General features: G+C 35.6%; 1 protein-coding gene and 1 long non-coding RNA gene across 2 annotated transcripts; both read right to left on the minus strand.

The window, feature by feature from the left end:
* Window positions 1-18,801: 18,801 nt before the first annotated feature.
* LOC121253902 (MLP-like protein 43) lies at window positions 18,802-19,947 on the minus strand. Its single transcript, XM_041153832.1, has 2 exons — window positions 19,663-19,947; window positions 18,802-19,269 (listed from the first exon to the last, which is right to left on the minus strand). The coding sequence occupies exons 1-2, from the start codon at window positions 19,850-19,852 to the stop codon at window positions 18,998-19,000; spliced, it is 462 nt and encodes a 153-aa protein (XP_041009766.1). The 5' UTR covers window positions 19,853-19,947; the 3' UTR covers window positions 18,802-18,997.
* Window positions 19,948-21,408: 1,461 nt separating this feature from the next.
* LOC121253907 lies at window positions 21,409-43,062 on the minus strand. The gene is made up of 3 exons (XR_005938524.1): window positions 42,997-43,062; window positions 28,844-28,850; window positions 21,409-21,420 (listed from the first exon to the last, which is right to left on the minus strand). It is a non-coding gene; the product is annotated as an uncharacterized LOC121253907 (long non-coding RNA).
* Window positions 43,063-72,089: the final 29,027 nt, after the last annotated feature.

Here is a 72,089-nt window from a genome sequence, read left to right on the forward strand (position 1 = left end):
CCTCCATTGGCCACCATCTTTTCACCATAGTACCCGGTGGCCTCCCAGCTACCTAAACCACCCAACCTTAGCTCCAATCCACCACCAGTGGAGCCTAGCTATTTCATTTTCCGATTTATGCTTTTTGGCTATCGACCGCTGTTCACGCCACCACCCACGACCAACCACCTCCCCCAGTAGCTTCACCAACATCTCTAAGCCCTTCTATAGCCATCTCAAGTCTTTGCTTGTTCGCATTCAAAAGTTGGGTTTTTAGACCTACGACCCTTGTCTATTTTGCACTGTTACATTGTTATGCTGCCACTTTTAACACATTCGTGATTCTTCAAAAAGTATATTATTGCGCTGTAAGTATATTTTCAAAGAACTTTTAAAATTTAAATGTATTTTTGTACTAACTCATATTTATTGTGAACTGGTTGGTTGTGCCGGACTGAGTCCAAGAAGTGAGGGTGTCAGTTGGATTGGTGGATGCAGTTGTTGTGTGAGTGGATTATGTTGGGATTTGTTGGCTGTTGGATATTTGTGTCGTGACTTGTACATTGCATAATTGCATGCATATTCATGTTTGTAAATGAAAATTGATTTTTTGCATAATTGCATGCATGTTCATGTATATATTTGAAAACTGGGTTTTCATGTGAGAAATGGTTTTTGGATGCTTGTGTATCATGACCCCAAGCCGAGATGGGGTATTATCTCGGTGGAGCTCCTCTGGTCACTCGGGAGCGGAATATACTGAGTGACGTCCCCTGAGTTATCATTGGGTGACAACGGGATCGGACGGGATGGTAATGCTCTCGTGCCAACTCTATGGCCTCTCTTGCTGGTGGGAGTTAGAGGATGTTTTGCCACGAATGCGCTCGGTGCGGAATTGGGTATCTCTCATTATGAAGTCACTCGCACGGTCGTTACCTGTGGTGTGACGAAGCGAGCCAGGGTGTGCGGATGGTCCTTAGGGGAGATCATTATGCATACGGTTAAAATGGATTATTGGGCTATTTTTTGGAAAAATGGCGTGTGTTGGATAAAATGATTTTATGTGAACCATTTTATGCGAAAATTGTGGATTATTGTTTTGGGTCATTTTTAGGAAAAATTGCGGGAAATGTTTTTATGGATATGTTTTGGGCGAAAATGGGATTTTGGCGTGTGTTGGAATATATTCATTTTCAAGGAAAATGATGTTTTGGGTCTAATGCATATTTCATCATATGCATGCATACTTGTTGGTTGCATTAATGTATTTTCATCTTGTGGGTTGTTTGGATTTTTACTTATCTGCGGTACCATTTTATGGTATCGCAGATTTTGATACAGTTGATGCTGAGGTCGAGCCTGAGGATTCGGCTCCGTCGGAAGAGTGATATGGGATCACTCGTTTATATGTTGGGTCTTTGTATTATATTTTTCGGGATAATTGTATAACTCTTTTTTTTAAACGTCTTATTTAAGTAAATTTGTATGAAACAATTCTGGTACTTAGTCGGCTTATTTAAATTATCCATTGCTTTGCTTTGTTGTACACTGTTGCATGTACACACACTTGACACTTATCTTTGGGATACGTGACCATGTTGTCATCATCCGGGCGTCTCGATTCCCGAGTTTCCATACGTGGGGGTCGGGGGCGCCACAACTGGACTATCTCGAAGATGTAGACTTGAGCAAAACCAATGAGAAGAGATGAGTATTCCTAGGATTTGGGCAAGAAGAAGTAGATTTGGGTAAGAAATGACAGAGTTGGGCCAGAAGCGATATTCCTCAGTTGGGCGAGGAGACGTATCATCAATTGGGCTAGTCGACCTATTCCTCAGTTGGGCGAGGAGAAGTGGCGTGAACCCAATCTGGAAAGCTTTCTTCTGCATGCACGTTGTTGTCACCACGCTCTACCAGGTGGGCCCCATGTCGACATCAAAATCAACCATTTTCCCCTGCAAATCATCACGTTTAGTTAATTCTTTCATTTTTGGTTAATTTTCTTTTATGGCAATGTTTATTTTTAGTAACTATTTTATTTTAGATTCTTAGGCTAGATTTGAACCATAGTTATCTTATTCCGTATTTTACAGTTTGGCCTTTATTACAATTTTTTCTTTTTCGTTAGCTATTTAAGCCCGACTTGTGGGCTTCAGAAGCATCTTGATTATTATTTGATTTTTATAAACAAACCTTAATCTTAGAGTTTCTCTCTGTTTGCGATTTTCTCAATCGCAATCTCTAGCTTCTATTCTTTGACTAGCTTTTGTTGCGGCAAATCCAAACCATTTCTGAAACAAATTTCCAATGAAACATAAGAGGGAAGCAAAATAGGTTAAAGCATCACCTTCAGAAGTCCCATCTCCTCTTTGGTAGGAAACAATTTTATGACATTCTCTAGCTGGATGGTCGCAGAGGTAACCGGCGTGAGGCTTGGGATATGGTTCGAACAATGTGAAGGAAAGTGAGTGTAACAGAAGAAGAGAGAGAGAGAGAGAGAGAGAAAGGAACTTTCCGATACTTACGTCGGGTAGAGAGCGGTGCAATACACCGATGACAAGGCGAGCTGGAGGGAAGATGAGGGTTTCTAGATTGTTTGTTGAGAGAGAAAAAGAAATAAAGCAGAAATATGAAATGAGAGAAATACAAAAGGGTTAAGAAAATAAGCGGGGAAAAAGGAGGGGGAACAAAAAATTGCTTTTTTTTTCGATTATGATCTTTTGCGGCGATTTAATGTCACTGCAAAAGAGTGAAAAGTGGCACAAAAAATATTTTTCCATCAACATTATTTGCGACGGTATGGTTTCACGACCAAAAAAAATGGCAAGGACCTATTGTTCAGAGTGCAATGAATGGATTCCCGTCTTGACCAGAGCTGGGTACGTAGTGGCTTTAAAACTAGAAGAGATTAGAATGCACCAAACGGATTTTAGTACGGACTATAGTAAAATTATTTACAAGGATTTATGTTTTCGTTGGGAAAACTTGTTATTTGCAACTAGTCTTGAGCCGTTGCAAATAAGTTTCTTTTGCAATGATGAGAAAACCATTGTAAATACTCATTATTAATAATGAAATAAATAGTTCGTTGCAATTAGACACTTATTTGGAAGGATTTAATTTTTTATTGGAAAAACTTGTTATTCGCATAAATGAAGATTCTTTTACAAGGATGAAAAAATCGTTCCAAATACCAATTACTAACAATGAAATAGACAATTATTTGCAATGATTTAAGTTTTCGTTGGAAAAACTTGTTATTTGCAATGAGATTTGATCCATTGCAAATAAGTTTTGGAAAGATGTTTTGGTATCATTATTTGCAACAACATTTATTTCGTTGCAATTAGACACATATTTGCAAGTATTCAAGTTTTTGTTGGAAAAACTTGTTATTTGCAATGAGTTTTGACCTGTTGCAAATAAGAATGTATATGTATTACCATTTGCAACGACAGTTATTTCGTTGTAAGTACACACTTATTTACAGGGATTTAAGTGTCCATTAGAAGAACTTCAAGTAAGAATATATATGTATAATCATTTGCAATGACACTTATTTCGTTACAATTAAACAAGCTTTCATTGGGAAAACTTGTTAGTTGCAACGAGTTTAGAATATATTTGTATTGGCATTGGCAACGACACTTATTTCGTTGCAATTACAAACTTATTTTTTTTGTTAGCAAAACTTGTTATTCGCAATGAGTTTTGATTTGCTACAAATAAAAATATGTGGTTAATACCAACGAGAATTTGTCATTGCAAATGCAACTATTTAAACGAAATAGTTTTAATCGTTGCGAATGATGCATTATTAGCAATGAAAATAAATTTTGTTGCAAAAGTCATTTATGTTGTAGTGATTGATCATGATGGAAATACTAGATATGACACTACATATAGATAAAAAGAATATAATATTTTGGTAACTCAAAAATGAAAGTCATTTATACGTAAAACTCAAAGCTAGTCATTTTCACATGTAGGATTTGGGAAGAATTAATGAGATACTAGCTGATATGGCAATACATTCAAACAAGAAGAACAAAATATATTGGTAACGTAGGGAAGTCATATCATCGAAAATCTCAAAGCTTTCCAGACATTATATATTTTTCCTTTTTGATGAACATTATGCTCAAACTTTCTTCCTTAATAGCTCAGGAGGCTTGCTCCATTACTAAACAAGTTAATGTGTTGCTGCTGTCAGTTTTGCTAGGCGAGGAAATTAATGCTTTGAGCTAATGTTTGTAGTTGAAGTTGGAGTACTTAAGTGTAACAATTCATTCATTTAGGAATTAGTCTTCTAGATTTTGATATTATCGTTCTTAATATGTGGTGGTTGGGTTTTGTTTTGAGGCAAGTTACTTCTATCATGGACTGAGAGTGAACCATCTAATCTTTTGTCACAACACATGTCGGGTTTCCCATAGACGATGACTATTGATGGTTTAGATCCAGCCAACTCCCAAACAAAAAACTTTTAAACAAAATTTGACCTCAAGAGATTGCCCAATGAGTGAGTCTCCAAAGTGTAAGTCAATGAGATATTTTGTAGACATAATATTTTTAGTGAGTATTTTTGTTGTGGACATGTTTCGCACCCCTGCGAATTCCTGTAGAGAACCTGCACTAGAAGAACCAAAGAAGGCTCGAAGGGTATTAAACGCCTCTGATGCCTAAGTTACTCAGATTGTATGTGTGGTGTCTCCGTGAATTGGAGGGCCAGATCCACTTCTACTGGTATAACGACTTCACTGCCCCAAGTTAAGGCAAAGGGTGTCTCCCTCGTCAAGGTCTTGACGATTGTCCTATATGCCAACAATACCCCGGGAAGTTCCTCGGTCCAAGCGCCCTTCTTTCCTTTTAACCTTGTGATACCCCGTATTTACGTGTATTTTGACTAAGTAATTATTACATTTATTAAGATTATGGGCTTTCTTTTCTTTTTGAAAGGAGAAACTAATTCATTAAACACGTAACAATACATCACACAAGGCTGCCTCTCCCAGTGCTACATTCAAGACCTCGAGAGGACTATCCTTGAGCCATCGGGCATCTTACGTGATATTATTTTAAGATTTTTAATTGTTAATTCAATGTGTTTTCTTGTTATTAATTATTGTTCATTATATAAGTTGGACTTTATTTTAAATTAGTTTTTTGTTGGATTTAATTATTTTATTTTTATTTAATCTCTACGTTTAAATTATTTTATTTAACTTGGGGTTTTGAAATCATTTTCATTGGATCATTTTTGTGACCCAAGATATGAGGATTGGACCTCATTTCTTTCCCTCACTTTTCTTTTCCTCTTTTTCTTTTCTTCTTCTCTACTTTTTCTCTTCATTTATTTTTCTCCTCTCTCTCTCTCTCTCATTTCCCTCGCGCGACTTCTCCCTCTCCCCCCGTCCGTGCGTCGTCCTCCACAGCGCCACCGTGTGACACCCATTTCTGTCACCGCCCCTCCCAACTGTCTCCCCATAGGCCGACGACCTCACTCCTCAGTTTTCAGCCCATCTCGCACTGCCGTGAGCCCCCACGCACGGCTTCAAGCCGCGACACCCTTTGAACTCGCGTGACGCCGTCGTGTCGCCATTGGCCACCACCTCTTCACCACATCGCCGGTGACCCCCTAGCTACCTAACCCACCCATCCTTAGGACCGATCCTCCATCGGTGATGTCCATCCATCTCCATTTCTGCTTTGAGCTTTTTGGACTTCAACTGCCACCTACGCTGCCACCCACGGCCAACCACCACCACCATTAGCTTCACCAACATCCCTAAACCCTTCCTTGTAATCTCAAGTCTTCGTTTATCTCCGTTTAAAATCTAGCATTTTGAGACTTACGACCTTGTGTATTTTCTCACTGTTACATTGTTGTGTCCCCTTACCTAAGCCCGAAGATAGGTAGGTTTATATACTCGGCTCTTACTATGGTCGGGTTGTCTGCAAGGCGTACTGAGCACCACATTCTTGGCAGGGTGACTTGTCTACTTAGTGACCACGCCGTCACTTTGCATGTAGGTGCGTCCTCCCCCTCGTTTGCACTTCGCATCGGGTGGAGGCCACGAGTGCGCACGCTATCCGATTTCTGGGCTACTGCGTGATTTCTGCTGCTGTTGTCGCTTATGGCTGCTTCGTACCATCAATGCAACATGATCTCTTGCAGGCAGTGACACGTACAATTGCTCTGATGGAACCTCTCCTTGCTGACATGTACCCCGGGGGCTGGCCCAGGTCTCACTCCCATTATCTATGTGGAGTTGGCCCGTGCGCATCCTAGGAGGGCTCAGAGGCGTTTGCTAACCTTGTAGAGAGAGGAAAATTCCCTCTCAAGAACCATCTAATTTGTTTCAATCTCAATAGCCATAACATGATCATCGTAATCCTTTTATTGACGGATGATCCTATTAGACTTGTAGTCTCTAAAAGATGAGAATCATCTATGTAGCATCTACATCAAGAACTCAAGTATTAAATATGTCATTAGTCCGATCCTTTGTCGGAACTACTCATAATAATGAATATGCAAAATGAATACATTGAGATTTGTAGTTCCCGATTCTTCTTCACTTTAATTGTTATTTGAATAAGTAAAACTTGTATCTTACAAAATTATTTGATGTTTTGCCTTTGTCCTATAAGTAGTGTGTTTAGACTGCTTGTATGCAACAAAACTCTATTATTACAGATTGCCTGATAAACTTCCCGAAGTCCAACTTGTTACAGCATTAGCTTATTATTTTATTTAATACGACAAAAATCTTGGGAGAGTGCGGCGGAAACCAAATCACAAACTTGAAAAGTTGCCTTGCTAGTCTTGTACCATTTGTTTCATTTGACTATTTCTTGTACCATGACCTTTGGACAAGCCACTATTTTTTAAAATTAGATTTACTTTTTTTGTGTAATACTCTTTTCAATCTTGCATCATCAATGCATCTTGGCCTTCCTCCTCTATGTGGATATATATAATCAGTATCTTCAAGGATCTCTGTTTTGCTTGTGGCACATGGATTTTTAAAACTCTATGTATGAAAGTTCCAATTTGTCATTGATGCAACAAACAATTAAATTTCTCCGTTCTTAATACCTTTAGATCTAAATTCTACTATAATCATTTGATAATCTAGCGCTTTATGCACCAGATTTCCTATCCACCATTGGATATCCAAAAAGCATTTAGCTACATATTTATTTGCATCAACTTATTTAGAATCGCATTTGTATAACTTGGTAAAGCTTTACACATTATTTTTTTCTTGCTCTTTCTTAAGTAATGCTTTCAAAGGATATGTTTGGAATCTTTGCAATCAGAATATAAGAGATGCTTAGAAAGCATAAATAGAAGAATGGCCTACATGTCCATATATTAAAATGAGTTATGTTGAAACATAAGGGTTTGTTGAGATCTTCGACAGACTTAATAGATTTTTCAATTAATGACTTCAATTGAATCTCCTTAGAGCTTTTGGTGAAGTTCATAGTCATTAAAATAAACAAGATCTTCCTGCCTAAATCCGAACTATTTTTGTTTCAAGTTTCACTCTTACTATAATTGGAGCACCACGGTAGGCAAAGTACTCGCCCCCTGGTGAGTACCATGAACCCGGTGAGTAACATGAAGGAGCATGGAGTTCACCCACAGGCGAGTATCATAAAGAGAAAAAGTTGTCGACACCTTGCCAGGTACCCTAGATGAAGCACAATGCTCCTCAACTCAGCGAGCACCATGAAAGAGCATGAACCTCGTCACCTTGGCACGTGAAGTGGGAAAGTGTAGCACCATGGTAGGAAAAGTACTTGCCACCTCGGCGAGCATAGTGGAAAGGAAAATTTCTCACTGCCGCCTGGCAAGAAAGAAGACAGAACATTCTTGGCTGGAAAGTGCTGCCAGCACATGGGCGAGCAAGCACCTAGCAAATGCTCGGTTGACGCATCCCAAGGAGAGGTGGAGAAAAGTGTGTCATTTCAGTAAAGGCAAGCATGTAAAGGCTACTTACAGAGAAGGCGAAAATGAGGAGATGTGGAAACCAATAACTCTGACAAGACAAAGAGTTACCTACCAAAACGAGTAGCAGTCTGGAAGAGACTGCGTAAGTGAGGGAGTTTTCCGGAAGTACATTGAAGTGCTTAGCAAACTGGCAATACTGCACGTAGAACCCCCACTCCATACAAAGGGTCACATCCGGAATGGTTCCAAAATGAAAGGTAAAGGATTGCCAGGTCACATCGTCTAAACGTAGTAGTACGACTTAAGCCACGACTGAGACCCTCTTTCGAGGAAAGTCAGAGGACCAAGCATGCAAATCATGCTTGGCAATCGGTCTCTATTATTTTGCAGTATGACAGGAAAGGATTAAAGAAAATCCTTACCGCATATCCAAAGTCAAAAAGGACATCTGACAAACCCACCTTATTTAAAGGATATGGACGTGCAACGAGATCTCACTTTTGAGACTTTATTTACCAAAGAGTTTGTGAAGTCAACTACTTCATAAAGCACGGAGCAGAGCAGTGACGAGAGGATTTTTGACGTATGAAGGTAGGTTAGCTTCTAAGAAAGTGCTAGGTAATGTGGGGTGAATGTTGTGAGTAAGAGGTATTGTATTATCTCAGCAATTTCTCTCCTCTATTCAACAAGCATGAATACATATTTCCATCACTATGTTTATGCCTACTTTTACGCACCGATTTGTAGTGTTTTGGATGTTGAAGGTGTTAATTGTTTTCAATTGATGATTCTAAATCCTTGCGTGAGAACCCAATATCTCTGTGTGAGAATGTCTATCTCTATGTGAGAAGTCGGTAGCTTGAATCTATAATCGTGGGATGGGATGAAGAATCCCAATGTTTTAACTGTTTGAATATGTTAAACGTTTCCACGTGCTTCACACGAGAAGGAAAATGCCTCGTGGGGATTGGAGTGAACGATGTCGTATTGGGCCTTACCTAATAATCAAGATGTAGGACCCCTTGGCGTATCACGAGTTGGTGTTGTTGAGTTTGTTGACCAAGTAGAAGTATCCCTTGTGCAATAAGTATCTCTATGTTAGAAGTCTGTGTGATGAATAACTATATGATGAGCACCTGTGTAGCGGAAGAATGTTACTGGGGCTGAAACAGGTCAAATTCTAGTTTTTACGAGGTGTTATACTTATATTGGAGACGGATTATTCCTCGCCATAATAATACTAATGTGTTTTCTATATTTTGCACAAAAGAAGGCACGTCTTAGAGGGTGATTCCTCGCTATGCATATACATGTCCGTTCCATCTTTTCATGAAAGTGTTCATAGCATCTTTAGTAACATTATCTCTCATTGGAGTTCTTGTCATGGCCGTCTAACCTACCTACGCTTTCATTCTTAGGACCACAGATTTTGGTGCAAATCTAGATCTCGGTATGATGTCTGAGGAAGAAGAGTCAAACCCGCCCAATTCGCAAGTACGAAGACCTGTAGCTACTATAGTTACCTTGTACCTTTTTTAGGATGTTAAGTCGGGTGAGTACTTGTAATCAGTCCGCCACTTTAAGGTGACTAAATTTATGTACATTTTGATGATGTAATATCTCGAGATTTAATGAAGGGCAAGAGGACCTTTATTGTGAAGATTAGTATTCTTTTACTTAATAGCTAGCGTTTTCACCACTACATATTTTGCATAAATTACACGCCTAGTTCAATTCCCTATTGGGTGTTGACTGCTGGCTAGTATCCTTGGCACCATGGATCCTCGCTTAGACCTTCATGAGGAACTAGGTGCCACAACTTCGAGATAGTGAGTTGTTGCCTTCCCATAATGCTCATTGAGGTGGCGAGCTTCATGCTTCTTCAAGGTGCTTGCCATGGTGAGTAGCATTTTGCTTCATCCAGCATACTCACCTAGGTGATGAGCACTTTACCTCCCATTGTGCTTGCTTGGGGGCCAAGTACATTCGCTCTTCATGTTGCTTACCTGGGGCGAGCACTTTCAATTTCTACGATGCTCAATAAGGTGGCGATCAGTTTTGCTACCCATGGTGCTCACTCTGGGTGAGCACTTTCCATTTCCATGATGCTCATTGAGGTGGAGAGTTTCATGCTCTTTCACGGTGCTCTCTAACATAATGAGCACTTTTGCTCTTGTGTTGCTCGCCCTAGGGGTACTGTCCCTCTCAATGATGCACTATGATGCTCGCCATGGGGCGAGCACTTTTCCTCTCCCTAAGCCAAGGTGAGGAGGTTCATTCTCCTTCTTGGTGCTTTAAGGAGGTGAGGAACATTGTGCTTCAATCTAGGGTGGTAAGCAGTACTTTTGCTTGTTATGGTGCTCAGTCGGGGTGGAAAAATCTTGATGATGGAAATTGAACTTGGAAGTCTTGTATGAAGTGGAGAAGCCGCAATGGAGTAGGACACGAAGTGGGTTGAAGTTATGTTTTATTCTAGAAAGAGCTATTATTTAATTAGAATGGGAAGAGTTATTATTTAACTTAAGTAAGAAGAGTTATTATCATTGTTAATTGTCATATTGCTTAAAACTAGTTCATGTCAATTAGGATTGTTGTTATTATTCTAATTAGAATAAGAGTAGGATTGTTATTTTTATTATAATAGGAGTAGGATTCTGTACATGGTCAGGAGTGCATGGTTATACATACTAGTGTCTGTAGTTTATTTTCAATCATCAGAAAGAATATAAAACTTGTGGTTTGTTCTAGCTCTAAGTGGATCACAATTTATGTCTTTTCATCATAGTAAGATCTTGATTCCATCAAGTGCATGGCTATAAATACTAGGGTTTGTAATTTATTTTCAATGATTAGAAAGAATATAAAACTTGTGGTTGTCCCACCCTAAGTGGATCACAATCTATCACTTTTCATGGTAATAAGATCCTGGTTTCATAAGTGCAATCAAAGAATGGCTCCCCCGGCAAGCACTTGCTCTTGAAGGCTAATATGTGAGCACTCCACTAGTTTTTTTGCCTTTTCTTTTCTAAGCAAGCAAGTAAACTTTATTAGAAAAGATGATACATGAGGAGGGTGTGGGGTTCCCTAATAAACACCCTAAAACAATGACAACAGTGCAAAGTGGTGGATAAAAAAGAAAAAAAATGAGTTTTTACGATCAATTTCTTGGTCTTCACCCATGTCCTACAAAGAGGACGCCGTCTTAAACAATGGTAATAAGTTGTTTGTAAAAATTTGAGAACAATGGAACCACCGCTGGTGGTGGTGGAACCACCGCTGAAAGCTGTGAGAGTGGCGGGTGCACTGTTATTTGTTGTCTTGTGATAATTTTTTGGAGAGATCTGCAGTCCCTTATTCGAGATCACCGGTTAGGGAAAGCGATAACAAAGTAGAAAACACGGCATCGGGTGGACTGATCTGCAACCAGTGATAATTTGCGTTCTTGCACTCTTGTGATGGCACATGGAAGCCACATGCCGGTGGGATGGAGACGGAGTGGCCCAGATCTGGAAGATCTCGATGAGATGAAGTTGTTGGTACGTCGCGTGTAGCCGTCGGTAAGGGCCACACGCCGATCTTTTTGGCGCTACTCTGCTTCATCCCAGTAGATCGACAGCTATTGGATGGGGTGGTGGGGCGCCTATACTTAGATGGCGACCGGAGAGCAGCATATCTGACCCAAACTGAACTGGTGGAGAGAGGAGGGACAAAACACTGCCTTAAAAGTGTATACACATTGCAGAAATGGAAAGGAGAAGGAGAGGACAGCTCCACCCTCCTTTCCGGCAATGGCTCTCATTGAAATGGAGTTTTCTAGAGAGAAAGAAAAGGTTCTTTCTTTGAAAAATTGAAAGAAAGGCTCATGAGCACTTCAGTAGTTAATTGGCTATAACTATTGTAAAATGAATAAAGAAACTATAAGCTTGATCTAAAAGCAAGGAAATAATCTTCACAACAGCCACTGTTTAGTTACATCCATTGCACACATGACATGTAGACTGGAACACACTGAACCGATTTACTTCGTTCTCTCAGCCCTCATTCCCTCATTCAACCATTTCGCCCCAAGAGCTCAAAGCCCCCCCGACCCCAAGCGAACCTCAGAGCCCCCTTGACCCCAAGCCTTCAAAGCCTTAAGCCCGAACCTCAGAACCATCGAAGCCAACACAACCACCGACCTCAGCCCTCCCCACCACGACCTAGCCCTACCCACCACGACCTCAGCCCCACCGAGGAGATCAATTCCCAAGCCCTCGGTCCCATTTCAGTCCACCAACGAGCCCTTGGGAGCATTACAGTCCACCAACGAGCCCTCAGTTCCATCTCTGTCCACCAACAAAGCCCTCCCCACCATGACCCAGCCCTACCCACCACGACCTCAGCCCTCCCAAGGAGATCAGTCCCCAAGCCCTTGGTCCCATCTCAGTTCACCAATGAAGTGCCCGGTCCCATCTCAGTCCACTGACGCGAAGCCACCCTCAGTCCATTGATGCGAAGGTTTAGCATACATTTTTTTTCTCTCTGTTTACTCCATCTCTGTATCATCACTTAGTAGATTTAGCATACCCTTTTTTTTTTCTTTTTTTATAAGTAAATAGAATAATGTCTTTATCATCACTTGGTATATTTTCAAGTATAAATTTAATCTGCACTTAAAAATTGGTTGAATAATTAGCCTACAATTCTTCTGGGACAGTTGCCTTTAGGATTTAAGATTCAACGATTTGGTAGAACCATTATTTATATGCATATTGTGACGATGTGGAACCTCATCAAGGAGCAGGACCTTTAGAAGCATTATTTAAGTGCATTGAAGATAGCTAGAAAAGAATTAGAAAAATCTATATATAAATCATAAAAATTTGAAACATGTCCAAGAGTTAGAAAAATCACTACCGTCAAAATGAATAAGCCTGATACATGTCCAAGAGTTAGAAAAATCTAATGTGAATTACAGTGAAGTTAGACTATCCCCAATATCAAAATATTAAATATTAGTTGTCCCTTTGTTAAAAAGGCACTTAAATAAATAATTATGAGAAAAGGAGAAAATATTTTTCTAAATTGAAGATCACATTAAGATACCCATCATAACACACAATCCTTTATTATTATTATTAGTATTGATAACCCATCATAACACAATCTGTGGATGTGAACCAAGTGTAACATTTCAAGCTAACACAACATGTGATCTTGTGGAATCTATTGGTTTGAAACCTCAACATGAAGAAAATTGCCGGGATTTTTCCCCTACCACTAAAAAGAAAGGACAAGATATGGGTTCCTCACAAGATAGACAAAAAAGGATCCTACATTCATTTACTTTTTCTCCCTCACTATCACTAGCAAGTTTATGGAATATGACAGAGCGTAAACAAAGTCAAAAATATTCTCTCTCTATCGAAAGTTTGCTTTGCGCCATTCATGAATTGCCTCAAGGGTTTAATGTATATGTGGAATGGATTCAAGGATTTTTAAGAACATTTCAAAACATTGGATGGCAAGTGTGGAATAGGGAGATGCTGCCGTGACCAAGCCAACGCATAGAAAATAAATACAAATACTAGCTAGCTTCAAACCTATTGAAAATCACATCTATCTACTTTCTAGAAATCAGAACTCATTACTTATTAAAGAAAATTAAGAATTCATTGACAACAAATAAATTATGCAAGGAACTGATTCTTATTTGTTTTCTTCTCAGATAATCTGTATTATTTCTTCTTTCTATACCTTGTTTTTTTATTAAATTCCTAGTGGTTTCTATATATCGTTGTAGGGTCCAATAAATTAGTAGTGTGGGCTTAGATCTTATATATACATACAGTGATATGTTGTGACAATAGCATACGGGCCGTTAATCACCCCTCCAAAAATTAAAAAATTAAAAAAATAAAAAAAAAATAAAAACTAATTGACATGAAAACTAGATATCTAACTTTCCATGCTTTTTTTATTGGCACTGAGAGCTGTAACAATGTCCAGACTAATTTTAAAAGTAATTCGATGGTCTCTAGAAATTATCTACACCAAAGAGAATTTGAACCTTAGATTTAGAAGGAACATATCACCAAGACCAAAACGTTTACCACTTAAGCCAAACCCCAAGGTTTTACACTTTTCCATGTATATAGTACGTATTTCTTTCTTTTATTTTCTGGTGTAATTAAAAAGGGATATGAAGATCACATTGAGATACCCATCATAACCCAACATCCTATCTTTTATTTTTTTTATTGTTGGTGTGGTTTGAAAACACTACTAAAGACGTCTGACATTAAGAAAAATCCAGGAAGGAGATTTTTTGCCTGCCCAAACTATAATATGGTAAAACAACTTCGATATTTGTTATATTTGCATATCAATTTGCTGCGTGCAGAGTTTATTTACCATGTTAATTGGGGGAGTACGCACTGTGTATTATGACCCCACAGGTTAACTGTATTTATTTATGCACATAGAGGGCCTCGACAAGGATTCCAATATGTACAGAAAATAGCATTTTTTTTAATAATTTGGCACTTTTTTGCGTTAAGAAAACTTCATATTTGAGACAATCAATAAAGAGAAACGTACAACCCATGAAACATAATGGGACACATGTACTGGAAATTGATGAAAGCAATGGAGATAGAACATACACAAAAACAAGTAAGCCTGTAATAGTGATATGTGCAGATACAGAATGGTCTTGTAAAAATAGAACACGGAATATATACAGTACAAGACAAGATATATACGACCAGAAATCATGAATCAAATAGATTTTTCCTGATTTGCATTGAATTGTAAGGTGGAATAGTGTACAATGCTTGCATCATCCAAGGAAAACAAACATTGAGAGATAGGAAAGTTGGGACCTTACTGATGAGCAATGAAGGAAGAGATAGACAGCCTTAGTTTGTAACTACCATTTCAAACATCCCTTTTGGTAAAACATGGGAAAAGATTAAGTCGGTCCAAGTGCAACTCTTCTTTTGATTGCCAGAGGATTGCAGAGCAGTGAAGAATCAAAAGATCAAAAGAATAAAAATTGTCAAAAATATTGTTGAAATCTAATGTTGTGGATAGCAAAACTTGATCAAACTTCACTTGATTTTGGATACAAGTCACTTTCTCACGTGAGAATTGAGAAATGTTGGTTTCAAGTCTACTCCAAACTCCTGGATGGGACATGTCAGGAATCAAGTTGGAATGTGATACTTTCTCTAACTAATCATGACATCATCATATTGGCCTATGTACTTGTCCTCTAAATAACAACATCCACAAGACTCTCTCCATCCAGTTATATCCATCTTAAACTATAAACCCTTTGCAGCTAATCTTTCATCTACCAAATTCCTTCAATTCACTTCTTAAATCTACAAAAACTATTCATACAACTAAGTTTGAGTCCACCTCACCAAATTCAGAAAAGAAAATCACCAGCATCGTACTGGAAAACTAGCCTTGATTAGGTGCAACATGCACAAGATCTAAAAGTAGGTGTTTCTGAAAATAAAAAAAATAAAAATAAAAATAAAAAATGAAGTCCAACATCTTACCAAAAAATGTGCCTCAATAAGGGCAATTCGCATGCACAATAGCGTAATGGGTAGGCTACTGAAACTAAACAACTTTAAAACCCAGGTCGTATTAACAAAAAAAAAATAGTTTACAGACCCTAATTTTCTAAAAATTTCTCCATGCCCTAAGCCACAATACCCATCTCAGAAAACACAAAAATCACATCTCGATGTACACATGAAGAACATAGCATGTATAGATGGGAAAATGGTACAATATTTACCTACGAAGCTAAGCAAACCATTTGGCGAAACAGAGCAGTTGGGACTTGTCGCTAGTTTGGTCCGTTCAATCAGCTCGTGGGGAGTGGAGGCGCTGGGAAGCTATACGAGTGTCGCGGGTTGGCCCTGAATAGAGAGACGCCGTCGCGAGGTGGCCCTGGGAGGAAGAAGCCGACAGAAGCAGGTTCGTGGCGAGGAAGGAGGGTGGGTTTCAAGGGATTCAAATCTTGTTTGCTCTGTTCAACAAGCTCGCAGGGAGTGGAGGCGCTGGGCAAATGGAGGAGTGCTGGGCAGATGGCACTGATGAGAGAGACGGTGTCACCTCATGTACATCCTTATAGCATGTCACTAATTCTCATAGTTTTCATAATAGAGAATGTGTTAATGTTAACGGGTCCACAAGTTTGCACATAGGCATTGGTTTAGCATTGATGCAGGGTGTGTGCTGAAAATTCATGTCGATGACTGATGAATTTTCAGGAAAGACAAATGTGGAAGTTACACCATAATTTTTAGTAAGATTGTTTTCGACATGGGCCGAAGTGAAATGCTTGGAATTGGTTTATTCTGAGTGAATATGCTTTATGGTGCAGCATGATAGCAGAAGTTATGAAGATTTTCATTGCGGTAGAGCATGGTTGTAGGATCAGCCAAAGTCACAAGGTGCAGATTTTTTATTTTTTGCTCATTGGAGTCCTACATCGGTGGGGAGTGAGGGAAGAGCCAATGCCAAGGCGTATAAAAGGCGGGTTAACCTCCTTGATTAAGCACCAAGTCATAAACTTATCTAGTAACTTGTGACTCTAGTAAAATTTTTCTGTTGATCTTTTTTGTAAAAGTGAAAGAGGTAAGAGTTAAAGTTTTGCTAATAGGAAAAGTTATGTGAGTGTCTTTGGGGTGAGGAGAAAAATTGTGTAATTGTAACAATTTTTCACACTGTGAGGGTGTCACGTCTCCCCCTCCCCCCTTCTTTTGTTTATATTTTCTATCATTTACTGTGCATCTTCCCTCCCCTCGTCCTCTTTTCCCTCTTTATCTCTGCTATCTTCGCCCCTATGCCCCCACTGGCTTGTGCCATTTAGACCACCGGTGGCTTCTGCTGGCTCTGAGGTGGTCCCCGACCACCATGGAGGGCACAGGGGAGGGCGGAGACAACAGTGACAGAGAGGGAAAGGGGGAGGAGGGGAGGGGAGACGCACAGAAGAGAGGAGAAAAAAAAAGAAAAAAAAGGAGGAGGGGGGAGACGTGGCACACTCACAGTGTGTCATATCAGTGTGTAGGATCCATTTATAGAATCTCTTTATGCGTATAATATTTTCTTTATTGGAATAACTTTTCGCGAAGATCACTCCATTAGCTCTAGAAAATAATTTCTACTAAAAAACAATGTATCTAACCTTCCTAATTTAAAGAACGCAAAGAAGATCAAAAGCATGCAATTTTCTTACTAATAATCAATCTTTTTTTCAAAGAATTCAAAGTACGAACTGACCGGATCATCCGGAGGGAGTTAGCAAGAACTTGAAAACATAATTTGTTTTATATAGCCCAGCTAAAAAATACTGCATCTCGTAAAATTCTTGATAAATTATTTTTAAAAACTGAATTGAGGTAATTGGTTTAGTTGAATCCATGACGTTTATGGCTTGATTAAATATTTAGAATATTTTAAAATATTTATGAATAATAAGGAAATGGTTTGAATTAAAATATTTTATTAAGTTTCTGGAAGAGAGATAAAAAGTTGAATACAAATATTATAAAGTTAAAAAAAGATTTAAATATAATTTTTATTTTAAAATTTTAAAACTTTTTATATTTTTTTTTGAGAGTCTGAGAAAGTTAATTAACGTAGAATTTCTGAGAATATAATATGAGAATAACTAAAAACACTTATATTTCCAAACTAACCCTTCATCTCGATACATGAACTTGTCGGATAGTTGAGTTGACAATCCATTTAAAACAATTTGATGTTAAGAAAAATGCATTCAATTAAGTCTAATTTTATGATATTTGATATCGAGACTTAATAGGTCTCTTTTTAGAGATATTGCATAGAGCGATACTGCGCGCAGACACACTCCAACAAATTTAATATGCGATTTAACGTTTAGCTTGCGGAAGTCATTGCAATAAATTTACATTGAACCAGGCCACAATCTTAGACCATGTTGGTCCTACCTCCTACGAACCTGGCCAACATGGCATTATATATGGAATATTTTTTTAATCATTTATTATTATTATTATTATTATTTACTTAATGATTAAAAAAATGTCTATTAATCAAATTGTATATTTTCTTAATATTTTATAAAATGTCTAAAATTAATAAAAAAAAATATGAATAAAATAATTACGAAAAAAAAAAACGCCACGACCAGCAGTCAACGCTGGACGTACGGCAGCCTAGAACTACTCTATATCTATATGTCATAATTGGAGGCTGCAAGCTCTCTTTTCTCTTTATCTTTTCCTCTATTATTTGTCTGGTTCAATTCCCTAACATGTACCTCCTTTCACTACTTCTCCCTAACGTGCCACTGCCGCCTATGCATGACAATTCAATTATCAGCCGTGCCCAAGTTTCGATTCTTCCTTCTTTGCTACAATATTCGATGCCTGAATTTCCTAACTCGTTATTAGGCTTTAGAATTTTCCTTTTCGTTGATTTCATATTTTGGATATGTTTAATTTGAATGATGAGATGAGATGAGAATTGTCTAAATACAATTGAAATAGTGTGAGAATGGTAATAAAATGATTTGAATTTAAGATATTTTATTAAATTTTAAAAAAAATACAGAGAAAAATCTAAACAACCCTATACCGCACACTACAAAAAAAAATCATCTTTTGAGATAAAAAATTTCGTCCCTAATTTATCTCAATAGGTCTGTCACGAAAGACTATCTAGTATGGGAAAAAAAATTTCATCCCAAAAATTTTTTTATGGGATGAAATTTTTCTCGCAGGTCAGAATATATATAACAGAGGATTAATCATTCTTAAAAAATTGTAATAATCTTAATATGAGACAAAATATAAGAAATAAACTAATAATCAATAATCCCTAGCTATAACACATGATAAAGCGGCGAGCATTATTTTATTCCATAAAATGATCAGTACATACAGAAGCATAGATGACAAAATCATTAACATCATGACAACATGACCAACACTGCATGGTGCATGTATGCATGGTCTTATTGAAATCCGATCTTTAATATTAATGATATTTTTATATGTAGAGGTCTTAGTGGCCGACAAGATTGGCATCCATCTCTTTGGTAAGATCAGCTGCAAAGTGAAGCATTTCTTTTGGATCTGGAACATCCTCCTTCAGTTTCTCATATTCAAGTGTCCAGCGGACCAAACATCCGCCCTTATCCTTTGGAGTGGCTTGAATAATGAACTTGAAACTTTTGAACGCCTCCATCAGTAATCCTCCTATTACTTTGAAAGTGACTGACAATTTTTCATCATCTTTGTGCTCATATATCTCCTTTGAAATTACAGTTTTCCCCTCTGTGGAGCCACACCCAACAAAAAATAAAATAAAATAAAAGTAACAGAAATTAACCTGATGAGATATATAATAAGAAAAGAGTAATGCTATATACAGTTATGAAGTGCACAAATGTTAAACAATCACTTTGAAAAAAAACATATAATTACAATAAACCACGTCGTCAATGGGTAATCACAATAAATAAATAAAATCAATTTGTTAGGTATTCTGTTTAAACCACGTTAGTGGGTAATCTTGTATAAAATTTGTAGGTAGATCTATCATTAATTCTCGTTGAAAAATGCGGGGAACCAAGCTGCATGCATGCACCAGAGATAAATATATAATAACATGCTCGATAATTTAATATATATATGAATGTAAGGATCAAATAATTCATGTGGCCTTACCCCAGAGGAGATACCAGTCCATAACAGAACCCACATCTCTCCATCCACCTTCAACTAAATCAACCCTCGGAATATAGTGAGGGCAAAGTTTTGGTGAGTCATATAATCTTTCGGTGTGAACCTCGTAAAATGCACGAGCAGATGCCTTGATTTCTACTTCAATATCTACCTTCCCAACCTGCTGAGACATGATCTCTCCTTTCAAGTTTGGTATTCTAAATGTGAAGGAAACAAGCAGCTATAAGTTGGTGAAGAGAATAGGAGGGTATAAGCTAGCTGGTCGCTACATATTGCTAGCTTTAGCCTTGTATTTATAGAGAAAAAAAGGCTGGCCCGGGGTTGGTTTAGTTGTGTAGTCAAAATCTAAAAAAGTCATACCTTGCACATCGGTTTCGGAGGTTTGGACGAGTTGAATTGAGATGAAAATTAAAAATTGAATATAATATTATTAGAATATTATTTTTTAATTTATAATACTACCACATGGTTTTATGTAAGACTGCCACGAGTTGTTTGTTAAATAGAGGAGTAATGCTATATACAATTATGGAATGTCCAAGCATCGTGTAATCGTCTTGAAACAAAGTGAGATCTACTATTAAAAAATTAATTTTTTTTATGTAGGTTCCATATTTATTTTTTTTCAAAATGACTGTACGACGCTTGTGTATTTACGACTGTAACTATCATTTCTCTAAATAGAATTGATTGAATACGTAACAGAGGTCAAATTAGAAATTTAATTCTGCACAAGGGTCGAATCTCAATGAATTTTGTAAATAAAATATTACTTTTGATCTATTTACCGACTTGAAAATAGAATAATTTTTTTTATTTTTGATAACACGCAACAAGTATTATTACTAATAATGTGCTATAAACACTAAAACATTTATTAGAATGAAAGGACTTTTCGCGAAGAACACTCCATTAGCTCTATAAAGTAATTTTCTTTTAAAAAATAATGTATCTAACCTTCCTTTAAAGAACGCATGCAAAGAGGAAAAACATGCAATTTTTTTACTAATAAACAAACTTTCTTTCAAAGAATCAAAGTACGAACTGACCAGATCTGGAGGGAGTTAGCTGGAACTTGAAAACATAATTTGTTTTATATAGCCCAGCTATAAAAAAGCCTAAAAAATACTGCATCTCGTAAAAATTGTTGGTAAATTATTTTTAAATCCGAATTGACGTAATTGGTTTAGTTGAATCCTAATGATGAAATAATTTAAGTTAAGATATTTTATTAAATTTTGAAAAAGGATAAATAAATAGTTAAATAAAAATATTATAAAGTTAAAAATTTGTTTAAATATAATTTTTATTTTAAAATTTAAAAAATTTGTATTATTTTTTATATTTCTTTTAGAAGTTTGAAAATGTTGATTGTATTTAGGTGTATTAGAGCAGTATACACAGTAAATTACTCAAGTTCCAGATCATGTAGAGGATGTTGCTCATAGACAAATCAATAGTTCTGATGTGCAAGCTCAGGCTTCATCAAATGTGCAAAACACGTCATAGTTCTTTGGTTCATTTACCATATGGACCCTCATTTGGTTGATGTATCATGTACTTTTATGTAAATTCAGAGGTTGTTACGTTGTTGTACAAATTTACTATAATTGTTTTATTTCTTTAGTTGGTTAGGATTTGTTTCTTCTTCTAGTATAAAGTTGCATGTAGCAGTCTGAAAGCACTATGCGACATAATTCAATTGATGAGCACGGCTCTTTCTTCGTTCTCTATTATTTCCTTCTTCTCTACCTTTTTATTCCTTTTGTTCCTTTAATTCTTACATGGTATAAGAGACAGGTTTGCGTAAACATATCTTGCAATGACTACTGAAACTCCCAAGTCCCCCTTTCTGGATTTCAATAACATCACCGGTCCATATCACCTTGACCATGGAGGCAACCTTTCTCTCCCTCTGGTCCCTGACCTTGTCATCACTGAGAATTACATTACCTAGTCAAGACCTATGTGCCAAGCTCTTCGTGCCAAAAGCAAAATAGGCTTCATCAATGGAAGCTTAACCAAACCTAAAGACCCTACAAACCCTCTTTATACTGCTTGGGAGAGATGCAATGACCTTGTTGTTTCCTGGCCTCATAATTCCATCAATTTAAGCCTCAAGTCTAGCATTGCCTTAGTGCATGATACAAAACAGATCTAGTGTGAGCTCAAAGACAGATTCAGCCAACAAAATGGGCATCGAATTTTTCAGCTCAAGAAAGCTCTCACAGGCTTACAACAAGATTCTGATTCAGTAAGCATCTATTTTGGCAAGCTTAAAACAATTTGGGATGAACTCCTCATATGTGACCCTCTGCCTTGCTGTACCTGTGGCAAACTCATTATCCTTCTTTATTGATATCAAAGGGATTGTGTCATCCAATTTCTCATGGGCCTCAATGACTCACACAATACCACCTATGACCAGATCATGCTACTTGACCCTTTACCTTCCATAAACAAAATCTTCTCCATGATACAACGGCAAGAAATGCAGCATCCTGTGCTCAATAGTCTTCCTTCACCATATTCCATGGCCTTTGCAGTCAAATAGCCATATTACAAACCTTTTTCCAAGCCATCACAATAGATCAAATATGAAAGACCATTTTGCACCCACAGCAAAATTCAAGGTCATACCCTGGAACTTTGCTTCAAAGCAGGCAATTCCAAGGCCCCCATTTGCACTCATTGTCGTATGGCTAGGCATATAGCAGACGAGTGCTATAAGTTGCATGGTTCCCCATCTGGACACAAATTCCATGGCAAGATCCCTCAAAATACCACTCCTTTTGTTCATATGACCATCATGGATACAGAAAACCAATCCCACGACACTCACCTTTACCAAAGATCAATACCATCAACTAATCTCTTTATTGTAGTCGAAGGAGGCCTCAGTTGCTAGTCACTTAATTAATATTGTCCAAATTGATTTTCTTCCTTCATCTACCATGAATGGTAATCATTTTTCTTTTACTGCTTTCATTCCATCAGATAACACAAGCACACACCTCTCTTGGATAATGGACACAGGTGCTACAGATCACATGATATGTAACACTTCATATTTTTCCTCTATAACATCTCAGGTTTCCTTTGTTGTTAAACTTCCCAATGGCCAATTTGCACCAGTAACTGATATAGGCACAATTCACATTACTTCTACTTTGATTTTTCACAATGTTCTTTGTGTTCCATCCTTTAGTTTCAATTTGATCTCAGCTAAACAACTAACATCTTCACTTTTTTGTTGTTTTGTATTCCTTTCACAAATTTGTTTTCTCCATGACCTTTTGACATGGATCACGATTGGCATGGGTGAGATGAAGAATGGTTTATACCACCTGCTCACAGAACTAGTTTTCCCATCAACTCTTTTTCAATATTTTTCAATTTCCTTGCAAAAGACAATTTCTGTTTCTATTGTTTCTCACAAATTCAATGAGGTTTCTGATATTTGGCATTATAGAATGGGCCATTCTCCCATCTCTAAATTACATGTAATAGAAGATCCATCTATTAAAAAACATGTTTCTATAATTTCTGTTACCAGTCCATGTCAAGTATGTCCTCTTGCAAAACACTACAAATTGCCATTTCCTGTCAGCACCCATAAAAGCAATAACGCTTTTGAACTTATACATTGTGACACCTGGGGACCCAATTCAGTTGAATCTTACGATGGAATCATATACTTTCTCACCATCATAGATGAATTTTTGAGGAGTACTTAGATCTACTTGCACAAAAATAAATCCCACACCAGATCATGCATTGAAGCTTTTTGCAATTTAGTTGAAACACAGTTTCATGCTAAAATAAAAATTCTGAGAAGTGACATTGGCCTTGAGATCAAAATGACAGAATTTTTCAATAAGAAAAGAATCATTTATTACAAAACTTGTGTGGCAACCCTTCAACAAAATGGGGTTGCTGAAAGGAAACATCAACACCTTCTGAACATAGACAGTGCACTCAAAATTCAATCAAATCTTTCCAATCTTTATTGGAGTGACTGCATTCTAACTTCTGCTTACATTATCAATTGTGTCCCTAGCCCTTTGCTTTCCAACAGAGCACCTTATGAACTTCTCTTCCATTCCCCTCCTACATATTCTCATATGAGAATTATTAGTTGCCTATATTTTACCTCCACCTTATCCCACAACAAAACCAAGTTTGAACCTCGAGGAAGTACCCGTGTCCTTCTTGGCTACCCATTCGGAGTGAAAGGGTATAAACTTCTTTACCTTCACTCTAAAACAATCTTCATATCCAGAGATTTGATTTTTCATGAATATGTGCTTCCATTCCACCAACCTGACCTTCCTTCTTCACCCATACAACCCCTTTTTCAAACATCCTCTCCATCTTTCAACCCTGCACCTGTTCCTCAAAACAATTCTTTTACCCCTTCAGAACCATCATTTCCTTATTCTCCTCCACCTCCTTCACCTAACTCACTACCTCTTTCCCCTCCACCTACTCCACCTGACTCACTACCTCCTTCCCCTTTACCTGCCCTTAGAAAGTCATTTTGAACCAGAACAACCCCTCAATACCTTCAAGACTTTCATTGTCAGCAGGCCTCTTCTGTCTCACCTTCTCAATCAGGGAACATGGCTACTTCATCAGGTATTCCTTTTTCTTTATCTTCCTTCATTTCTTATAACAATTTATCTCTTGCACTTTTTTTTTTCTTGCTACCATATCATTACACATTGATCCTCATACCTCTAAACAAGCTGTTAAGGATCCTGATTGGTGTCAAGCAATTGAGGTTGAACTTGAAATTTTAGAGCTTAACCATACCTGGATACTCATTGACCTATCCCCTGGAAAAGTCTCCATAGATTGCAAATTTGTTTTTAAAACCAAATAGCATTCCAATGGCACAATTGGAATGAGCAAAGCAAGGTTGGTTGCCAAAGGTTTTACTCAGCAACTAGGAGTGGATTACAATGAAACATTTTCACCTGTGGTGAAAATTGTGACAGTCAGAACCATCTTAGCTCTAGCCTCCGTTAAGGGTTGGCATCTTCACCAATTTGATGTCAACAATGCTTTCCTTAATAGAGAGCTCAAAGAAGAAATTCCTTCATCCAATTTGGATTCACTCAGTCCAAATCAGACTATAGTCTTTTTACTTATCACATTGCCAACTCTTTTACAGCACTACTTGTTTATGTAGATGACAAAGTAGTGGCCACCAATCAAGTTGAATCCATTTTTGTCCTCAAAGAGTTTTTGAACAAACATTTCAGAATTAAGGATTTGGGTACATTGAGATATCTCTTAGGCATTAAAGTTGCTAGAAATCCTATTGGTATTCATTTATGTCAGAGGAAATACACCCTTGATATCCTTGTAGATGCAAGCATGCTTGCTGCTAAACTACTAAAAATCCCAAATGGACCAGAACCACAAGCTAAGTAAATCAAGTGGCACTTCCTTACTTGATCCCACCCTCTATAGAAAACTCATTGGTCGACGCCTTTACTTTACCATCACAAGACCTGACATAAATTATCCTACCCAAGTACTCAGCCAGTTCATGGACCACCCTTCAAACACCATCTTGCTACTGCTTATAAGGTATTAAGATACCTTAAGAACTCACTTGGTCAAGGGATCCTCTTATCCTCTACTTCAGAAATTCAATTACAAGGCTATTGTCACTCAGATTGGGCTACATGCCCTGACACTCGAAAGTCCATCACTAGGTACTGCATTCTCCTTGGGCAGTCCCTCATTTCTTGGAAATCCAAGAAACAAACTGTGGTTTCCAAGTCATCTGCAGAGGCCGAATATAGAGCCATGGCCTCCATCACCACTGAGTTAACTTGGCTAAGACAGTTGTTTACAGACCTCTCTCTGCCTCACCCTCAAGTTGCACAATTATTTTGTGACAACCAAATTGTATTATACATTGCAGCCAACCCAGTCTTCCACGAGAGGACTAAACATATAGAGGTAGATTGCCACCTAATCCGAAATAAAATCTTAGAAGGAAGCATCAAAACTGCACAGCTTCCCACCACTTCCCAACTTGCTGACATTTTCACAAAATCTCTACCTTCTTATATGTTGTATTCACACATTTCCAATATGAGAATAATTAACATCTATTATCCATCTTGGGGGGGGGGGGTATTAGAGCAATATACACAGCAGATTACTCAAGTTCCAGATCATGCAGAGGATTCTGCTCATGGACAAATCAATGGTTCTCATAGTTCTTTGGTCCATTTACCATATGGACCCTCATTTGGTTGATGTATCAAGTACTTTTATATAAATTCAGAGGTTGTTACCTAGCCATACAAATTTAGATATTTGAAAAGAAAATGTAGAATTTTTGAAAATATAATTTGAGAATAGCTAAAAACACTTATATTCCCAAACTAACATTTAATCTTGATACATGAACTTGTCAGATAGTTGAGCTGACAATCCATTTAAAAGAAAGGACAATGCTACAGCTCCCGCTGGAGCTCTAACATGTATTTTCATGTAATTTTTTAAGTTATTTTTTATATAGATTTTTTTTAACACTTTTAAATATTTTTAAAAAATAAAATAAATTTAGAACATCATTAAAAACACTTTCTTAATTAGAAAGTTAAAAAAAATTATTAAAAAATACTTCCTTAATCATGAAGTAAAATAATTTTTTTTTTTATTTTACTTCATGATTAAGAAATTATTTTTTAATAATATTATAATTTTTTTTAAAATATTTAAAATTATTAAAAAAATCTATATAAAAAAATAGCTAAAAAAAATATATAAAAACATATGCTAGAACTCCAACAGTAGCTACCAACGGAAGTCACAGCGGTAACTCTAGCATTATTTTAAAAAAAAAAAAAAAAAAATTGATTTTAAGAAAAATGCTTTCATTTAAGTGTAATTATATGACATTTGATATCGAGACTGGTCTCTTTTTAGACTTATAGGTCTGTTTAGACTTATAGGTCTCTGTTTAGACTTGTAGGTCTCTGTTTAGACTTGTAGGTCTGCAACAAATTTAATATAAACGTTTAGCTTACGGAAGCAATTGCGACAAATTTAATATGCCACCATTTTACACCTATCTCCTATTTCAATAATAGAATCGTAGTCTTACAGAAAGTAACACACTTATTAAAAATATAATTTCTTGTTCTCTCTCTTTCTCAAATAGCCGCCAGCGACCTTAGACTGGCACGTGGAACTACATTTCAAATTAAGCGCATTCCTAAGAGCATCAATCAAGACAACTCGACAAGAACTTAAGAAAAAATATATTATATTTCTATATCTCGTAATTAGAGGCTGCTAGCTCTTTTTTCTCTTCTATTTTCCTGTATTCTTTGTCTGGTTCAATTCCCTAACGTGTACCACCTTTCACTACTTCTTCTGTCTTCCACTAAAACAAATTTAATATTTAGAGACAAAATTTAGTAGGAATGAATTTAATTTTATCTCCAAACAGTACTTATTTAGAACAAAATATTCCGTCTCAAAACATGAACGATGTTCTCAATGTGTTCGAACTATATCTTCTGCGATAAAATATATCATCTCAAAAATATAAATACATTCGAATGGATAAACATATATTCAAACAGAGAGTTAATGTCTGTTCGAAAGTATTAGTCTCTGTTCAATAATAATCTTGGCAAGAAAGTACATATAATTTTACTTGAGAAAGTTAAAAACTATTTGAACTAAAATTTTATGCTGGAACGGCCGTTTTTTGGTGGGGAAATCAGCGGGAATGATGCAAGACAATTCGAACGCAACAAAATTGAATTGAAACTAATTCGAACACTACATTTATTCATTGGAACAACTTGTTTGGTGGGAAATTATAAACAAATTGGCGGGAATTTGATTCAATATTGTTTGAATGGCATGAATTTAGTTCGAATGCATAAATAATCGTTCGAACAAGATTGTTTAATTATAATAATTAATTGAAAGACATCCAAAATACCTTAAAAGTAAATATTTTTTTAATTTATTAGTTATCATTTTCAAAGTATAAAAAATATAGATATATTATATAGTATTATTTATGTTGAATTAAAATATTTCATATTCATAAATTAGTTTTATATAATTAATTAAAAATATTTTAATGAGTTCTTTTATGTTAAATAAGATTTTTAGTTAAATAAATATTATTTTAGTAAAATAAGAAAAAATATTTTTTACAATAAACGAGCTAGCAAACACTAAAAATAAAAATCATACACTAATTACATCCCAAAAATATAATGTTCGATCCAACTAAAATCTGGTAAGTAGCTCAAAATCCTCCTGTAAGGATGATATGTGTCCCTCCATCTCCAGAAGCTTCTCCATGATGGGCTCAAAGATCTCCTTGATCAAAAGTTGGCGATGCTTCTCGAGCAGAGATCATACCTCATCCAAAGTAGCCCCAGCAGGCTATCTCTGAACACTAGCAGGAGTAGAAGCTGGATCACTTGTCTTGCCACTATCTTGTGTTATTGGAATATTAGCTCGAGTCTTTCGCAAGTGGCCCTCATTCCTGCTAAATGTCATCTTGTTAAGGGGTTCTATCTGTGGCTGCCACCTCTCACTCATTTGCACATTAACCCCCAATCGGACTAGTAGGTTAGAGATCATCAGTGTAAATGGTAGACTACCTCCACTAAAATAGCATAACTCAGATCTAATGAAGGAATATAATGGCAGATTAATCAGCTCTCCTCGAGCTATTCATAACATAAATCTAGCTCGCTTGACGCCAAAATATGTCTTGTATTTTCTCGGATCGATGTTTGTGAAAACAATTAAATTTAGCATTCTAAAAATTGTTGTACAGTCTATCTATCTGATGACCTTGCTGCCATCATATGGAGGAGCCGAAGCTCTAGAATCATCTGACGAACCTCATGGTTTGTGAGACCATCATCTGCTGGATCCTCGTCCTCACCATCATCCTCACCCTCCCCATATGTCCCTACATCTGGCGCAGCCAGTGTAGGGTATGCGCCAATCACGGGCGGGATACCAATAAAATCAGAAACAACAGAGGGTGAGATAATAATACTCATTCCCCGAACAGTAGAGGTGAAGGTCTCTACATCAACCTCCATCTCACCCATGATACGGTTGAACTCATCGACCATATCCGGATAGGCAACACCCCTCTGCTGACAGATCGGTGCCCATCCCAGGTCGATGGTGATGGAGTATATGCTCTGTCCATCCCACACAATATCGTGGAAGTCATCTAGAATGATCTTCTGCTCGACCAGTATCAGCCTCTGCAGCTAAGCATTAGTTTCTCTGTTAGGTTGGCCGACTTCTCTACCACATTTTCTTTCCATAGTTGCCATTAGTTCACTGTTGATCATATAAATACAATGAATATAAATAAAATATTAATAAAATTGTAATTATATTATATTAAATAAATATGTTTGAATTGAAAAGAAACAACCCATTCGAACAGAAAATATTCTTTTTGAACTAACCATAATTCAATCTAGAAGCTAACCACTCCGTTCGTACTAAACACACATCGGTTCGAATGGTATAGAGTCTCGTTCGAATGGGAAAATCATACGTTCGAACTGCAACCATACGTTCGAACGAAAATATTTTGGCCCAACAGTATTAAATCTTGACTATTTGGCCAAAAGGACATATAAGTTTGATCAAAAGTTATATCCGTTCGTACACTTTTTAATGTAAATCATAAGCGTTCAAATGGGTACTATCATATTCGAACACTACAATTACTGTTTGGCAATTAAGCCGTTCAAACACAAACTTGTCAAACAGCCATGGCTGAGTCAACTTAGCCTCGAACGTGAAAACCACATGAATCTTGAGAATCCTAGGTTTAAATCTATAGAAATATTAAAAAGTGAAACTCATCATTTCTACCGATTAAGAGCCATTTGCGGCAACCGGAAAACACCAAAATGGGGTTTGATTGATTAAAAATCCGACCCCCTTCACATAACTCATCCATACGTTCAAAAAAATTACTTAGCAGTAGGGGATTAAGGGTATACCTCTTAGAAGATTGGGCTTTCGACGACAGCGTTGGTAATGGCGATGGCGGGCACGGATTGTATATATAATACTAATACTAATATGAATATTATATATAGTATATGGTGTATAATATATTATATATACTAGTATATGGTGAATATGGTGAATATTATATATTATACATATAATAGTATACATAATAGTATATATATGTATAGTATATATATAGAAGACTATATTAGTTGTTCCAAGGTGAAGACTTGTTTAATGGACTATATTAATATTATGTGAGTATATACACTAGGTATCGTATAGTATTAGTATAGTGTTACAATGTACACTTAGTAGAGTATTAGTATAGTATTAGTATGTACAGTAAGTATAGTATAGTATCAGTATAGTGTTAGTATGTACACTAAGTATAGCATACTATTAGTATTGTCTTAGTGTAGTGTTAGTATAGTATAGTGTTAGTGTTAGTGTTAGTATATACACTGAGTATAGTATAGTATAGTATAGTATAGTATAGTATTTATATAGTATATATATATATATATATGTGTTTGGAGGGAAATTTGGTGCCAGATCCATGGAATATCCATCCATTCAAATGGATATGTGGCATACAGAATCGATAGTGAATTTCTTGTCTGTCCTCATTAAAGGAAAATGTTGGAGAATATTCTTAATTTCCCTGTTCGAACTCTTGTGATGTTCGTTCAAACGGTTAAACGTTGAATTAAAACCCGCGGAATTTAGGTGCCATTGTGGAATTTTCGCATTCGAACCAGTAATTACAAACTTGAAAACCTAAACTTTCGATCATATTTCACGTGCATTGCTCCTCATTTCCTTCATTTGGCCATGGAGTATTGCACAAAGAGAGAGGGCAGTGACCACAGACTGAGAGGAGAGGTTCTAGAGAGAGGAGAGGTTCAAGAGAGAGAGGATTTGCTTTGTATTTGAGATAAGGAGTTTTTTTTCAAATTTAAATATAGTTGTTTATTGGATTTGATTTATGATTTTTCTCATAAAGATTTATGTACATGTAGCTATTGGTGATTCGTATTGTTTATTGGATTGCACAAATTTGAGGTAAGTTTTATTAACCATTTTGGGATGAATAATATAGTATTTGGGTATTGATGAATTTGGGTAAAAATTAGTGTGATGCATTTGGGTATTGAAAGCATATGCATGAAAGCATGTAAAACACGCGGTGTAACTGACCATATGCTATATTAATATTACTTTTATATACTATATAGTAATACTAATATTAATATTGTACAACTAACCGAGAATTAGGGTTTCTTAATGGCAAAAAGGGTATAATTAATAAAAATTACAATACTAGGCTTTATGAATATAATAATAATATCACATATTTATGCTAAATCACTTGATGTGCTTAATGTAATGTTAGTTTAGAAAACTTCTTAAGAATATAATATATTTTTAAAATCTAATATCTATTATTGGGAATTAATTTTTACATTTTTAACAAAACAACGAAAAAATATATATGTTAATGCTATTAGTAATATTATAACTTATAGTTAATAAAATATGGTATATGAAAAGATTATAAGAATGATTGTATGTTTTATTATAAATGCATACATGAATTTAATTATATTGTGAATTGTTTTTCCATTATATATATAGTATTAGTATTTAGTATTAGTATATATCTAATAGTATTAGGATAGTTACTAATTAGTATACGTATTAATAAATATGGTATTAGTATATAAATATATAAAATTAGTGTATAGATGAATGATTGTATGTTTTGTAATAAATGCATACATGAATTTAATTATAATGTGAATTTTTTTTCTATTATATATAAAAATGATTGTATGTCTTGTTGTAAATGCATAGATGAATTTAATTATACTGTGAAATTTTTTTCCATTATATATATAGTATTAGTGTATAGTATTAGTATATATAGTATTAGTATATAATTTATTAGTGTATAGTAATATTATAACATTATACTGTATAATATATTACTGTAGTATTAGTTTAATATTATATGCTATATACTAATAGCATTACTATATAGTATTACTATACTAACAACAACAATATAATATATATAGTAGATAGCATTATATATAGTGTATATATAATACTAAATATATAGCATAGCATATAAAATATTATATATATATATAATACACTATATTCTATATATATAGTATATATTATACTATATACTATAAAATATAATATTTTATATTATATATTAACTATATATGTCGGTTATACTACCTGCTCTAACTGCTATCATGCATATGGCTGGTTATACAGCCTATTATTCTTATTAAAATAATATTATTATTACTATCTATTGATATTACCTGGGATTTACGCATCCTAAATGAAATCGAACAATCTGTTCTGAATTAGTTGATAATTTTTGTTTCGATCCCACCAGCCTTTTAATTAGCCAATAAACCTTGTGACAATAATATGTGCTACTTGGTGATCCATTTTTCTATTGCTTTTATAGACGTTAGCAACCATAATCAGTCTTCCCCATCGAATCTGAAATCCAACACCTGTCTGACCCCAAAAAATTACTTGATACCTTTCTTTTACTAGACTGACATTATGTTCCATAAAATATTAAGAAAACTCAGCACTTTTATGAATTCATATTAGTAGACACCGACTCAATTATTCTCTTTGAAATTCTTTGTTCTCTTCAAACTCAACATTTTCCACCCGCATCTCTAATTATTGCTTTTCATACTAAAATATTATATATATATATATAATACACTATATTCTATATATATACTAGTATATAGTACATATATTATAATATAATATTAGATTACGTTCGGGATATGTTATAGTATACATTATAATATATAACATAAATTAATAATAAAATATATTATTAATATATTTTTAGAAATTAAATTGCTAAACTTTCGAACGTGACTCAGAATGACGTTCGAACATTTCGTGCATATGAGCCCAAAACTGAAACAAGAAACATCATTCTCAGAACTAAACCTTTCTCTCTCCATTGTTGCAAGCCGCCGTCAAACCGTCACCGCCGCCATCAAACCCCACCACAACCATCACAAAAAGGTAGGCATCCCTCTTTCGTCCTCTTACATTTTCTTTTAAAAAAAAAATTAGTATGATTTTGTGTGAACTGAACGTTAATGCTGACCAGATTTTCAAATCCATTTTCCGGCCATCACGGTTGCCATTGGCCAAATGGTCACTGTAGAAAAGTTTCTTGAAGTGTATACTTCATTTCTATTGTGGCATTTGGCCACTTAGAACCGTGGTGCGTGATTTTTGAGAATGACAATTCAGCCATTCTGTGTCGAAACGTTCGAACACTTCGATAGAACGTTCGAACGTACGATGTTTCAATTACATAGCCATTATGCCTTCACGTTTGAACGTATATTTTGTACATTTGAACATTACTTATCGACGCATTTACATTCAAACGTTGAATGTTAACATTCGAATGTACTACTTGTTAATTTATCCACCATTTTGCCTTCCACGTTGCAGAAGATAATATTTTATGTTCGAACGTAAAAAACATACGTTCGAACTGGAAGGCATAACGTTCAAATGTAACACATTTCAAAATTCTTATCTGTTATCCCTTAACATTCGAACGTGTATATTATATTATGTTCAATGTTAATATAATTTTTATCTAAAGAACATGCATCTTTCTTCAGATAAAACGTTCGAACATATGTTAAATGCAGAGCAGTTTAAAACTAATACGAAAGAAGCATCAATAGTACTAATAATTTTTTTTTCTTTTCTATTTTTAGGATATGGTTTATCCTTTGTATACCAAGAAATGGGGGAGGGAAGGAGCCACTGAGGACACTACTCGGATCGGAGCTCGTACTATTATGGTAGAGCGAGAGGTCCTGATCAATGAGTTAGACGAGGTCAGATGGGAGCAGACTAACCTCAAAGATGTGTTCATCAATAGAGGCTAAGGAAATATCTTTATATTGAGGGGGAAGGTATCCCTTAATAGTTCAGGAGTTCTATATGGGGATGTGCTCCATGTCTCAGGATACATCCTCTCACATCGTGACTGTACGCGGTGTTCCGTTTGAGGTTTCACAGGATGTGATCATCAAGCTCCTCAAGATTCGTCAAGTAGTTGAGACATCAACTACAGCTAACTCTTAAACTAGCGACACAACCGTCATTCGCACATCTACATTTGTACACGGCACACTCGATTCAGATGTAGGCACTTCTGCATCATCTGCTGGCCCAACTGGAAATATACATCCATTCTAATGGATTTGCGGCATACGGAATCGATAGTGAATTCCTTATCTGTCTTCATTAAACAAAAATGCTAGGGAATATTCTTAATTTTCCTGTTCAAACTCTTGTGATGTTCATTCGAACGATTAAAGGCTGAATGAAAATCCGCAAAATTTAGGTGCCATTGTGAAATTTTCGCATTCGAACGGTACATTACAAACTTGAAAACCTGTACTTTAAGTCATATTTAACGCGGATTGCTCCTCATTTACTTCATTCAGTCGTGGTGTACTGGACAGAGAGAGAGGGTAGCGACCATAGATTGAGAGGATAGGTTCTAGAGAAAGAGGAGAGGTTCAAGAGAGAGAGGAGTTGCTTTGTAGTTGAGGTAAGGATTGTTTTTTGTGGTTTTTTTTTTCAGTATTACGAATTTAGATGTAGTTTTTTGGATTTGATTTGTGATTTTTCTCATAAAGATTTATGTACATGTAGGTATTGGTGATCCGTATTGTTTATTGGATTGCACAAATTTGAGGTAAGTTTTATTAACCATGTTGGGATGAATACTATAGTATTTGAGTATTGATGAATTTGGGTAAACATTAGTGTGATGTATTTGGGTATTGATGCATTTATATATATTGTTTGAATTGTGAAAATAGTTAAGAGTTATGTATTTTATTATTGATGTTTTTTAGTTTTAGGGACAATTTGTGAAAATTAGGATTAATTTAATTTGGGAATGAATAAGAAAGTTTGAATTGTTATTAATGTGTGAAATGTTCTTAAGAAAGTTTGATATGTTATTAATGTGTGATTTGTTAATTATTTAGTGTAATATTGCTAATGTTGTTAGTATGTTATTTAGTGTAATAGTGTTAGTTATATTGTTTGTTTGTGAAATAAATTGGTTAATTTGTGATATTGATAGTTGTGAAATTAATAATAAATACCCAAATTTCCATAATATGAATTATTATTATAAAATACACAAATTAAAATAAAATGAATAATTTACGTAAAATGTCCAAATTCAAATAATATGAATTATTTCTATAAAATACCAAATTAAAATATAAACCATTAACTTGTCCTAATTAAAATACTATAAACTAACAAACCAATTACCTACAAAGAATGCACAATTATTTGCATAAAATGCCATAATTAAATACATTGCAGTACCAATTAATTTTTAACTCAAATTGTAGGAATAATTTGCATAAAATGTCCAAATTCAAATAATATGAATTATTTCTATAAAATACCAAATTAAAATATAAACCATTAACTTGTCCTAATTAAAATACTATAAACTAACAAACCAATTACCTACAAAGAATGCACAATTATTTGCATAAAATGCCATAATTAAATACATTGCAGTACCAATTAATTTTTAACTCAAATAGTAGGAATAATTTGCATAAAATGTCCAAATTCAAATAATATGAATTATTTCCATAAAATACCAAATTAAAATAAGATTTGGGTATTTTCATACAATATCCAAATTAAAATAAGATTTCTCTAAGTTTATGTTTTATATAAACCAGTGACTTGGTTTACTAGTTAGGACTGAAATCTTAGTATTATTTTCATAAGTGAGTGAACCTTAGGCCCATTCAACAATTGTGGCCAAATATTCTCGTTGGTTACAACTCTTGAAATGCCCAAAGTGGATAGTTTGAGATTCTATCATCTATATGGCAGATATATTCAGTCTAAACTCTTGTGTTAGTTTTGAAAATTTTGGTTCAGTATTTCTTTACATTCTTCTGGTGTGTGGTCCGTAAGTTGATTGGCCGTAGATAGAGTCAAGGACTTTTCGTTACTAGCATACTTGGAGAATTGTAGGAAAATGATGCCAAAATTTCGACTAACATGAGAGTTTTGGATTGAGTATATATGCGATATAGATGATAGTCTCTTGAATAGAATAGGATCAACTGCCTTATTAAAATAGAAGTAGTGAATATGAAAAGACCCTTGATAGTGTTTGTCCATGAATTAAGTTTTTTTGAGAGACAGGCAGCCGACTTTGAACGAACATACAATGGATAAGAGTTGGATGTTGTTGATTGATAAACTTGATCGAGACTATAAGGAGTATGCACAAGGGGTGAAGTTTTTTTTAGAATTTGCTTGTGGGAGTGTTGATAGTCGAGGATTTATAAGATGTCTGTGCAAAATGTGTGAAAACCTTAGTTCTTATAACTTGGTAGTAGTGGATGAACATTTATATGTAAATGAAATCGATCCTAAATACTCACCTTAGGTCTTACATGCCGAAGCATTTCCTAAAAGAGTTAGATTTGGCAGTCAATCCAATCAAATGGAGGAAGGTAATGATATTGACATAGATGACATAAATGTTGATGGTTCTAATGATAGTGATGATAATGGAGAGGATATGATAGAAATGTTAAGCGATCTTGGACCAAGAATGTTTGGGGCTAGGGATGGAGAAGGAACATCTACACAATCATTTGAGGGAAATGGAAACTTCGGAAGACTGTGGGAGGATGCACAATGGGAACTGTATGAGGGGTGCACTCGTCATAACAAGTTGTCTTTCACGATAATGTTGCACAATATTAAGTCTATATGTCGTCTTTCTACAAAGGCCATTGACATGTTGCTCAAATTATTTAAAGAGGCTCTTCCACATGTTAATGTGGTACGTCGTAATTTTTATGAAGCGAAGCAATTGAAGCGAGGGCTAGGATTTTGTTTATAATATTATTCACGCATGTAAGAATGACTGTGTTCTCTTGTGGCAGCAATATGCATAATTTGATTCATATCCAGTTTGTCATGAGTCAAGATGGACATCCGATAAGAGTAATATACCCCAAAAATTGTTAAGACATTTTTCGTTAACTCCTTGACTTCAACGATTGTTTATGTCTCGAATGACTGCGAAATATATGTCTTGGCATTACACATAAAGAGTCCAAAATGAAAACTTCCTCTCGCATCTTACAGATTCTTTGCAATGGAAGAAATTTGATGTCAAGTACCCATGGTTTGCCGAAAAACCTCACAGTGTACATCTTGGTTTAGCAACGAATGGTTTTAATCCATTTGGCAACACGAGTACTTCGTAGGGTACTTTGCCTATCATCCTAAGGCCAAATAATCTGCCAGCTTGAAAGTGTATGAATTATCTGTATTTTATGATGACTCTACTGCTACCAGGGCCAAGGTCACCACATAACGAAATAGACGTATATCTGCAGCCACTGATTGCAGAGTTGAAAGAGTTGCGGGATTAGGGTGTCAGTACAATGGTGCGACCTCGTCGCTTGAGTTCAAAATGCATGCTGTGTTGTTGTGGATAAGAAATAATTTTCTAGCATACGAAAACTTATGTGGGTGGAGTACAAAAAGTAAAATGGTGTATCCTATTTGTAATAAAGATACACAGTCTCAATGGTTGACAAACAGAAGGAAATTATGTTTCATGGAATACCATCGATATTTACCACATAATCATAGATGACGCTCAAATATAACGATATTTGATGGAAGGATTGAGCGCAGATCATCACCACTAAAGTTGTCTAGGATTGATATTATCGCGCAGTTGGGGGACGTTTCAGAAAATAAATTTGGGAAGGATGCAAGAGCTCTAAAGAGGAAACGACAAGCAGTGGAGTTGAATTTTACAGAAAAAAATATTTTCTTTGAGTTGTTATACTGGTCTACCTTGACGCTTCGCTATAATCTAGATGTTATGCACATTGAAAAAAAACATAAGCGAGAATATATTGGGCACTTTGAAGTCAACATAAGGGAAGATAAAAGGCACATCTAATTCTCGTAAGGATTTAAATGAGTTGAGAATAAGACCGGAGTTGCATTTGCAAGATAATGGGTCGTCAGCTTATATGCCCCTTGGATGGTATACACATTCAAATTATGAGCGAAAGAAATTTTGTGACTGATTTATGATAATCAAATTACCCGATGGTTATGCTTCGAATATGTCAAGATGTGCGCGAACTCATGATTGGAAGATAACTAGTCTTAAAAGTCACGATTGCCATGTACTTCTGCAGTGTTTGTTGCCAATTGGTGTTCATGGAAAACTTACTTGAGATGTTCGTACAACTCTGACAGAATTAGGGAGGTTTTTTAGAGACATTTATAGTAAAACGTTGAAAGTTGATGCATTAGTAAAAATAGAAGCTGACATCGCAGTGTTATTGTGCAAATTGAAGAGTTTGTAACTACCTTCATTCTTTGATGCAATGATTTATTTGGCTATGCATCTACCTCGTGAGGCTTTAGTCACTGGGCCGGTTCAATATAGATGGATGTAACATATTGAACGAATTTTGGAAAAACTTAAGCAATTTGTGGAGAATAAGGCTCGTCAGAAAGATTTGATTACAGAGTCATATGTTGATAATGAATGACATACATTTTGTTCAATGTATTTTCATGGGGTTGATATTAGATTTATGAGACCGAATCGAAATTATGAAATTGGACAAATGTGGGTCTCATCATCATTTTCTGTATTTTCTTAAATCGCGCATCCCATAAATGCACAAGGGGGCTATGACTTATATAGACGAGAGTTTTATAGAGTTTGATGGTATGTCTTGAATAACAGCACAGAAATCGACCACTAGTTGAGATTAGTGATGAATCTCCGTATCAATATAAATTTAAGTTCATGGAATATAATATAATATAACTTGAAACAAATTAATAGTTAACTTGAACATGTACAGTGAACATATACAACTACTTCGCCTGGATGGTGTAACTGATGCAAAAAAGAAGCACAAAGAGGAATTTGCCTCGTGGTTGAACATGTGGTATTACTAAAAAAATATTTTGTTATCTACAAACTTCATATCACTAAACTCCACTTAATATAACTAGAATAATATTTATTGATATAGGTTGTATCAAAATATGGTAAAAGTTCAGAAGAAATCTCACTAGAACTGTTTGCCTTGGCACGTGGTCTATTCAGGCGGGCCATCCAATAGTTAGGATGTTTGGTATGTGGATATAAATTTTACACGGCTGATAGAGAACGATATAGAAAAACTCAAAATTGTGGGGTCATAGTCGAAGAAAGCCATGGGGAGGATAACATTGACTTCTATGGAGTTTTAGAAGATATCATAACGTTAAAGTATATCGAGGGATATATGGTCTGGTTGTTTAATTGTAATTGATGGAATGTCTCAAATCCTAGGTTGGGAGTGTGTAACGATGAATATTTTGTGAGTGTCAATACATCTCGCACATGGTACGAGGACAATCATTTCGTTCTCGTTTGCCAAGTGAATCAAGTTTTTTATTTAGATGATCCAGAGTACGGGAACCCATGGTGAGTAGTGGAGAAGTTTGCACCAAAAAATATATATGATTATATTCTAGAAGCAGACGAACAACATGAAGAATTTGATAGTCCAACAAATGAAGAAGCATATAAAGGGAATGAAACTAATATAACATGATCTAAGCCAATATAACATGAGAATGAAACATTCCAGAGGCATCAATCTATTTGTCGATCTAAGCCAATATAACATGAGCTCATTACATAAAGAAGATTTTCAATTAGAAGTAATTGTGGGTGGAATGTCTACTGAACATAAATCAACATAAGTGTCTAGTGAGGATGAGAGCGACTAGTCCAGCAAAATTGATAGTGAATGAAACTAATATTTGTGTAAGTATCATTGTTATAAATGTTCATAATATTTTTTGGAATAATAATTTATTACAATTTCAAACAGATATGTCTCCGAAATACAAAGCAAGTCATGTGCCATCTTCATCCATTACCGACTTCCAAATTAGTTCACCTACCATGAATGGTGGGCCAACATCACTAGACCTATAAGAAGGCATTTTACCAAATTAAACACCACATTTATTGCTCGATTTAAGTAACATACATTTTCAAGATATTAGTATTTAATTAAAATGTGCTTTAATTACTGTATGTATATATAACTGTTGTAAGTCAGCACCGAGGTCAGGTACTACAAGGGGTGTCTACATAAAGAAAGTAAGGAAGGCTGAAAAAATTAAAGTTGATATGCTTAATGATCAGACCGATGGCTCTGGGGATTCGATAGCTTGGCTTGCTTTTTATGTTGGTACCCTTACTTGCACATATGCACCAATGGCTACATCCTCCTAGGCTAAGGTTCTCCAAGATGTGAAAGACCACATAAAAGATCGTTGCCTGGTAATAAGTTACTTAGGAAAAAATTAAGTATAACATGTTAATTTCATATTAGTTTGTATTTATACTATTTGTTTATAATTTTTTAAAGGACGAGTTTAAACTTAATTTTGGCAGCGAGAGGATCGACTAATGGTTGAGGAGCTGATGTCCAATGCATTCCATTGGTACAAAGGTCGATGCCATGCACACTATCAGAAGTTCAGTACTGCAATAGAAGCGCATCAAAATCCATTCCAAGTAATGTCATCTAACAAATGGGAGAAGGTTTGTGATATGTTTGAATATCATTCTTATTTGATAATTTCGCTGCTTTCTTTTTTTTATAGTATATGATAGATGTGTTAAACATATAGACATAATATTTTGTTATTTTTTAGCACTAGATTATTACAAACAAAGCAAATAGATCAAATTTAACGATGCACCATCATGCAGGTTCTTGATCTTTATATCGTTTATCTAAAAAAGATAGTAATGTTATTCTAGTTCCCGTTAAATATTAACATATATACTTTTATGATTTACATTCTAATATAGATTTCCCTTTTGCAGTAAGAAGAAAGTTCTACTGACTATAATCTGACCCAATTATATGCTAAAACACATAAAAATTGTGATGGTGTTTGGACTAGTTCCGAAGCATAAGCAAATTATGTAAGTTTAAGTTTTTTTTATTAATTCAATTGTCTATTTTTATTACTTATGCTAACTTTAATTGTTTTTTAACGATAAGATGATATCACTTAAGAATACTGTAGCGGATGCATCTGATCAATCATCTCTCAACAATGCTTAGATCTTTTCTCATGGTCTTGGACCACGTTCAAGAAATTTGAGCGGCCTAGGATGTTGTGTGAAGCCATCATCAACATCATCATTCTTTTCTCAAGTCAGATCGAATGACAAAACTCAGGAATTAAAGGAAGTAAGGCTGGATATAGAACATTTGAGATCCAAGAAAAAAAAAGTTGCAGACCAGATTAGATCAAGTAGCGGATTTAGATGTGAGATTAGAAGAAAACATGCTGAAGAAGCTGGCCAGATTCAATCCCAAAAAATGTTTGAACAATGGCAATCAATGATATCCTAAAACTCTACGCCACCACCACAATCCTATAAGTTATTTTTCTTTAGTTGTCTTTTTATTATTTTATCCTAGAACATTGAAACAAATGTGATGTTTAAATTATATTTTTTAATATTAGTATTGTGCTTTTAATGAAAATGAATTCTATATCATGAGTATTGTTTGAACGGTAAATCTTTTTACCTTGTGTTTGAACCAGAAAAATAAACCATTCGAACAACCTAAGAAAAATCCAGTTCGTTTGAATCGCAAAACCTAGCATTTGAACAGTGATTTTATATTCGAACTGGCAGCAATCATTCATATTAATTGTGTTCGAATAACATTTTTTCTGTTTGAACAAACTAGAAGACCTAGTCCGCTTGAACACTCTATCCGTTCGAACAAGATCAAATCTATTCAGTTGTTCAAATCAAGTTTCTGTACTGTTCGAATTGTTCAAGTTAGTTCGAATGGAAGGATTTCTATTCGAACGAGTTTTTGGGATGAAAATGTTTCGTTTAAAAAAAAATTCTCATTTGAATGCCTGTAATTGGTTTCGCCCAATTTCGTCCCATAAAACCTTTTGAGATGGACTTTTTGAGACAACTTAGAGACAAATTTTGTTCAACTCAAATTATCTACCATGCCCAAGTTTCGATTCTTCATTCTTTACTACAATATTCGATGCCTTAACTTCCTAACTCCTAATTAGGCTTTAGCATTTTCCTTTTTGTTGATTTCATATTTTGGTCATGATTAATTTCGATGATGAGATGATATGAGAATTCTGTGAAGAGAATTGAAATGGTGTTGGAATAGTAGTAAAATTGTTTGAGTTTAAGATATTTTATTGGATTTTGAGAAAAGCAAAAAGAAAATTCTAAACAAACCTATATGACACACTACAACAAAAACCATCCTCTTTTGGGACGAAAAATTTCATCTTATCATTTAGGGATGAAAAAATTTCATCATTAATTTGTCCCAATATGTCTGTCACGAAAGACAATCTGGGGTAGGAGAAAAAATTTCATCCCAAAAAATATTTTTTGAGATGAAATTTTCATGTCACGTAAAAATATATATAACAAAGGATTAATCATCCCTAAAAAAATGCAGTAATCTTAATCCGAGACAAAATATAAGAAATAAACTAATAGCCAATAATCCCTCGCTATAACACTTGATAAAGCTGAGAGCATTATTTTATTCCATAAAATGATTAGTACATACTAGAAGCCACTACAAGAAAAGTGGCCATTTGCGGCGATTTTATGTCTGTTGGAAATAAAATCGCAACAAAAGTCCTTTAAGTCTAGCGATTTTTACATCGTCACGATCTTTTTTCTTCAAGTTTAAAAAATGGACTTTTGCGGCGATTTTTTTCAGTTTTTGCGACAGAAACATTCATTGCAAATACTAAATTGGTCTTTTCCAGCCATTTTTACTTTTTGCGACTGAAGTATTCGCCGTAAAAAATAAAAAACTTGTTGAGACCGTTTATTATTCAATGGAATTGGAAAAGTGGTCTTTTGCAGCAATTTTTTAATTTTAAAAATCGCTGTAAATATGGAAAAACTGGCATTATCTTTTTTACAGTGACATTAAATTGTCGTAAATAGTAGTATTCAATATTAAATGAGAAATCTAGGGCTCACGGCTCTCTTCCACTCTCTGTCTTCCTCTTCGTCTCTCTCTCTCTCACACACACACTCACGATGTCCGCATCTTTCCTCCGTGCCTTTCCCTTTCTCTGTTTCTCTCTATGCTATATATTTCATTTGTGCTCGGTGCCATGGAGCCTTTAAAGTCTCGATGTGAGTACACAATGTTGACGGGCTAGAGTGGTTCTGCTCCGCCACCTCTACGCCTCCTCGATCAACACAACCATCGTGCTCTCTATCCTAATCGGTAGGCCATCTCTCCTCCAACGTCTCTCTCTCATCTCTCTATTTTGTGCTGCAAGAGTGATTATTGTGTGTCTTTGTTGTCTGTGGTTGTGGCTTAGTGTTGTGAGGTGCTTTGTGACGGAGGTAATTAGAACTGGATTGTTACTTTAATGGATTTGGGTTATGAAGATGAAGTTAGGATTTTGTTTCAATTTTTGTGTGAATGATGTTTGTTATATTGGCAGCTCTAGGATTTTGTTTGCTTATGGGTTTTTTTTGGGTTTGACAAGATTTTACTTTGCAATTGTCCTATTTAGTTTTTCTTTAGTTTAGCATATTGGGTTTGTTAAATTTGTATATTGTCGTGGAATAGAGATTATATGTTTTAATTAGATTTTTGGCGTTGGGTATTAGATCAATACGGATTTATATGGTTTAATTTAATAACAGATTGCATTAATTATCCCCCAAAAGTTATGGGACATCAGATCATTTTTTGCCCATTTAATCTTTTGTTTTTCTTCCTTTTCATAAATCCTTATTTGCAGCATTTAATATAATTATAAGGAAAAAAAAAAAGCTTGGTGGTTGAACATTGCCTTCTCATATTCATGTACATGTAAAACAGATGGTTTTTGCATGTTTGGTGAGAGCTCAAATTTTGTTCTGCTAGTCAGCAGGTTGAAACCTACTTTTACCAAAAACATTGAATAACTGAGACCATATTCTTCAGTTTTATTGCTGAAACATCTAGACCGTGGCAAAATTCTATTTAATTTTGCCTTTGGATACTTATTCTGTTTGATGTGTCTCTGTGTTGAATTCTTGTGGATTATTCATGGCCGTCCAGACTTTGTTTAGCCAGAAAGAAAGAAGTTCACGAAGAGTACTGCAGGCCAAGGAAAGATTGGATGTGACTAATTAAAGTAGTTGCGAGTACATCTCTTCTGAACTATGGGTTCAGCGTGGTCATAGATGTTCCTTTCTTGGGGTATGAGTAAAGGCCTTCTTGTTATGGGAGTTCTGTTTTCCGGTATTTTTTTTTTTTTTTTGTTTTAAGTAAAAAAATAAGTAAACGAGGTTTATTGATCAAAGAATGGGGAAAACCCAGCACAATATTCAAAAGAAAAAAGAAAACAACCATAACTAAGAGGGCGCTATATATACAAGAAAATCATGTAGGTCTAGGGATGTAATGGGTCCAGTTTAGTCTAGTTTTAGACAAAATCTAGAACTGAACCGGTATGTACCGGTTTTACATTTTTTAAAACCGATTATACTCCAGTTACCTTTCTAAACCGATATCTCTAATTTTATCAATTTCCGGTCCAGTCCAATTTTTCAATTTTTTTTAAATGTAAGAAATATTGAATAAAGTGTTACTTCTTATGATAAAATGTTATTAATAATTTAATATATATATATTATGTTTAAAGCATATGATCAATTAAATTCTCATCTTTAGGATTAAACTTTTATTTTTTAAATTATAATAATATTATTTTATATATAATTATATTAATAACATATGATCAAACAAATTACAAATGTTCATATTTAAAATTAACATTTTATGTTATAATTTATAAATTATAATATGAAATTATTTCATATATCATATATAATTATATAAATTATATATAAAAATTTAATATATAATTATATATTATATATAGAATTTATATATATAAATATTTTGTATAATATATAAAATTAATTTTTATATATGTATTTTTTTCAACTGGTCCAATTCGGTCAGGTCCGGTCCTAGAAACCACGAAACCGAAATCGGATCGGGTTTGGCCGGTTTTCATAATATAAGAACTGGTTCTAGACCGGACCGGGTCAAAACCGGACCAACTAGTCCGGATCGGTTTTCCGATTTAAATTTACACCTCTATATAGATCTAGTTTTCTTGTTATTTTTCCTCTCATTTTCTAATTTTCCTCAAGCTTTTAGGGAAATAAAACATGTTTTCAGTCTATAATTACATGTCCTGTTGAAAGTCATTGAGAAGGGTTTGTAAATCCACCACACTGTAAAAGGTGGAGGTAGTTTTCTATTTATAGAGATAAACGTACATGTACAGCTATACAACATAAAAGGAAAACAATCATAAAAATAAATACAGCATCTCTACAATCATGGGTGAACTCCTACAATTGTGGTAACGGCTAGAGGATTGCGGAGAATCCTCAACACCCCCCCGCAAGCTGAGCGTGGGATTAGAGCAGACACGAAGCTTGGAGCGAAAAAACACAAAGAGAGACCGAGAGACACTCTTGGTGAAGATATCTGCAACTTGTAGATTAGACGGGACATGTTGAGTGTTGATAGTACCAGACACCACAAGTTCCCGAAGAAAATGATAGTCAAGATCAATGTGTTTGGAACGCTTGTGAGAAACCGGATTAGAGCTTAAGAACACAGCACTCTTATTATCACAGAGAATAAGAGGGCGATGTGTAGTAGGAACATGGAGATCACGAAGGAGATGCGTTAACCAAAGGACCTCAGCAGCAGTAACGGCAAGAGCACGATACTCGGACTCACAACTGGAGCGAGAGACGGTGGGTTGCTTCTTAGCACTCCAAGAGACAAGATTGTCACCAAGGTAAATGGAATAACCTGTAGTGGAGCGACGAGTGTCAGGACAGCCTGCCCAGTCAGCATCTGAGTAAGCAACAATACCAGTGGAGGATGAGGCAGTAAACGTCAAGCCAAAATGAAGTGTTCCTTTGATGTAACGAAGGATACGTTTGACAGCTTGAAAATGGTCATTGGTGGGTGCATGCAAATATTGACTGACTGAATTAACAAAATGAGTAATGTCAGGCCGAGTGATAGTCAAATATTGCAAGGCACCGACAAGAGAGCGGTAGAGAGTGACGTCGAGAAAGGGGGAGCCATCAGAAGAGAGCCGCTGAGCCACGACCATAGGGGTAGTAACAGGTTTGCAATCAAGGAGTTGGGCCCGAACAAGAATATCTCGAGCATACTTGGTCTGACTAAGGAAAAGACCACCGGAAGTGGGAGTTGCTTCGAGACCAATAAAGTAGCTAAGCGAGCCCAAATCTTTAGTAGCAAACTCGGAGTGAAGCTGTCGAACAAAGTTGCTGAGGAGAGAAGAGTTATTGCCGGTCATGATAATGTCATCCACATAGAGAAGTAAATAGATAAGATTCTTCTGACGATGAAAGACAAATAGAGAAGTGTCAGCACGACTGCAAGAGAAACCAAGCTTCAGAAGAAACGAGCTAAACCGGTGAAACCAAGCTCGAGGGGCTTGCTTTAGGCCATAGAGTGCCTTTTTGAGTTTGCAGACATGAGTAGGGAAGCGAGGATCAATATAGCCAGGAGGCTGCTCCATATAGACATCTTCGTTAAGAAGGCTGTTAAGAAAGGCATTCTTGACATCAAGTTGACGCAAGGGCCAGCCATTGGTGACAGCGATAGAGAGAACAACACGAACGGTGGAGGCCTTAACAACAGGACTGAAAGTGTCTGTATAATCAAGACCAGGAAGCTGAGTATATCCTTTAGCAACGAGGCGTGCTTTGAGACGATCAATGGAGCCATCAGACAGATATTTAGTTCTAAAAACCCATTTGGAGCCCACAATATTGGTGTTAGGAGGACATGGAACAAGATCCCAAGTATGTTTGGCACGGAGAGCTTGAACTTCTTCATCCATAGCTGCAAGCCAAGCAGGATTTTTAGCAGCAGATTTGAAACCTTTGGGCTCAGAAGAGGTGAGCAGAGCATGCAGAAGACCAGAGGTATGATGACTTAGATAGGCTGGATGACGAGGCCGAAAAACACCTGCTTTGGCTCTGGTGATCATAGAATGAGAAGGAAGGGTCTGGAGCTGGGCAGAAGAACCATCATGGGCCGGAGCAGAAGGTTCAGATCCAGCTGGTGGTGCAGAAGGCGGTGCAGGAGGGGCTCGACTGGAACCTGCATGGACTCAGAAAAATCATCAGGGCATAATCTGCATGTAGTGGTATGGGTCCGAGAATTAGATGGATCGGATAGTGACATTGTAGGCATAGTGGGCTGGGTGGGGGTAGGTGAGGAAACAATATTTGGCTCAAAAAAATTGGAAAAATCAAGAGAGGACATGGGCTTGGCTTGGGAGGTTTTTAAGTAAGGAAAATAAGTTTCATCAAATTGTGCATGTCTAGTGATGTAAATCCTAGAGGTAAACGGGTCAAGACAACGAAAACCTTTGTAGGAGGGACTAAAGCCAAGAAAAATACAGGGAATACTACGAGGAGAAAATTTATGAGGCGAATAGTCACGTAAACATGGATAGACACGACAACCAAAAGGATGAAAATTGATGTAATTAGGAGTCTTACCATGCAAAAGTTCAAAGGGAGAGATACCTCCAAGGACAGGTGCGGGCAACCGGTTGATGATATAGGTGGCCGTACTGAAAGAGTCAACCCAAAACTGAGTAGGAACATGCGAATGAAAGAGAAGGGCAAGGCCCATTTCAGTCACATGGCGATGTTTGCGTTCGGCGCGACCATTTTGTGAAGGGGTGTAGGGGCAAGACATTTGATGATGAATGCCCGAAGAACGAAGTTGGGATTGAAAGCGAGTGCTACGAAATTCAGCGCCACCATCACTCTGAAAAATTTTAATCTTGCAAGAATATTGATTTTCCACAAATGTTTGAAACTGATTAAAGATGGCAAAAAAATCAGATTTTAATTTCATAGGATAAAGCCATGTAAACCGTGAGTGATCATCAATAAATAAGACATAATAAGCAAAACCCATATTAGACTTTACCGGGGATGGGCCCCAAATATCACAATGAACAAGGCCCAAAATAGAAGAAGCTCGACTATCATTTGTGGAAAAAGGAAGTCTATGACTCTTAGCAAGTTGGCAAGTGGAACAAATGGATGGGGAAGGCAATAAAGAAGTAAGGGAAAGCTGTCCTTTTTTATTTAATAAAGAAATAATAGATGGGTTTACATGGCCAAGGCGTGCATGCCATAATTCATACGAAGCACGTAGAGAGGAATTATTAAGGACAGAAACGAAAGCTGTAGTGCCACGATCCAGTACATAGAGACCACCCTCACGTCGTCCGGTTGCCACCACCTTTCCTGTTGCTTTGTTCTGAATGGTAAAACAAGAATCAGTAAATGTAACAGAGAGGGAATAATCGGAAGTCAACTTACTGATGGACAAAAGATTTTTGGTTAGACGTGGGACCACTAAAACATCAAGTAATTGAATATTGGGAGAGGGAGAGAGAGAACCCGTGTGGGTAATAGGTAGAGAAGCCCCATTGCCTACAATAACACTGTCCTTACCAACATACGTCTCGGAGGAGGCAAGTGCAGATGAGTCTGGCGTCATGTGGGCAGAGGCGCCGGTGTCAAGATACCAGTCGGATGGGGAGCCTTCAGCAAGAGAACAGCCAGTCTGAAAAGCTTCAGCCAGCTGCGCGGATGGCTCACTTCGATCATAGCGGTTGCGACACTTATCAGCCGTATGACCCTCAGTTTTGCAAATTTGACACCGTGGGGTGTAGGGGCGACGACCACGTCCAGTTCCCATGTTCTGACCATGATTTCGGCCATGTGAATGCCCTTGAGAACGGCGAGTGCCATTGTTACGGAAATGGCCATTAGCACGTCCACGAGTTGCTGTAAAAGCTGCAGAAGACATAGAAGGAGATTCAAGTGATTTTTGAAATAAGTCATAACTTTCAGCTTTGGGAACAAGATCGTGAAAGGAGGGCAATGGGGTGAGAGCCATTTGCGCGGAAGAGAAGCCTGAGAACTCAGTGTCGAGACCACGTAAGAACCAGTGAGATTTGTCAACGTCGTCGACTGGGCGTCCGATAGCCATTAGCTGATCACAGAGAGCTTTGAAGGCCCGAGAATATTCAGCAACAGTTTTGGTTCCTTTCTTCATCAATTGGAGTTCATCCTTGATTCGTATCTCTCGGGTTTTGGAAGCGTGGCTGAAGGCCCGTTCCAATGCAACCCAGACATCCCGAGAGGTGGTTAAACCAACAGCTTCGGCCATGGCTTCTTCAGAGAGAGAAGAAAGAAGAAGACTGAGGATGCGTTGGTCTTTGAGTTTCCATTCAAGAAAACTGGGGTTAGGAGTGGCAGAACCATCGGTGGTGGTAGGAGAAGGCTTAGGGAGAGAGCCATCCACAAAACCGAGACAGTCTTGGCACGCAAGTAGCGGAATCAACTGGCTCTTCCAAAGCAAGTAGTTGCTGGATGACAGTTTGATAGTTACCATGTGGACCATGGTATTGAAGGAAAGGGATTCGGCCATGAGGGAATAGAAAGAAAGGAAAAAAAAAAAAAAACTGATATTGGGTGTTAATCCAAAGGGGCTCTTGATACCATGAGAAGGGTTTGTAAATCCACCACACTGTAAAAGGTGGAGGTAGTTTTCTATTTATAGAGATAAACGTACATGTACAGCTATACAACATAAAAGGAAAACAATCATAAAAATAAATACAACATCTCTACAATCATGGGTCAACTCCTACAATTGTGGTAACGGCTAGAGGATTGCGGAGAATCCTCAACAGTCATGAAAGAAGAAAAACACCGAATGCATACTTACATAATATACATACATATATATACATATATGTATATGTACACACAGCCATACACTACCAGCCTACATGCTCCTCTTTTAAATTATTCTCACCGTACATGTTGATGAAAAGAAAATGCATGCAGATTTGTTTTGTTGTTGCATGTTGTCATGTGTGTGTATCTCCTTAAATCATGTTTCTTTCCTTTTTCTTTTAAAATTATTTAGCTTGCCAGTTTTATATAATTGTCCATTTTTATATAATTATCTGTTCACTGTTTTAAAAAAAAAACGAGATCTGTTAATTACTCATGAATGCAGGTTAGAATATATATAACAGAGGATTAATCATTCCTAAACATTTGCGGTGATCTTAATCTGAGAAAAAATATAAGAAATAAACCAATAGCCAATAATCCCTAGCTAGCTATAGCACATGATAAAGCTGAGAGCATTAATTTATTCCATAAAATGATCAGTACATACAGAAGCATAGATAACAAAATAATTAATATCATGACAACATGACCAACACTGTATGGTGCATGCATGTATGGTCTTATTGAAATCCAATCTTTAATATTAATGATGTTTTTATATGTTGAGGTCTTAGTGGCCGGCAAGATTGGATCTGGAACATCCTCCTTCGGTTTCTCATATTCAATTGTCCAGCGGACCAAACATCCGCCCTTATTGCTCTTTCTCAAGATAGCCGCCAGCGACCTTAGACTGGCACGTGGAACTACATTGCAAATTAAGCGCATTCCTAAGCCATCATTAATCAAGACAACTCGACAAGAACCTAAGAAAAAATATATTATCTATCTATATCTCGTAATTATATAGAGGCTGCTAGCTCTCTTTTCTCTTTATCTTTTCCTGTATACTTTGTCTGGTTCAATTCCCTAACATGTACCTCCTTTCGGTACTTCTTCCACTGCAACAAATTTAATATTTATATCGTCTCAAGAATATAAATATGTTTGGGTAAACATATGTTTGGACAGAAAGTTAACGTCTGTTCATATGGGTTAATCTCTGTTTGAATAAAAATTTTGGCAAAAAAGTACATATATTTTTTTTGGGGAAGTTCAAAACCTTTGGAATTGAAATTTTATGTTGGAATGGGCAATTTTTGGTGGAGAAATCTAGTAGAAGGTTGCATGACAGTTTGAACGCAATAAAATTGGGTTCAAATTAATTCGAACACTATATTTATTTATTTGAATGATTTATTTGGTGGGAAATTATAAACAAATTGGCGGGAATTTGATTCAATATTGTTTAACAATATGAACTTAGTTCGAACGCTTATTTAAGCGTTTGAGCTAGTTTGTTTAATTATAATAATTTATTGAAAGACATCCAAAATACCTTAAAAATAAATATTTGTTTAATTTATTAGTTGTCATTTTCAAATTATAAAAAATATAGATATATTATATAGTATTATTTATGCTAAATTAAAATATTTCATATTCAAAAATTAATTTTATGTAATTAATTTTATGTTGAATTAATTTCGCAAGTTGCCCTCATTCCTGCTGAATATCATCTTATTAAGAGGCCTTATCTGGGCTACCTCCTCTTAGTGATTTGCACATTAACCAGCAATTGGGCTAGGAGGTTAGAGACATCAGTGCAAATGATAGACTACCTCTACTAGAATAGCATGATTCAGATCGAATGCGGAGGAAGAAATATAATGGCAAATCAATCGGCTCTCCCGAGCTGTCCGTAACATAAATCTAGCTCATTCGATGCCGAAATCTGTCTCGTGTTTCCTCGAATCGACGTTAGTGGAAACAATTAAATTTAGCATTCTGAAAAATGTTGTACAGTCTACCTGTCTGATTACCTTGCTGCCATCATTTGGAGGAGCCGAAGCTTCCAGCATCATCTAACGAACTTCATCGTCTTTGAGACTATCATCTGCTGGATCCTCATGCTCGCTATTACCCTCTCCATCGGTCCCTACATCTAGCACAACCAGTGCAGGGTATGTGCCAATCACGTGTGAGATACCAATAAAATCAGAAATAAAAGAGGGTGAGATAGTAATACTCACTCCCCGAACGGTAGAGGTGAAGGTCTCTGGATCAGCCTCCATCTCACCCATGGTACAATAAAACTCCCCGACTATTTCCGGATTGGCAACAGTCCTCTGTTGACAGATCGGTGCCATCTCCGGTGGGTAATGATGGAGTATATGCTCTGTCCATCCCACACAATATTGAGGAAGTTATCTAGAATGATCTCCCACTGGACCAGTATCGGCCTCCGCGGCTGAGCACTAGCTTCTCCGCTAGGTTGGCCGGCTTCTCTCACACGTTTTCTTCCCATTGTTGCCATTACTTCACTATTGATTATATAACTACAACGAATATAAATAAAATATAAATAATATTATAATTATATGATATTAAAGAAATATGTTTGAATTGAATAGAAACAACCCATTTAAACTAACCATAATTACAATTGGAAAGCTAACCACTACGTTCGAACTAAACACACATATGTTCGATTGGTATAGAGTCCCGTTCGAACAAAAATATTTTGGCCCAATAGTACTAAATCTTGACTGTTTGGCCAAAAGAATGTGCAAGTGGTGGAGGAGAAGATTGATGGAAATGGGCAAGAAGTTGTTGGAGATACTTAGGTTCATATGCCTCTTAATGTAATTGCAGAGGAAGGTACTAGTGGGTTGGAAAAATTAGTGCATGTGGAGGAGGAGAATGCTGTTGAGGCTGAGAATGTTGTGGTTGAGGAAGGGGAAATTACTAACAATGTAGTTCAAGTGACGGAGTGTGAAGCAGGGGAAAAGGTGGTTGGTGAGCCAAGTATGGAGATGGTTAGATATGAGGGCTAGTCTGAAAGAGAGGTGGAAGTCATGGTTGAAGATTTTACTCATAGGAATCGTTTTGAAGTGCTTTCGGATGGGGAAGGTGAAGATTTCTCGAAAAATCAGAAGGGCTACGCTTCTGGTCCTGGTGCCAGCAAGGATAAAGGGACGGAGACAAGTTGTCACATAGAATTAGTGGTAAGGAAGTCTCGGAGGGTTAAGGCCCAAAAACAAATACTGAATTTATGATTGAGAAGATCATAGTGTGGAATATTCGTGGTGTTGGAACATCGCAGAGGAGACTGAGGAAATTAGTAAGGAAGTATGAGGTGTCTGTTTTAGTGATTTCAGAACCATTTCAAGCTGTAGACAGATTGCAAAGTTGGGCAAATTCATTAAATTTTACTAAGACCTGTTCAAATATGGAAGAAGGGGAAAAATATGGGTTTGTTGGAAGGAAGAGATTGATTTTGATTTGGTTAGTGCCTCTAACCAATCAATTACAAGGGTGCTTTTAGGAGGTGGTAAGTCGATTGTGGAAACCTTTGTTTATGCAAAATATAATCATATTGATAGAAGAGTATTATGTGATCATTTAGGGGGAGTCTCGACTGTGGGCTTGCCTTGGGTGGTTCTAAGGGACTTCAATTTTATTCGCTCTAATGAGGAGAGGAGGGGTGGTAGGCCGACACCTGTTTTGGCTATGGAGGAGTTTAATCCTTGTGTTGATAGGTGTGGGCTGCTAGATTTAAGGATGGTAGGTAGACAACTTTCTTGGTGTAATAGTCAACTTGGTATGGCTAGAAGTTGGGCCAAACTTGATAGGGTGCTCGTGAACAATCTTTTTTTGGCTCAGTTTGGGGAGGCTTCTACTCAGCTTTTAGATAGGCAAGCTTCATATCACTCTCCTATTTTGTTAAAAAAAATTCTGAGTTCAGACGGTATGGTCCATCTCCATTTCGTTTTTAGAACATGTGGATTTCTCTTGATGAGTTTTTGAATGTGGTGACAAGATCGTGGGGTGAACTAGTTGGATCAAATTCTGGTTTGTCTATATTAACTGAGAAATTAAAAAGATTAAAGATTGTGCTTAGGACTTGGAATAAAGAAAAGTTTGTGAGGGTGGATGTTGTTATTCGAGAGTTGGAAGAAAGATTGGAGATTCTTGAAGGAGTCCTGCGATCAAATTATAATGAAGAAGATGAGACGGATTTATTAGCAACAAAGGTTGAACTAGATGTCTAGTTGAAACGAGAAGATAGGCATCTAGCACAACAAGCGAAGAAAATGTGGTGGGTGGAAGGGGATCAGAATTCAAGATTTTTCCATGCGGTTATTGCACAAAAAAGAAGTAATGCTTGTGTCAGAGAAATGAGGCTTCCAAATGGGGGTTCTTTGGAATCCTCAGAAAAAGTTCATGAAGAAGCTGTGAAGTATTTTGAGTCGTTTCTGATGCAAGAAAATTTGGTTGAGCTTCCAAATTTACAGCATTTGTGTCCTCAAGGTATTTTTGATGATGATGCACAGATGTTGAAGCTTGATCCAACGAAGGATGAAGTCAAAGTAGTTATCTCTTCCATTGGTTCTGATTCTAGCCCGGGGCTAGATGGTTTTGGATCTTTTTTTTTATTTGACATGTTGGAATATAGTGAAGCTGGATGTTATGGAGGCAGTGAAGGAATTTTTCAGAGGGTGTGAGCTTCCTCGGTATTATATAACTTCTTACTTGGTGATTATTCCTAAGGTGAAAAATCCACAGAGTTTTGATAAATTCAGGCTAATCAACCTTTGCAACTTCATCTATAAGGTTTTTTCTAAACTTTTAGTTTATAGATTATCTTCATTGCTTGATAAGATAAAATCTCCTGAGCAAGGGGGGTTTGTTAAAGGTCGATGCATTTTCGATAACATTTCTCTTACTCAAGAGATGAAGAAGTTGTTACATAGGAAAGCTAGGGGGAATATTTTGTTGAAAATTGATATGAGTAAGGCGTATGACTGGGTGGACTGGAGGTTTCTGGATCTTGTGTTAGGTACTTTAAAGGTACCAAATATTTTTCAGAAATTGGTGAATAATTGTGTCGTTCGCCTTGGTTCTCAGTGATGATGAATGGAACTTAAGAGATTTCTTTAAATCTAAAAGGGGACTTCAGCAAGGGGATCCTCTATCCCCATATTTGTTTATCATTATGGAGGAGGTATTTTCGAGGGCGTTACATAAGGCTGTGATGGAGGGTAATATTTTGCCTTTTCTGCACCCTTCAAATGCTCTGAGAGTTTCCCATCTCCTTTATGCTGATGATCTAGTTGTTTTTGCTAATGGTGCAAGGAGGTCAATAAGAAGATTGATGCGTGTTTTGAAACAATACGAATGCTGGTCGAGGCAATGTATAAATCTGGAAAAATTGGCAATTTTCTTTTCTAAACAAGTGACCCATGCTCGATCTAGGGAGATTTTGGAGGAAACGGGATTTTCAGAACGAAGTTTTCCATTTTCTTTTTTGGGGCTCCGATAATAGATGGTCGATTTAGAGCTATGCATTTTGAACCTCTAGTGGAGCGGGTGAGAAAGAAAATTTTAGTATGGAAAAGTAAATTGCTATTGCAAGGTGGAAGGTGGAAGGCTTATTTTGATAAGGCATGTGCTCTCAAGCATGCCTATTCATCTTCTTTCTATGCTGCAGGAGCCGAAATCAGTGATTAAGAAGATTGATGGACTATTCTCACATTTTTTCTTGGGTGAATATCAAGGAAATAATAAATAAAAATGGCAAGCTTGGAAGAAATTATGATTCCCAGTAGAGGAAGGAGGTATTGGGGTGAGAAAGATTAGCGAGGTGCAAAGATCCTTATTCATGAAGTTTGGCTGGCGGATTTTGCATCAAAACTCGTTGTGGGCAAATTCTTTCAGAGCTAAATATATCAAGAATATGTACATTTACTTGTGTATCAGTGATGGGGCTGGATCGGTGTTCTGGAAAAAGATTTAGGCTGCTTGGTCTGATCTGCTAAACAATTATTTCTGGAAAATTTGGGAGGGAGGAGTGTCATTATGGTATGATAATTTCATAGGTTCGGGTCCTATTTGTGAGGAGGTGATGGTTAGAGAGGAAGAGAGGACAATCACTATTCAGGAATTTGTTGTTAGTAATGTTTGGGATGTTGATAGACTCCAAATATTATTGGGTACAGAAAGAGCCTTTGAGGTGATGGAAAAGGTGGGGAATCTGAGAGAGGAAAAATATATTTTAGTGTGGAAACCTGAAAAAGATGGGTGTTTTACATCGAAATCTGCATGGGAGTGTATTAGAATTAGAATGCCGAAATTTCATTGGGCCAAGTGGATATAGTATAAATGGTTACCAAAGAAAATATCAATTTGTATGTGTAAAGCGGCTATTAATTGCCTTAGTGTGGATGATCAAGTTCGAAAATTGGGGATCCCAATGGCGTCTCGCTATGATTGCTGTGTAGAAGGGAAGGAGGAGGATTTGGATCATATTTTGTGTATGGGAGATTTTGCACAGGAAGTATAGAGAAAGTGTTCAGTTGAACTCAAAATGCCATTTAGAGTAACTCAAAACTGGAGGGAGCAGACTCAACTATGGTTTAATAGAGCAAGAAGGAGTTTTCAAAGTGGCTTGCTGTTGGGATTAATTCCTAGCCTAGTGGTTTAGAGGTTGTGGAGGCGCCGATGTGTGGCAAGGATGGAAGGGAAATATGAAAATTTGATGGAAGTTTGGACGTCGATTAAGCTCTAGGTGAGGATCATTGCAAATGGCTTTGAAGGAAGGAATTTGAAGAGTGGTGACTTGCGGGTGCTGCACAACCTGGAGCTTAAAATTTCACTGCAGAATGTTGGTTGTTTTGTGGCTGTTCAGTGCTAAAGGCCATCATCAAGAAGATTGAAACTAAATTTAGATGGTAGTTGCCTTGGTAATCTTGGTATGGGGGGTGGTAGGGGGATTTTGCGTGATCATGAGGGGAAGTTAATTTTTGCTTTCTCAACGGTTTTTGGTTCAGTTACTAACAATGAAGCTGAGTTACATGTTGTCGTGGAAGGAGTGAAATACTGTCGGCAGTTGGGATTTTTTAACATTGATACAGTATGTGATTCTTTAATTGTGGTTGATTGGTTGGTGGGTAAATATTGTACAGTTTGGTATCTTTGGGATTTTTGGGATCTTTTAATTTCTCTGTTGGAGGGCTTGGATGTTTTTATTTCTCATTTGAATAGAGAAGGTAATAAAGTAGCGGATGAGCTTGCTAGATGTGGTGCTATTGGATAGGAATTATTCATTTATGAGGTTGATCAGCTACCGTGTTCTTTAAGGGGACTATATAGGTTGGATAGAATGAGTATTGTTTATGTTAGATATAAGAAGTTTTGTTAAATTGGGACTTGATGAGTAGGCAGGTAGCTGAGTGGGGAGTTGTTTGATTGGTTTAATTAGTTGGGGTTATTTGTGACCACGTTTTTCCTTCGCCACAAGTGAGGGTATTAATAAAATGCTGGAGGTGCCGTCCTCCTTTTGGCCAATATATATATATATATATATATATATATGAACACTAAAATTACAGTTTGGCAATCAAGGTCACTCAAACGCAAACTTGCCAAACATCCATGGCTGATTCAACTTAGAGCCGAACGTGAAAACAAGATGAATCTTGAGAATTCTTGGTTTAAATTGGTAGAAATGATTAAGGAGTGAAGCCCATCATTTCTACCGATTAAGAGCCGTGTACCGAAAACACCACAATGGGATTAGATTGATTTGAAATTTGACCCCTTCATAGAACCCATCCATACGTTCAAAAAATTTGCTTAGCAGTAGGCGATAAAGGGCATACCTCTTAGAAGATAGGGCTTTCAACGCCATAGTTGATGGCTATGATGGCGAGCACGGATTGCAGAGCTCGAACTGGGTTTTTGTTTTTGATTTTCTGTCATTCAATATTCAAACTAGGTATTTGAATTGAACAGTTTCGTTTGAACACAAAATGGAGTATTCGAACAGATGTCGTATGCATTAACTATATTCGATTAGACAAGATTGTAGTTCGAACGGGGTAATATTTATATTGTACATATCATACTAATATGTATATTATATAGTATATAATATTATATAGTATACATATATTACTAAGACGGTGATATGTTGATATAGTTAATGCATACGGTGATATATTATAGATATATGTGTAATTATTATTACACATACAATGATATGCTGATAATAATTACGTAATATAGGTCAGCAATTTACACATACTCTATTTGAGTTACCTAATTTGTAATTTTATATATGCTTATATTTCAATGCAAATTATTATCGGCATTATTTTCTGCATATTGCATACATGCATATGGTCAGTTTTACTGCCTGTTATTAATTGTGCATATTCTATTTATTCTCTTTTTCTCTAAACGTCTCTGCTTCTATCTCTTAACTCTCTTTTCTTTGGTATCAAAGCCAAGGTTGGCTCTTGCTTGCTAATAGATTGTCTTACTTCTTTTCATTTCATTTGTTCTGTCGTCATTCAATCCAAACATTGAATTCTTACATTGTCTTGTTTACTCCTCTTCCTTATTGTCCAGCTAGTACCTCAATAAGACCCGTTAGCTAGGAGAGCGTTTAGGGAAAAAAGGTTGTCGGGTTGGGATAAGGATGTTACTAACTAGGCACAGAAGTGTGAAGTTCTATTTTGATTGGTGACAAAATGAATAGAATGTTTAGATCTAATTCATCTATTAGTTCCAGGTCTGTACCCCCTGATATATACACCATTTGTAAAATATAATTGTATAATTATATATTTATATATATAAATATATAAAAATATTTATGTTTATATATATCTGAAGTGCAATGATTTAGTATTAAAATTGAAAGATATAACATTAAAGAAGATTAAGAATTAAAATTAAAAAAGCATAAAAATATTAAATAATATTGTTCCTTTACATATATTAAAAGCAAAATACAAAATATGATAGAATTTCCTAAACAACACTCAGATGATAGCGTTGTCCGCAAAATTTGTACTCCGTATCTCCTCAGTCATGGTATCAACCCTGTTGTTTAGGATACCTACACGATGGACTATCTCGGCTACAAATGCCTCTACAGCCCCGTGCGATTGATTGATCTTACTATCGATATGCGCAGTTAGTTTTGAGATCACCGCATCAACCCAAGCTTGTCGTGCATCTCCCACATATGTACTCGTCGGCTGTTGACTACTACTCCCCACACTTGGCTCAGGCTGCGTTGGAGGAACTAGATCTTCTACAGGGTTGGTTGACGTCCCCTCGTCTGTCTAATGCTACATTGATGTGTGGTCATGTTGAGAGGGCTCATCTAATCTTTGACCTGCTCCTCTGGCTGGGTTGGCACTCTTCAAACAAGTAATAGCCGGCTGATCAGGATACTGTATGGGAGATTGTCCATGAAAATAATGCTTGCCTCGTAACAGATCCTCTCAAAGATGTGCAGTAGCAAATCTATAGGATCTCCATGTGCCACTCATATAAAAAATTGTGCCCGAAGCTTACTAAATGCAGTTTTATGTGTCACAGGATCCACATTTGTTGCAACAATAAGGTGCAACATGCGGAAGAAAGGTAGTAGATGGTTTTGGTTGAAGGCGTTCTTCCTCTCAATCTGCTTGTGGTCTCTCCCAGTGAGGATGTATAAATCCTCGTCTCAATCATTATCCCGAGCCTCGAGGCCAGTATTCTCGGCCTCTGACCGGTCTGCATTTCTGGCTGATGTTGGCTCAAATGGGCCATTAGATGATGTAGAAGTACCTACATCCTCACTGGCTGTGCCGTGTGTAGATGTAGATGTGCGAACCATGCCTAGAGACTTAGTCGTAGTTGATGTCTCAACTCCTCAACAAATCCATAGGTGCTCGGCGATGACATCCGGTGAAATCTTAATGGAAACACCGCGTACAGTCACGGTGTGAGAGGATGCGTCTTGAGGCATGTCACACATCCCCATATAAAACTCTTGAACCATTGAGGGGTATACATTCTCCCTTAATGTGCAGATATTTCCCCAACCTCTACTGGCGAAGACATTACTGTGGTTCGTCTGCTCCCATTTGAGTTCGTCAAACTCATTGATCAGGATCTCTCGCTTCACCATAATAGTACGAGCCTCGATACGAGCAGTGTTCTGAGTGGCTCCTTCCCTCTCTTGTTTCCTGGTAGGCAAAGGATGAGCCATATCCTGAAAATAAAAAAGGAAAAAAAATTATTTACATTGATGCATTTTTTGTGTTAATTTTAAGCTGCTCTGCATTAACGTTCGAACATAGTAAAACAAATGGCCGAACGTTAAGATAAAACGTTCGAACATGTATCCTTTACCTTCGCATGTAAAACATATACGTGCAAACGTATAGTATACACATTCGAACGTAGGTAGTAAATAAATTTAAATAACGTACGTTTGGACATTTATGCTATACTTTTGAATGTAAGGGTTTTACGTCCTAACGTAAAGGATACACGTCCAAACGTTGAAGTATAAATAAATTTAAGGTAGTACGTTCGGACGTTATAATTAAATGTTTGGATGTAAATGTTATAAAAAGTAACATCCTAGTGTAAAACAATATACTTACAAACGTAGATGACAAAATGGCTATGTAATTGAAACGTCGTACGTTCAAATGTCTTGGTAAACGTTCAAACGTTACGATACAGAATGACTGAGTCGACTCAACTATTATTGAAATCTCGAAAATCAAGTTACAAGGTTCTAAATGCCGAAATGCTACCATAGAAATGAAGCATACACTTCATGAAACTTTTCTACGGTGATTATTTGGCCAATGGCAACTTGTGGTGGTCGGAAAATGAAGTTGAAAATCTGGTCACCACTTAGCCCATTTTAAACAAAATGGAACCCAAATCTCAAATAAAATACATGTTAGAGGTTAAAAAATGGATGCCTATCTTTTAGTGACGGTTGTGGCTGGGTTTGATGGCAGCGGCAACGGAGGAGTGGCAGAGTGCAAATGGGAATGAGTACAAAATGACGAAAATGACGTTTCGCCGTTCGATTTTGGGTTTATATACACGAAACATTCGAACGTAATTTATAGTACGTTCGAACGTTTGCTGATTGATTTTTCAAAATATTGATTATAATATATTATATTATTAATATATGTTATATATTATAATGTATACTATAACATATAGCATATTATATCTAATATTATATTATAATATATATAGTCTATTATAGTCTATATATAGTGTATCATATATATAATGTAATTTATAGTATATTATATATATATATTGTACTATATATATAGTACAGTATATATCTAATATTATATGACATATTATAATGAAATATATAATATATACTATATAGGATCCATTATAAACTAATGAAAACAACATTAGAAGTACAAACTCTTATTACTAGCCTAAAATGATATACTTTATTATTACAATCTAGTACACAAAATTCTAGTGTACAAATTCTCAAACAGATTAATTAGAATCTGTTGATGTAAAAGTTTGTTTGCTAGGATTAGATGACTAGGACCTATTTGAATTATTAGATGAATGTAATTTATTTTTATCTTTATCTATGAATATTTAAATTCAAAGATAAATAGATTAATAGATAAAGATTTATCTTTATCTTTATCTATGAATATTTAAATTCAAAGATAAATAGATTAATAGATAAAGATTTATTTTTATCTTTATCTATGAATATTTGAATTCTAAGATAAGTGGTTAAATAGATAAAGGTTCAAAAGACTTTTGATCAAAATTGAATGTTCGAAAAGATAGGAGATATCAAGTGATCTGAATAGAAGATTCAAAAAGAAGATATCAAGTAGAAAGAATTTCGAACTATCAAGAAGTTATCCAGAACAGAAGCTGAACAGAAATCAGTTATTGCAGAGAAGAGTTATTGCGACGTGTCAGCAATCAGTCAGGAGACGTCTTCGTGACATATTCTATCCATCAGTAGAATCCTACTGAAATTGGAACTTTTTTCAGATTGTTTATTTAAAAGATCCTACTGGTTAGGATCCATAGAGATTCAGATCTACGTATTTTCTAGAGCACTTTCTAGTGCATTATTTTGGTGAGAAAATTCCTTAGTGAATTTTCATATTTGTCATCTCTCTTTGAGTGTGATCGTGCTTCGAGCGTGGAGGATCGTGTGATTGGACTTCAGCCCCTAGAGTTCTAGGAGGAAAGTCAATATTTGAATATCGCCAAAGGTTCTGGCTGCTACTGCGGTAGAAGACAAACGGGTCGTTTGTCTGGGCAAGTAAGAGAGTCAAGTTGCAAAAATTTTGTAATTGATGAGTACTTGTAATTGAATTTCAAATAATAAGATTGATTTTCCTGGGTTTGGCTGCCCCGTAGGGTTTTACCTTTAAAGAGTTCTTTAAAGGGTTTCACTTCGATACCAATCTTAGTGTTATCCAATTTATTTATTTTATGTTATTATTTAATTATTAAATTAATTGCATGCTTGAATACTAACCAATTAGTTGAGTGAATTGGTAGATATTTCCGCTGCATTACAAAGGTACTTGGGTAATTTGAATTGGCATCAGAGCGAGGTTCACTCATACGAGTGTGATCCGTTCCCCTGTTGATTATGTCGCTACATGTCCCGCCACACTTTGATGGGAAAAACTATGCATATTGGAAAGTTCGTATGATGACTTTTCTCAAATCATTGGATGAACGAGTGTGGTATTCTGTTGAAAAAGGATGGACTAAACCAGCAACAAGTATTGATGCTTGGACAAAAGATGATATCAACAACTATAATTGGAATAGCAAGGGACTGAATGCTATATTCATGGCTGTATCTCTGGAAGAATTTAAGAGAATCTCTATGTGTGAGATTGCTAACGAAGCATGGGACATCTTGGAGGTTACCCACGAAGGAATAAAAATTGTGAAAAACTCAAAATTACAATTGCTTACTTCAAAATTTGAAGAGATTAAAATGATGGAAAATGAAAGTTTTAATGATTTTTAGACTAAACTTAACGATATTAGTAATTCCAGGTTTAATCTCGGAGAGAAGGTGGAAGATTCAAGGGTCGTGAGAAAGATTTTGAGGTCTCTACCTGAAAGATTTCGGCCTAAGGTTACTGCCATTGGGGAAAGTAAGAATTTGGATGCAATAAGGGTTGAAGAGCTGGTCGGTTCCTTACAAACGTATAAATCCTCACTTCCTCAAACAAGAAAAGGTAAGTTCATTGCTTTAAAAACAATAAAAGATGATCAAAATGATTTTTCTGATGAAGAAAATTTTAACAATGAGGATATAGATCTCATTGCAAGAAAATTCTTGTTTAACAAGAAAGCTAGTGGAAAACAAAAGTAAGGTAAAGAATTTTTTGCAAAGAAAAATTATTCTGAAAATTGGAATAAAGAAAAATTTGATAATAAAAATAAAGTAAAGTGCTATGAATTTTCAGGTTATGGCCACGTAAGAATTGAATGTCAAAATTTCAAGAAAAGTAAAGGAAAAGCGTTGAATGTCACACTTAGTGATAATTCAGATTCTGAAAGTTCAATCTCATCATCTAATGATGAAAAATATTTTATGGCTTTTCCTTCTATAGTGAATGATTTTTCAGAGATTGCACTAACAAAATCTGAAAGTGGTTGTGATTATAGTGATTCAGATGTATCACTTGTTGATGCTAACCAAGAACTAAATTTACAGGAAGCATACAATGATGTGTGTGAAGAAGTGGTCAAATTAAAGAAACTCAACAAAAAGCTGTACAATAAATTTACTACTGTGGAGAATGAGAAAAACAATCTCTCTAAGGCATTAAAAATTTCTGATGTTGAAATATCAATATTAAAAGATCAAAAGGTTGCACTTGAAAAAGAATTGGAAAAGTTTTAGGAGTGCAAGCAGAAAACAGCAACACAGAAATTAGAAGAGATGTTGAGTTCTCAAAAATCTAGTTATGATCGCACGGGTTTGGGGTATATGACTTCCCAATGTATGGAACTTAAAGGCTCATCATCCGCTGCTAGTTCGTCAAAGAGTATCATGTTTGTTAAAGGAAGTCAAGATGAGGAAGCTCCAAAGAATACCGTGTCTAAAACTCATGTTTCGAGAGCCTCACATGATAGATCAATGACAAAGAAGCCCAACCAAGGTAAGTTTGAAGGTAAGTTTATTCCTACTTGTCATCATTGTGGTATTCTTGGCCATATAAGATCATATTGCTTTAACTTGAATAAAGTAAAGAAAAGTGGAGGTGAAAGAAAGTTAAAAAGGAAGGGAAAGACTCTAGAAAATCAAGTTGATGAGATGAGTCACCAAATTACCTTCATAACTCTAAAGCTTGGTGAACTAGAAGAATTTTGCTTTCACAATAAAGAAAAGATCATACAAAGTAGTATTCATGAAAATAATAGGCCAAAATTTAAAGCAAAGTAGGTGATCAAACAAGATGCCGTGTCACATTAATTGATAGGGCCACTTGCATGTTCTTACATTCTTGCATTTCATTTTATTAGTCTAGGATATGCATTTTATTTTTCTGTTTTTAAGTTATGTTTCTATTTTCATTTTTTTTAGTAAGAAAAATAATATAAAAAATTTTCTGGTTTGTTTCTAATTGTTTTTGGGAAGTACATGCTTGAAATAGCAAAGTTTTGAGCACATGTGTTCTCACAAAATAAATTTTTTAATTTATGCATCTCTCTACTTTGTGCAGTTCACTTTGTGCATACTAACCCTTTGAGTTATCTTGATAAAGTTCATTTACAAAGCACTGTGAGAAATTTATGTGTATGTATCTTATAATCAAGTTCCATATTTATTATTGAGATGCTCACCATAGAGGGAGTCTACACCTTAATTGACTAATACTAGTTGAACCTAGTACAATTATAGAGAAATCTTTCTTTGCCAAACACAAATAATTGATCCATATTGAAAAAGTCGGTGTTACATCGTTATGGAAAAAGACAAACACCATACACGGATCTATCCCTTAAGTCCTTATAGAAAGAATCGTGGCTCAAATCATTATGGAAAAATATGAGCAACAAAAATGGACATAAAAAAAAGGGGGTTGTGCAAACTAGTGTTTGGAGGAGATACTCATGTATCTAGGCCCTAGCATAAAGTTTGACTTTTGAGATGAGTGACAATCTCTTGAGAGCATCTATAAAATACTCATGAATAAATTTATCAAAAATATATTGAAGAGAAAAAGAAATAAAGAGTTAATTTTCTATATAAGTTTGCTCACTCATACACTCACATGAACTTTGACATTGATGATCTTATGAGGTGTGAACATCCATGGTGATTAGTGCAAATAAGAGGGTGTACTGTATTGAATGTTTTTTTGTGAGTGACACTATGTTTAAACTAAGATGCATCTAGGCATATTACTTGCCTCATTGCTTATATCTATAAATAAATAAATAAAAAGATTTTGTCAAATTTTATTGATTTATTTATTCATTTTGTCATGATTTTACTCGAATTCATGCTCATACATCAGATGCATTTAATCTATAAAAAGTTAAGACACATGAGAGTTATAAGTCTTGTCAGATTAGTGACAAAAAGGGGGAGATATATTGGAGTATTGATTTACTTCGGGTATTATGAAATTCGTATTGTAAGTTTTAGGGAAAGTTTGAGTAAGTGTGTTGTTGAGGGGGAGTTGAATGAATTTTTATTGTTCTAATTAATAAAGTTTAATATTGAGGGGGAGAACTAAAATATGGATATAATTCAACTCCAAGACTAGAACATGCTTAGATTTTAAATCTTGTGAAATTTAATGTTAGTTATTGTTCTATGTCAAGAAGTTATCCACAACAGAAGCTGAACAGAAATCAGTTACTGTAGAGAAGAGTTATCGTGACATGTCAGCAATCCGTCAGGAGACGTCTTCGTGACAGATTCTATCCGTCAGCAGAATCCTACTGAAATTGAAACTCTTTTCAGATTGTTTATTTAAAGGATCCTACTGGCTAGGATCCATAGAGATTCAGATCTACATATTTTCTAGAGTACTTTATAGTGCATTATTTTGCTGAGAAAATTCCTTAGTGAATTTTCATATTTGTGATCTCTCTTTGAGTGTGATCGTGGTTCGAGTGTGGAGGATCGTGTGATACGTCAGCCCCTAGAGTTTTAGGAGGAAAGTCAATATTTGAAAATCGCTAGAGGTTCTGGTTGCTAATGCAGTAAAAGACAAAGGGGTCGTTTGTCTGGGCAAGTAAAAGAGTCAAGTTGCAAAGGTTTTGTAATTGATGAGTACATGTAATTGATTTTCAAATAATAAGATTGATTTTTCTGGGTTTGGCTGCCCCGTAGGGTTTTACCTTTAAAGAGTTCTTTAAAGGGCTTCCCTTCGATACTAATTTTAGTGTTATACAATTTATTTACTTTATGTTATTATTTAATTATTAAATTAATTGCATGCTTGAATACTAATAAATTTGTTGAGTGAATAGGTAAATATTTCTGCTACATTACAGGGGTACTTGGGTAATTTCAGCATCAAATTACTCTCCATAATGAATGGCAATTAGAAAATATTATTCCATTACCTAAGATAGAAAATAATTCTAAAGACGATCTTCAATACATAGATCAAAAAATGGATGGAACAGTCCAAATTGCCTTTCAAATTTTTTACAAGATCTTTATCACATTTTTCTTTTCCAGCACCTTTTAGTTATCATACACCTAGATGATCTGTTATTACATCAAATTCTCAAAATTAATCTCAAAATTTTGACAACAAATCCCAGAATCTGGACACACAGATTCAGAAAATTATTCTTGAAAATATTATGGATACACCAGTATATACTGCTAATCATCCAGATAAGGCATTCACCTCTCATAATCCTAAAAATGAACTTTTTTCTCCAACATATTTACAAGTGATATAGAGATGATTCCCAAATATACAGTTTGAGTAAAGAATAATTTAAAATTAATAAAGAATATCTTAAACATGATTATATGAAAGAAGAAAATAGTCACAAAAGATTAATATTTTTTTCCTCTTTTACAAAAATAGAAAGAGATTATATTCAAGAAAAATATAACATATACTTAGAAGGAATACATATTAATATATATTTCTTTACATGATTTGAAATTTATAAATCAAATCAATTATCAACTATTAACAGGACTACGCTAATCAATGGATTAAAGAAGAAAATAATCAAATTGTTTATGAAGAATATCCTCATTTGGAAGCCATTAAATTCAATCAAAGAAATACTCAATCTATTACCTCTGATGGATTCCCAAGACACATTCGATCTGAAATTTACAAATTATGACCCTCAGATAATGTGATTCTAGAAAATTATTACTTTCTCAGTTAGTCAGCATGACAGATGAAAGTTGTTAGAAATATTCTCTTTAGAAGAATAAGGACAAAGAACTTCGTCTATATATATAGATATATTATTTTTATATATATACTATATATATAGTGTATTATATATATATATATATAAGTTATGTATATATATCACATACCATATAGTACCACCATGTTGAACACTCATTGTTATATCACATATTATTATTACAGGCCGGCCAACTGGTCAACTAAAAGGCTAGTGAGATCATTATCTTTCAAATGTCGCATCTTCTTTTCAAGATTACTCACCCTGGCATCCACCTCTCATAATCGAATATTTTTCTCCAACATATTCACAAATGATTGAAGATGATGCTCAAATATACACTATGAGTGTCGAAGAATTTAAAAGTAACAAAGAATATCTCGAACAAGATTATATGAAAGAAGGAAATAATCACAAAAGGTTAATATTTTTCTCAACTTTTCAAAAATAAAATGAGATTATATTGAAGAGAAATATTATGAGTATCTAAAAAAATACATATATATAACTATTATATTAATAAATACCAACTATTGAACAAAGTCATAAAGTAACGTTTGAACATATATTTTTTACGTTCGAACATTAATAATATATTCCCGCTCGATTTCCTCATATTTGTGATGATCTTTCCACGTTCAAACGTTTTAATTTAACGTTCGAACGTGAATGGAGATATATGAGAGGAAATCGATCGATATTCGAACGTACAATTATAATACCTTCGAACACGAGAAGAAAATTACGGGAAATTTACTGGAAATTTATAAATGTTCGAACGTCAAATTTCCTAACGTTTGAACATGAATATAAAAGTGCAAGAAATTTTCTGCTAGATTTCGGGCTCTGTCATATGAAGATATGTTTGAATGTGAATAACCAACGTTCGAACGTTATTTGCAAAAAAATTACCTAAATTTTTTAACGTTCGAACGTACAACTTAAACATTTGAACGTTACATCTAAAGATTTAGTTTTTGAATGAATACAGGCACGGGAGGCAGCAGACTCATTTCTGCTACTTCTTGCCTCCTGTGCGCGCACATATACCCAGAGAGAGAGACGATGAGAGAGGGTCATCATGGGTTAGAGAGAGAGAGGGTTAGAGGGAGAGAGAGTTGAGTGAGATAGGGATGTGGGTTAGAGAGAGACAGAGTTAGAGTGAGAGAGTGTTAGAGTGAGAGAGAGTTGAGTGAGAGAGGGTTAATTAATATTTTGAAACTCTAGTTCCATTGATTTTGGCAAGGAAAAATTATTTTTCTTTTGTATTTTTTTATAATTTTATGATATTTGTCTTGTGTTTTTTTTTTATATATATATGCTTCTAATAAGTTAGTGTTGAATTTTTTTAAAGGATCGGTTGTTTTGGCAAGTTGAAATCTTTTGATTTGTAAGAGGATATTGTGAGTGCTAGGTATATTTCTGAACTTTAGTAATATGTTTATACATTTTGTTGTGATTTTAGAAATATGTTTATACATGTTGTGATTTTATGCGTACTCTTAAAATATTGTGATTATTGTTTATGAATTTTGTGAATAGTTTGTGAGTTTATGGTGTTCATTGATGAATAAATGTGTAAAAATATTGTTATGGGAATATTGTGATTATTATTTGTCAATTTTTATTGAGTATGTTTATATACTTAGAAATATATTGTGTTTAGTTTGTGGATTTATGTGAATTTTTTTATATAATATTTTTTCGTGTTTTTTGAATTTGTGAGTGCTAGGTATATTTCTAAAGTTTAGCAATATGTTTATACATGTTGTTATGATTTTATGCTTACTCTTGAAATATTGTGATTATTGTTTGTGAATTTTGTGAATAGTTTGTGAGTTTATGGTGTTCATTGATGAATTAATATGTGCAGAAATATTATTACGGGAATATTGTGAATATGTTTTTAGAAATGGACAAAAGTTGGATGCGTTTGGGTGATAAACTTGGAAAGGATTACGTACCCTATGCGCATGGAGTAAGAAGCTTCATTGATTTTACACGAGCCTCTACTGATAGTCGTGGTTACACTAAGTGTTTATGTTAATGGTGTAAAAAATTGTGTGTGATTGGGTTGGATGAAGTTCAAAGTCATATATTTGTGAATGGTATAGATCTCGGGTATACCGATTGGGTACTACTTGGTGAGCCTTATGAACAGTCAGCAGATGTATTGGTCAATCACCCAAATTATTTGCAGCACATGGATGATGATTATGAGTAGGATAAGATTGGAGGAGATGTTTGGTGATATTGGAGCTGGGATGTTTATGGATGAGGTTGACGACAATGCCTCAAGTGGTCGAGTGACTAATTGTGAAAATCTCACTTCAATGTGGGAAGATGCAAAGTGCGAGCTTTATCCAAGTTTTACAAAATATTCCAAAATGTCGTTTATTATGTGGTTGCTTAACATTAAGTTATTGTGTGGGGTGTCGACGAAAGTAATAAATATGGTATTGGACTTATTTAACGAGGTGCTTCCCGAAGGATAAGAATGATTGTGTTTTGTTCTGGAAGGAGAACGAGGAGAAACAAGCATGTCCTGTATGCGACCTAGGTTAAGGTGCCAGTTAAGTATACTATTTCAATAAATATATACTATTTCAATTGTTAGATTTTGGGTAACTTTTAATAAATATATACTATTTCAATTGTTAGATTTTGGAACAATGTGTTCGTGATATCGAATCAATTTCTCTTGAATTGTATGCATTGGCTCGTGGTCCCTCAAATAGAGTACTTTAATGCACTGCATGCACGGTTCGAGGTTATAGATTTAATACTCTGGATTGTGAACGTAATAGAAAGACTTAAAACTCTGGTGTGTTGGTCGAGGGGAGTCATGGAATAGATGATATTGACTATTATGGTGTCATACGTGATATTATCGGATTGAAATATCTGGGTGGGTCTGTAACATTTGTCTTTAAATGTGATTGGTGGGATCTACGCGGTGGTCAGGTTTCGATACATAGGGATAATCACTTTACGATTGTCAATATTGCATCTAAATGGTACGAAGATGATCCATTCATATTGGCTTGTCAAGCTACGCAAGTCTATTACTTGATTGATCCAATGAAAAGTGCTAATGAAGATAGTGAAGAGATAACTTGGCGAGTCGTACAAAAATTTGTCCCTTCAAATATATACAAAGCAGAAGCGAGTGCAGATTACGAGAATAGTGGAGAAGAAGATGACACTCCAATTGTATAAGCATACCAGGAAGATAGAGAGGGTATTAACTTGTTTGTTGACCTCGATGTACTCGGGTTGCTCCTCTTGTGTAGAGATGATGTCCCACCCATCCATCTCGACCTGTCCATATTAAATGATCATTCAATTCAAGTAAGTGAAGAGGAAGAAGAAAAAGAAGAGTCAATAGATGAAAACGAATCAGAATCCCGACAGGAGGTGGATAAGGAGGACGAAGAAGAGGTTGATGATGATGAAAAATATGTTATTGGGGAAGATTCTGAAACAAGCATGAAAAATACATCTGAAGATGAAGAATCAAAGTATTAAATATTTTATTCATATAGGTGACTATAAAATATTATACTTTTCATACTTTCTTCTAATTAATTTTCTTTCATATAATTAATCATTGTCAAGGATGTCACCCAAACGACAAAGAAGAAATGTGCCTCCGCCAAGTGCAAGTCCTGAACCTATTGAGGACTCCCCACTCGAGGAATCCGCTCCTGAAGATCAAGTTAACACGCAAGAGAATAACAGCCAGTCGACACCTACCAGTAAGGAAATATTGTCTTTGATAATTAATTATATAGTTAATATTTTTGTCTCAATAACTATATAACTATAATTATACTATTATCATAGAGTTGATGCATTTGCATTTCACTGTCGTAGCTATATATGTGACATCTCTCTTGAGAAAAATAGAAGGTAATGAAAACTCAAGATCACCATTCATGATAATTCTACTAGAGGAGAGGATGATAGTGCAGCAACGATTTCCTCCTATATTGGCATAGTAGTTCGAGCTTATACTCCATTTTATGTGCGCTCATAGCTAGATATTCCGAATGAGATTAAGGAGCACATTCGAAGTTGTGTGCTGGTGAGTTTACTTTGAGAGTACATTTTTTTACCTAGATTACTATATCATATTTTTTACCTGATTCACTTATTAGGATGAATTCGACCTCGACTTTGGCCATAGCGAGGATTTGAGAACCAGGAATGAGTTGATGGCTACACTATTCCGACGTCACAAGGGACGATTTCATGACCACTTCAAGAAGTTTGAGACGTTGGTAGAGGCTGCGCAATCCCCTTTCTAGTAAATGAAGTTAGATGATTGGAGAAAGTGTTGTGATATTTTCGCATCTCCAGATTATCAGGTATTTTACATTTATATCTTTTAATTATTTACATTCATTCTCGTTCTATATATTATATGTATATATATTATAATTAACATTCTTAATTAATTTGTAGCACTTGAGTTTTACAAATGCACATAATAGATCCGCTCTGATCGTCCACCATATGTGTAATTACGAAAATATCAGTAAATTCTTCTTTCACTTTATGAGCAAATAAACGATGTAATCTATTAATGAATTTTTCTTTCCAATAAGGCTTATGACTATCATCTCTGAGCATTACTATGTACATAAAAACATCTTGATACCATCTGTAATCAAACATTTAGCGGCATCGTAGATTATTTAAATAATCTCTAATATGGCTTGTAATGTTGGAAGGAGTTCTAACAAAATGTTTAATAATAGTGTAAATGAAAGTATTGACACCATCGGGAAATGTCATTCTGATAGTTGCATAAAAAATACAACCTGATATTGTCATGATTTTAATTAATGGATTTTATGGTGTACTTCATCATTGGTGGCATAAACATCTCACTGATGAAGCAAAGGAAACAATTCAGAATGGTGAAAAGCGTAATGAAGAAGGGTTACCAATTTTTTTTATGAAATTCTTGGAATGGCATTTTCTGATGGTGTCAATACTCTGATTTACACTATTATTAAATATTTTGTTGAAA

The sequence above is a fragment of the Juglans microcarpa x Juglans regia genome, chromosome 3D (genome assembly GCF_004785595.1).
Source record: "Juglans microcarpa x Juglans regia isolate MS1-56 chromosome 3D, Jm3101_v1.0, whole genome shotgun sequence".
Lineage (NCBI taxonomy): Eukaryota > Viridiplantae > Streptophyta > Magnoliopsida > Fagales > Juglandaceae > Juglans > Juglans microcarpa x Juglans regia.

Coding starts and splice junctions, on each gene's coding strand:
- LOC121253902 (XM_041153832.1), bottom strand. CDS start 19,852: ATGTCTCAGCAGGTTGGGAAGGTAGATATTGAAGTAGAAATCAAGGCA. Junction 19,270..19,662: donor GGACTGGTATCTCCTCTGGG/GTAAGGCCACAT, acceptor GTGGCTCCACAG/AGGGGAAAACTGTAATTTCA.